Here is a 70,218-nt window from a genome sequence, read left to right on the forward strand (position 1 = left end):
AGCACTCAGGGGGCTGGCCAGGGCTACAGCTCTGGGGGCTCTGGGGGTGGCTGCCAATCAGCTGTTCAGCGGCTGGCCGTGTGCCGCCATCAGCTCTTCAATGGCTGCGCCGTCGATCAGCTGTAGAGAGGGACTGGCCCACCACTCGCGCCTCTCTGCCCTTAAGGCAGGAGAGGGCAGAAAGGAGGAGGTGGGTGGGCGGGAGGCGCTCAGGGGAGCGGGTCTTGAGGGAGGGGGCCGAGTGGGGGCGGGAAGAGGTGGAGTGATGGTGGGGCCTCAGGAGAGGGGTTGAGGCCTGGGTGGGGCACCCACCGGCAAAACCAAAGGTCAGTATCTCTGGGTGGGTGCCATTGGGAATACAGGCCAGGGGAGGGGGGTCCCCAGCACTGGGAGGCCAGGGGAGCCTGGCTTCTTCCTAGAGATTCATCCAACCCCATGTCCCCTTGAGCAAAGACCCTGCCCTGCGCCACCTCATGGCCTGGCTGGGAGCCGGGGAACCGGCCACTCCCTTCGGTGACAGGACACGGGCCAGGTCCCAGCTGTCAGAGTAGCGGCGGGGCCAGTCCCTGGTGCTACCCATGGGAAGGCGGGAGGAGCCCGGCTCCATGGGCCTCGCTCCAGCTGTTCTGGGGGTACAGCCTTATCCCCCACTGGAGAGGGGCGGGGAGGGGGTTACTACAGCCGCTGGGAGCTCTGGGCTGCCTACGGGACCCTGCCCTGCACCCCTTGGAGCCGGGGCCGTTGGGAATGAGGGAGCCAGGCTCAGAGGTTCCTGCTTTTATTGGTGCGAGTGAATAAATGCAAAACACACGGGAAGCTCCAGGCTCAGCAAAGTGGGTTCATCGCCAGGCACGGAGGGACTGAGAATCCCACGACCGAGCGGGCCCAGTCGTGGCCTCTGTCTGTAGCGCTCAGCAGGGGCTGGGGGTTTCTGTACCCCGCAGCCAGCAGCAAGATCACTCCTGGCGTGTAACCTTGGCCGACAGCTCAGCAGTGCTGGGGAACAGGTGCGGGAGGGGAGGCCGGCTGGGCCCAGCCAGAGGGGAGTGACCGGTGGTGCCGTCCCCTCCCAGCTGAGACGCCTGTTCAGCCTTTCCATTTTCCATCTCTGATGACTACGCCTACGACTGAGAAACTGCCTGGTCTCCACATTCTCCGCATGGCCCGTCTCACTCTCTCGCCCTGAAACACACCCAGCCGAGACACGGCGCTAGGGGCCGGAGGAGCTGGAGGCACCGGCCTGCTCCATGGCTGCCCCCTCCGGGCTGGCACTAGGGAGACCCCGGGAGTGGGTCCCAGCCTGCCCAGGCTGCGAGGCAGCGAGCCCGGGAGAACCACAGGGACTGTCACCGTTAGGGTTGCCAACTTCCTAATCGCAGGAAACTGAAAGTCCTTGTCCTGCTCCTGCCCCACCCCCTTCTCCATGGCCCCGCCCTGTTCATGGCATCCCCCCTCCCTCCATTGCTCGCTCTCCCCCACCCTCGCTCATTTTCACCAGGCTGGAGCAGGGGGTTGGAGTGTGGGAGGGGGTGCGAGCTCCGGTTGGGGGTGCAGGCTCTAGAGTGGGGCCAGGGATCAGGGGTTTGGGGTTCTAAATGGGGGTTCTGGACTGGGGCCGAGGGATTCAGTGTGGGAGGGTGCTCTGGGCTGGGCTAGGGGGTTGGGATGCGGGGGCGGGTGTGGGGTCCGGGAGGGTGTTTGGGTGCAGGATGGGGCTCCGAGCTGTGGTAGGGGGTTGGGGCATGGGACAGAGTGCAGGCTCCTGGCGGTGCTTAGCCATGGAATAGCGGCCGGCCTGTCACTCCGGCTCGGGGGCAGCCAGGTGACTCCATGTGCTGTCCCCTGGCAGCCACGGTCAGCACCACTGACCGGGCTGTTAAAAGTCTGGTTGGTGGCGCAGTGGGGCTGGCAGGCTCCCTGCCCGGCTCTGTGGCGTGGCTCCTGGGAAGCGGCTGGCATGTCCCTCCAGCTCCTAGGTGTACGGGTGGCCACCGGGGCGTCCGCATGTTGCCCCCACCCTGAGTGTTGACTCCGCAGCTCCCATTGGTCGGGGCCCGGCTTGCGTTTCCTGCTCTGAAGGGAACCCCTTTGCCCAGAGCTGATGAGGAGCTGGCGGCCGATCCACAGGCTCAGCCCTCCCCAGCTTCAGCTGCCCCGCTAGGGAAGAGGTTGGGGGGGGAGGCTGGGTTCAGGGGCCGGCCCCACCCCATATGGAAGGTTTGGCTGGTCAGGGCAGGGGTCAGTGAGAATCTTCCATGTGGCAAGGCCATTTCTGGGGAGGCTGTGGATCCCCTGGGTGGGGAGATGCAATTCCCACAGCAGCGATAGGGGAGGGAGGGTTTCTGGCTCCTCACAGAGCATCCTGACAGAGCGACCCTGTATCCGATCCCATCCCACCCGCCGGGGATCCCCAGGAAGGGCACGCGGGAAAGAGCCTCCCTGCAGGGACGTGCTCAGAGCCCCGGGCCAGGACTCACCAGCGGCTGCTGCAGGACAGGCCCAGCCAATGCCAGAACCAGCAGCAGCACCAGCCACAGACGTCGCATAGTCCTCTCGGGATGTGTCTCCTCACGGGATTCTTGGGGCTCCTTAGAGGTTTTTAAGGCCTGGCTTGACAAAGCCCTGGCTGGGATGATTTAGTTGGGGATGGCCCTGTTCTGAGCAGGGGGTTGGACTAGATACCTCCTGAGGTCCCTTCCTATGACCGCACCTGCCAGTGGATTGCAACATGAAACCCTCAGGATTCTGTTGGATTCCTCAATGTTTTGGATGTCCAGGTAACAACAATTCAAACCACTCGTTGCTATCTGAGGTTGGCCAGAAGAATCCGCCCTGTGCTAACACACTCGGATCTGAGCACAGTTACCCATGCCGCTGTGAGCTCCAGGCTTGATTGTTCTCTCTGGGAATGGGCCAAGTGGAATGCGGGAGCTTCGGCTGGTACCAAACACCACAGCCCCTCCACGCAGCAACACTGGCTGCTGCTGGGGACGCACGGCCCTGCTGCTCCACCCGCCGCACTGGCTCCCCACAGGATACAGAGACCAGTGCGGGGTCTCCATCCTGGTAATCAAAGCCCTCCCTGGGATCAGCCTGAGCTACTGAGAGATGCCTCTGCCTCTGTGACCCCTAACTTTACGCAACAGTGTGATGGAAAGGGCTACACAAGGGAAAGGGATTATCCATTGTTATTCCACTGGAACTGTGATACTCTCAGCAACTAGGGGGGCCTGTGTAAGCAGGAGACAGAACTTCCCTAGGAACGGGACAGCAGGCGCTAGGCCAGGGGTAGGCAACCTATGGCACAGGTGCCGAAGGCGGCATGCGAGCTGATTTTCAGTGGCACTCACGCTGCCCAAGTCCTGGCCACCGGTCCGGGGGGCTCTGCCATTTTAATGTAATTTTAAATGACGCTTCTTAAACATTTTTAAAACCTTATTTACTTTACAGGCAACGACGCTCCGGCTCCGCGGGACAGGAGGGGCTCGGCTCCGGGGGGACGGCGCTCCGGCTCCGTGGCGGCGGGAGGGGCCCGGCTCCGGGGGACAACGCTCCGGCTCCGCGGCGGCGGGAGGGGCCCGGCTCCGGGGGGGACGGCGCTCCGGCTCCGTGGCGACGGGAGGGGCCCGGCTCCGGGGGGACGGCACTCTGGCTCCGCGGCGGGAGGGCCCGGCTCCGGGGGCGGCGCTCCGGCTCGCGGGGTCGAGAGGCTCGGCTCCGGGGGACGGCGCTCCGGCTCCGCGGCGGCGGGAGGGGCCCGGCTCCGGGGGGACGGCGCTCCGGCTCCGCGGGGGGCGAGAGGGGCTCGGCTCCGGGGGACGACGCTCCGGCTCTGCGGCGGCAGGGCATCCTGAACTGCAGTCTAGCCTGGGTGTGAGGAGCTGGGGAGGGAGGGAAGTGGGGCCCAGGATGCAGGGAGGGAGGAGGGATCCTGCTGCCGCCACCGCTGCTGCTGCTCTGAGTCTCCCCAGGGCGGCGCAGCGTTTCCCCGCCCGGGTGGGCTGTGCAGGGAGCCGCCGGGCTGGGCAGGGGGCGTGGATCCCGGCTCGCGCGCTGACAGGGCGAGTGGCTGGGCAGCCGGAGCTGCCAGGGAGCTGTCCCCTCCTGCCCCCGGACCCAGCCCGCCACGCCACCCCCCGCCTCAGCCCTGCGCTGTCTGCCCTGGGCGGGGAGAGGCAGAGCCCAGCTCCGAGCGGGGCAGCGAGGGATCCTGCCCCGCCAGGGGACCCCCGCGGCTCGGGCACCTGGGGGTCAGTGTCTGTCCTCTCGGCTCTGCCTGCACGGGGCTGGGGAAGCAGCTGTCAGCGCCTGCCCCTCTCAGCCCTTGCACCCCCATCCCGCGCGCAGCCCCTCCACTTGTACCTCCCCCCATCGCTCCTTCACTGCACCCCTTCCCCTTGTACTCTCCCTCCACCGACACCCAGCCCTGTCCTCCCACACCTCCCCCTGCACCTCTTCTCCTGCAACCCTCCTGATACCCCCCTCTCCTCTTCCATCAGCACACCACACCCCTCTTCTCTGCCAGTGTAGAGCCCCCCAAGCACCCCCACACCTGCTCCTCTGCCGGAAACCCTCTTTACTAGATCCCCATCCCTTTCCGGGTACAAGGTTTGAGGGTTAGTCCCTGTGCCTTCCATGTGCCCTTGGAGCACTAAAGATGGGGTTGTGGGGGACGGGGGGGGGGTGTGAGATTTATACTAAAGTGAAATAAAAATAGGAGAAACGGTTTGAGCCCCACTGCAAGTGTAAATGGGGATTGCTGTGGTGAACAAGGAGGTCACGTTTGGGGGGGAGCCCAGGGTTGGGGCAGCAGAGGGCACTGGTCGGGGAGGGCAAGCCCAGGGCTGGGGTGGGGGGCAGCCAAATTTTTTTCTTTGGGGCAGCAAAAAACCTAGAGCCAGCCCTCTCTCTCTCTCTCTCTCTCTCTCTCTCTCTCTCTCTCTCTCTCTCTCACACACACACACACACACACACACACACACACACACACACACACACACACAGAGTTTCATTTGGAAGGCATGCAGATTTTACAGTGATAGAGGCCACATAGGTGTTATGTTCACCGCTTACAAACAGAGAAAATAGATAAAAATATTAAATACTCTTGTTGGAAGTTGCAACGTAGCACAACTTTAATTTCTTAGAATACAGAAACTTAACACGCGAGAACCAAATACAGGAAGAGACAAAGCAGGCTGCTCCCTAAATCAGCGAGGCACAACTCATCCCACCTTGCTCTAGGCTGGCTCTTTGCAGACTGACTCTGCTAGCTTCCCTACAGAGCCCCTGGCCTGCAAGGAGGACCAGGCAACCCCGCTGAGCATGTAAAGTGATAGCTTACAATTTTGAAATGGTTTTCAATACACCACTCTAGGTACCTGGACACAGAGCAGCTCCTGCAGGAGGCCAGAGTTCTGTGAGCTGCATCCACTGCCCCCCACCACCTGAAACACACAATCCACTGAGGCGTCCAAAAACTGCTTCCACTTGACTCTCCCACCAAGAGAGCAGGGGTGGACATGGCCTCCTTGTACATTACTTAGGGCTCCTTTGTGTGGGGGGGAGGTGGTGGGGGGGATTACTAGGTACCCTTTGTCATTAGCGATTGCTCACAGAATGGTAATTAGACTTTAACCTCTTCACTCCCCGTAACTTCTCTCGGTGTCCAAAGAGAGACCACGGCTGTCACCGTGGGCTCTGCGGAAGAGGAAGGCAGGCTCCCTGAACCCGTACGAAGAGCAGAAATGGAAGATTTTAAAAAACGGTTCTGCTTTCAAGGAGTGCCAGGCAGCAGCCACCGGGGGGCAGCAGAGGGTAAGGCGCAAGGCCCGGGGTGGCTGTGCTGGGTGACCTCAAGGCCTCCTGGCTGGTTCCCAGCAGGGGAGTCCCGGGCGGTAGGGCTGGGGGTACCACGCTTTGCTATGGGCAGGGCACCCCGGCTCACGGCGCCGTCTCCATGCGGCTCCCGGGAGGCGCCTGGCACCGCCGTGCAGCCCAGCCCGTTGCAGTAGGAGAGCGGGCGAAGGGCAGCGTGTTTTGGCTGCCTCAGAAGGGGAGGGCTAGTGACGGCCAGACTGGCTCAGAATCCAGCCCCGGGCCGTGTCCCCTGGGCATGCCGGCCGGCCGGCACACAGGCACTGGATGGCCCCTTCCCCAGGGCCAATGACCCAGAGCGGCTCTGCCCTCCCATGGCACCTGCTGCTCACGCATTCACTGGGGCCAGGACCCAGAGAGCCCAAGGTAACCCGCCTTAACCCTTGCCTGGCCACCGGCCTGAAAACTCCTGTCTGTGTGTGTGAGAGAGAGAGTAACTCCTCCCCCCGCAAGGAAGGCCCATGGGATCCATGCTCTAGGAGCTCTGCCTGGGAAGGGCATCGTTAACGCGAGGCCCAGAGACGCTCACCCCTCTTCCCCAGCAGCAGCTCCCCCAGGGCTGTGCTGAATCTGAGTAGCCTTGGACCGGCCCCAGCCCCTCTGAGGGCCGCCCTGGCAGCCTGAGAGCCCCCAGGAAAGTGGGCGTGTGTAGACACTTACCCTGTGCTGGGCTTTCTACAAGCAACAGCCCACCACCGGCGCAGGTGCGACTGGAGAGGGAGGTCAGGTCCTCTCAAGCCAGCGCCGCCTCCCCTGAGCTGTACTCCACTGTCGCCCCAGGGCCGTGTCAGAAGAACCCAGCAGGCACCCAGGGTGATGCTGTTGTGGGCCCCTTTCACTCTCACTGCATCCTCCTGGGAAGCTGAGGGGGTGTGAGGGTGGGATGGTAGGCAGCAGCAGGGGATTGAGGGAGGAGATTGAAGAAGGCAGATAGCCTTGTGGCTATGGCACAGGACCAGCTCTCCAGAGAGCTGGGTTTAATTTCTGCCTCTGCCACCGCGCCCCTGGCTCATTTTGGGCAAGTCATTTACCGTCTCTGGCCCTCAGTTCTCCTCTGTGAAATGGGGCCAACAATACTCCCTTGCTCCCACCCTTTGCCTGCCTAGATTGTAAGTCCCTTGGGGTAAGTCCTTTCTCTCACAAAGTGTTATGTACCGTGCCTAGCACACGGGTTCCCTGAGCTCAGCTGGACCCACTCAATGCTACTGCTCAGCTCCTGTGCACAAGCCTTTGAACAAGTATTTCACAAGCACTTACACGTACACAAAAGTGTAGCCCCACGGAGCTGCCTTAAGGTGGCAGCACAAGCGCTCACAGCACTGCCCTGCGGCTGGAATACATTGGCAGGCTACATCCCGTTATAGACTACGTTCCCCCAGCAGCACGTTTTTATTATTTAAAAAGCATTTGGTCCCACTGCTGTGGTGGCTCAGCCGGGCTGTGGCAGACGGGGTGCTGCTCTGTAATAATTGCGGACACTGTCTGTGATCTGGTTATAGGATGGGTCCTGTATGACTACCTTGGTTCAGTGTAGTAGCCATCTCTTGGGAAAAACAAGCAGGAAGTTAAACAGTAGCTCAGGATAAGCTCCCTCCTGGTAAACAGTTCAAGGTGACAGAGGCAATGCCTGAGCTCCTTGCTGTAAAGATCCTACCTCCGGGCTCAGCCCTGGTCACAGAGATCATATGCCAAGGCTGCAGGGCCGGCTCCAGGGTTTTTGCTGCCCCAAGCAGCCCTCTCCCCACCTCTCAGCCCAAAAAAGACACAATCACAATCTGCGGCACTTCGGCGGGAGGTCCTTCACTCCAAGTGGGAGTGAGGGGTCCTCTGCCGACTTGCCGCCAAATAGCCGGACGTGCCGCCCCCCTCCAGAGTGGCCGCCCCAAGCACCTGCTTGCTAAGCTGGCGCCTGGAGCCAGCCCTGCAAGGCTGGGTGCCAGCAGCGCAGAAGGACTGCAAAGAATTAAAAGGTCCCTCTTGGTCCAGAGGCCAGGGGAGCAGTTGCTGAGAAGTTGACCAGATGGACAGACAATGCTGGGGATGTCTGGAGTAGGTAGGCCTGCCAGGGGCCCCATCGCAGGGTGGTAGGGCTTTACGTCAGACAGACTGTTTGTTGATTTAAAATCCTTTTCCTCTTATGTTATGTTCCTCCAGTTAAGGTTAAATGGTACTTTGGTTGCACAAGGCCATCTGGTCACTGTGAATTCCCTCACAATCACAGGCTCCTGAAGGGAAGAAAGGCAGGTTCTGAGCCCAGACAGAGCTTTTGGGGTAGACCCGGGTCAATCTCAGGGTGCTATAGGCTAAAAGTGGGAGAATCACATGATTCCACCCCAGGAGAGGTAAGGGCATGAGGCCTGGCACATCAGGCAGAGGACAGAGATGCCGCCAGCCCTGTAACCCTGGGCACAGCTGCTACCCACATTCTTAAGGCTCCCCTTGCAGATCTAACCTGCTCCCTGTTAGCCTTGCTACAGGAGCAGCTCCCGGACCATGCGGAGCACCTCCGGCAGCTGCCGCATCTTTTGGTCTTCGTTCACCCCCTTTTCCCTGACAGCAACCACAGATCCGTGTTTGGCTGCTTCCCCCAGAAACAAGCAGAGATCTGCCCTATCCATGACCCCTGCAGCAGTCTGAAGACAATGCATGCAGAATACTAAATATCCCCATGACGTTCCCAGGCACCCTACAACAAGGCAGGGCTGCCTTCTCTACGACACACAGCTCTAGTCCGGCTTGAGAGGGGAGTGGCCAAGAAATATGCTTGCTCCCTTTGGAACATAGAATTTATTATCCCCATGCTTCAGAGTGGTGAAGCCCGCCCCAGAATCCACCCTAGCCAGCGGAGCGGGGATTCCTTCCTGGCCTCTGCAGCAATTTGCTTATGCCCTGAAGCATGAGATTTGTTTACCCTTATTTTAGCCCCTTATCTACAAAGATCAAATTAACCAGCCTCTTTCCAAACCTAGCCATGGTTCTTAAAGCGACGCTTCCTCCCTGGCCGTTCCCTCACCCCCTCCTCAACAGAGTTACCTTAGCTCCTGAGAAGGGCATGCGGCGGACACACAGCCCCCTTGCTCACAGTGTGTGGGGTATCTACGTGACAGCTTCCGTACGAACCCAGCTCCTGAAGAAGGAGGTACGGCCGGTAACCAAACAGCAGCACAGCTGGCCTGTCCCAAATGCATCTGTCTTAGGGGCTCTGTCACCAGGGGCGACTCCAGGCCCCAGCACGCCAAGCGTGTGCTTGGGGCGGCATGCCACGGGGGGGCGCTCTGCCGGTCGCTGGGAGGGCAGCAGGCACCTCCCGGGACCAGCGGACCCTCCGCAGGCACACCTGCGGGAGGTCCACCGGAGCCGCGGGACCGGTGACCAGCAGAGCGCCCCCTGCGGCGTGCCGCCGTGCTTGGGGTGGTGAAATGTCTAGAGCCGCCGCTGTCTGTCACGCCCTATGACAAAACTCCCACTGGCTTCAGTGAGTGCAGGACTGAGCCTCAGGGGCGTAACCACCCTGAAAAAGGCACCGGGGGGCTCTGGGTTTATCGTCTCTCTGACTCCAGATCAAACGTGCCCTGTTTACGTGGAAGACGTGGGCAGGGAGGGCTCTGACTACCAGCCCTGCAAGCCCCTCAGGGATTGGAGCAGCTCACTCCCCCGGAACCATCTGCACCTGGGCCAAGTGGGCGTAAAACGCAGCTGAGGATTCTGACTCGGGAGCATTTTGTGCAGGTGTAAACAGGGCCGCTCAGAGGATTCAGGGGGCCTGGGATCTTCGGCAGCAGGGGGCCCCCGCTTCTGCGGTAATTCGGCGGTGGCCGGTCCTTATGCTCCAGGACCCGCCACCGGAGTGCCCTGAAGACCTGCGGCGGGGGCCCCCCGCCGCCCAATTGCCGCCGAAGACCCGGAGCGGAAGAAGCTCCGGGGGCCCGGGCCCCGTGAGAGTTTTCCGGGCCCCTGGAGTGAGTGAAGGACCCTGCTCCAGAGGCCCCGAAAAACTCTCCTGGGGGCCCCTGCTGGGCCCAGGGTAAATTGCCCCACTTGCCCCCCCCTCCCCAGGTGGCCCTGGGTGTAAATGACTCACCCGGGGGCCAAGGCAGGGGAGGATCGTGCCCCGAGAGCCAAAGCGGGTTCTTTCCTTCTCATACTCCCCCCGCCATTGATTGGAACTTTGTAAACAATTCTGCTGGTGATGCACATGGCGAAAGAGCCCCCAGCTCCCTCTCCAAAGCTCTGGTGCCTCCCCGGAGCTAACGGGGATGGAAAAACAGACATCCGTCCCTAACAGCCAGCGCGTCTGATTTCAAATACACCCCCCGGAGCAGCCCAGTTGAGGAAGACGATGCAGTTATTACATAGCCCCCTTTCAGAGCAGAACCCCGGTTTAACAGAAACTCCTGTTGCACGTGATCAATTGCGCATCTGCAAAAGTTCAGAAGGGTGTCTGTAGAAAGCACGCCGGTTCCAACTCAGCACAGCGCACCGTCAGCCTTCAGGCCTGCTCACGCACTGCGGCCGGCGTTGCGTAGATCCCCAGGAGAAGGACGGTGGGGAGAATCTTTGTGCTCACTGGAAAAAGATTGTTTTTAAACCTCTTAAAACTTTGCAAGTAAACTTTAAAAAACAACCCCCCTACAGAGGAAGTGACTGAGGAGGGAACATTTAAGCCCAAAAAAGTAAAGCTTTTATAAAACAGGAACTGCCAGACTGGATAAGACCCTAGGTCCATCTAGCCTAATGTCCTGACTCGGACAGTGGCCAATACCAGCTGCCTCATAGAAAGGTGTAAAAAGCCCTACAGATCTGAGCTAATCTGCCTCTCTAGGAACATCTCCTCCTAACCCCAACAGAGATTTATTTAAACTCTGAAGCAGGAGGTTTAATCTTCCTTCCAAAGCACTTTGGTTCCCATTACCTATTATACCACTGGATATTCTGGTATAAATGTCTGGTCCCTCACAGAATCTTGAATGTTATGAATGGGTGAAAATAGCTGACACCGAAAGGCCAGCAGAATCAGTATACTGCTAGGCATAAAGCAGAACTGCGCCCAGCCCTTTGGAAATACCAAGCACACAGCGCTAAGCTGATTTTCCACTGGCTTGCACCTTGCATGCACATACAGAGCTTGAACCAAAGCCACACGGACCCAGCTGACATACTCCCATAGGCTTTGGGTCAGGCCACCCCAAAGGGTGAGTAAAATGCCACCAAATTTGCATGGGAGCATTTTATACTCATAATTTAGCACAACCACTTAGCACCAAAAGCTGCAAAAAAGTTGTGCCCTGTTGTGCTATCACAATATCCGTGTTAAACCAGAAGAAGAAGAAGGTGGTGGCTGGAAGGTGTCAGTGTACGAAGGAGAGAAGTTGGTCTGAGTTGATATCTTGTATTGGACGAGCCGGCCTGTGCTGCCTTGTATTTAGCTGTGACACTCTGAGTACATTTCCCAGCCTGAAGAAAAGCTCTGCGGAGCTCGAAACGGCTCCAGGCACCAGCCCAGCAAGCAGGTGCTTGGGGCGGCCAAGGGGAAGGGGTGGCACGTCGGGCTCTTCAGCAGCAATTCGGCGGCAGGTCCCTCTCGGAGGGAAGGACCTGCCGCTGAATTGCCCTCAAAGACGAAAGCGGCGAATTGCCGCCAATCGCGATCGCAGCTTTTTTTTTTTTCTTCACCGCTTGGGGTGGCAAAAACCCTGGAGCCGGCCCTGTCTCTCTCACCCACCAAAGTTGGTCCAATAAAAGATATCACCTCACACACTTTGTCTCTCTACTATCCTGAGACTGACACAGATACAGCAACGCTGCCAACACTAAACCTTAGAGGCGTTAGCTAGGCCAGCGGAGGAATTCTTATGTTGACCTAGTGCTGTTTGCATCGGGGGAGGGGGGGGCATAGGATGGCATTTTCCACACCCCGCAGAGAGGTAACTGTACCGATGTAAAGCCCAGGTATGGCCCAGACCTCAGTTAACTTTCATTTGGAGACATGATCCTGTGACGGTGGCTGTCCTGTACACACAGCTCTGTTACTGGACATGTGTCTGACACATGCTGGGCAGGCCACTGGGTGGCGTAGAGAGGGTAGCCGGGGCTCGTCTCCCCCTGGGGCGGCAGGATCTGAGCAGCAACAATATAAACAGTAGGTCCAGGCCCTAGGTCCCAAAGGGCCGGGGAGAGGGGGAGACGGGCACCCGGGAGGTGGGTGGCAGGGGGGACGCAGGCCCTCCCACTCCACGGCGTCCCAGCCCAGGGCCCTGCAGCGGCAGATGACCCGCTGCTGCCTCAGTGGGGATCCTGGTCCCAACACACTGACATGGGCTCTGGCCCTGCTGCAGCCAGACTAGGGTCGGCTGCCCACAGGCTACTTCCGGACTCCCCCTCTTGAGGTACCTGGGTCGGGGCTCAGGGGAATCCAGCACCATGGGCTCCTGGGGAGAGCTGGCGAGGGGTAGAGTCGGCAGCTCCTCCTGGTAGCTGGCGTGGGGCAGGTTGGTCCAGTCCTCGGGTTTACTGCAGGCCGCTGGGCTTTCCCAATCGCGAGCTCCGCTGGAGGCGTCTGGGCTTCCCCGCAGTTGCTCTCTCAATGAGCTCTGAGGTCATAAAAACATAAGAACGGCCACACTGGGTCAGACCAAAGGTCCATCCAGCCCAGTATCCTGTCTGCCGACAGGGGCCAATGCCAGGTGCCCCAGAGGGAGTGAACCTAACAGGCAATGATCAAGTGATCTCTCTCCTGCCATCCATCTCCACCCTCTGACAAACAGAGGCTAGGGACACCATTCCTTACCCAGCCTGGCTAATAGCCACTAATGGACTTAACCTCCATGAATTTATCCAGTTCTCTTTTAAACGCTGTTATAGTCCTAGCCTTCACAACCTCCTCAGGCAAGGAGTTCCACAGGTTGACTGTGCGCTGTGTGAAGAAGAACTTCCTTTTATTTGTTTTAAACCTGCTGCCCATTAATTTCATTCGATGACCCCTAGTTCTTATATTATGGGAACAAGTAAATAACTTTTCCTTACTCACTTTCTCCACACCACTCGTGATTTTATAAGGTCGGGCCTTTATACTTCTGGGGCAACGCCTGACCCCCTGGGGGTGGGCTCAGAGCTCCCTGGCTCTGCCCACTCTGGTGTCTGGAGGGACTCGTCTCTCTCTGGGGCGGCGGGGAACCACACCGCCTCCCTACAGGTGGGAGAGCCGGCTTCTGTTCCTGGCTCAGCTACTGACCTACTTTGTGACTTCTGAAGTCATTTCACTTCTCTCTGCCTCTGTTTCCCCCATCAGCCTTTGTCTTGTCTATTTAGAGTGTCTGCTCCTTGGGGAAAAGATTTACACTGGGTTTGTGCCCCACTTAGCACAATGAGGCCTTGACCTTGGCTTTGGGGATTGCTACAAAGAATCATTCTATATATTTTCTTTTCTGTTTATCCCAATTCTACTCTTCATTCTGCTTCCTTCATCTTAGCTCTCTGGCCACGGCAGAAGGCCCTTTCCCTGAGCGATTTGCTAACACCCAAGTAAAGCGGTTACAAAAGTCTGTTCTTGCCACACCGGTTCCCAAAGCTTAGCTCTTGCATAAAACTGTTTTCTGATTTGTTAGGAAACAAGAGGAAGCCTGCACCGCTTAGAACTTGGCATGTAGGGGGCGGGGGGCTGCCATTTGGCCAGCCCTGGATTGCAAAAACGTGTACTCAGTACAAGGCTGCGGAAACGTCTGCGATGCATTTTGAAAGCAGAAGTGGAGGAAGAGTTGAGCAATTCTAAGCGCTCTTCTCCGGGCTGGCAGCTTCTGCAGATCGGCCTGTTAGCTGGCATCAAAACCCGGGCCTTTATTCCTAGAGCCCAAAACCTGCCAAGAGGGTCTGGCTCCCCCTCTCCGCTGCCTCGGGGTAAATCAGGAGCAATGCCACAGAAGTTATGGACTGACAAGGGTGCGAATGAGAATCGGGCTCAGGACCTTCATGTAACTGTAGCTGGCAGGGAGCTGTGCGGTCAGTGCAGCTTGTCTGATCTGATCATTTACATCATCAGTCAGGCTTCAGCAATTCAACTCCAGCGTGGCCCAGCTGTTTGCACACACGGCCCAGAAAACTGTCCCCTGTTATGGCCAGCCAGGTGACAAATCGTGGTCTCTGCCCTCGATTGGCTAAGAATTAGGCACCTTCTATTAATTTTATTACCGTCTCCACCACCCCCAGCCTGTCTGAGCCTCCTGATATGCTTTGTCTTTTAGACTATCAGGGCTTTGGGGCAAGATCTGTCATTTATTACATCTCTGTACAGCGCCTGGCACAACGCCCCTGTCCAGCCTCTGTACACCCTGCTTGAAGCTTCGGGGCACAATCACTTAATGAAAATCACATGGGTCCGGACAAGTAACTTCTTTTGTGCTACTTACTCACTCCGTACCTGCTGGCCTGTGCAAAAGAGGGGTTTCCAGGCGCAGCAGGTGTTACACACACGCCTGCTAGATGCAGTTGGTCCCGGCTGTCCCATAGAGCTAAAAGAGCCAACACTCAAGAGCACGAGCCTGCATGCTGTGCCACTGATTGTTTTTAATCACAGCTCTCCAGGGATTTCAGCTGAGCGTGCAGGTTAAAAGCCAGCACTGGGGTCGCTTCTGAGGGTCTAGATTAGGGATCGGCAATGTTTGGCACACGGCCCGCCAGGATAAGCCCCCTGGCGGGGCGGGGCAGTTTATTTACCGGCCGCATCCGCAGGTTTGGCCAATTGCAGCTCCCACTGGCCGCAGTTCGCCGCTGCAGGCCAATGGGGGCTGTAGGAAGCTGCGGCCAGCACATCTCTCGGCCCGTGCCGCTTCCCGCAGCCCCCATTGGCCTGGAGCGATGAACATGGCCAGTGGGAGCCACGATCAGCCGAACCTGCAGACGCAGCAAATAAACAAACCGGCCCGGCCCGCCAGAGGGCTTACCCTGGCAAGCTGCGTGCCAAATGTTGCCGATCCCTGGTCTAGATGTGCTTGCAATGATTCGGATGCTTATTGAAGGGGATCCACTTATTTTTTTCCCTTTCACACCCTTAGAAGAGTTCACTGACTCTGGAAATATTTGTCACTGGTCCAGCTGGGCATTTCTAGCCCATCGAAGGCAGGGATGGATTGAATTGGTAAGATCATTAAAGTAAATGTTTGAAATGAAATATACACAGGTTGAGAGGGAAGGTACTGTACATCTGGAGTCAGGCTTGGGTTATGGGGGTCACAGATATCGTTTGCAAGGATGAAAAGATACATACATATCGCATAACGGCCATAGACCCAGATTGGGGTGCAAGGGTTTTTAAAGGGTCAGTGGATAAGTGGGCTCGGATACGCCACCCATGGAATGAATAAGGAGTCCAAGTCAGTATCAGTGAAGCGGATAGGTACATGGGTGGGGTGTGTCCCTGGGTCCGTCAGGGAAGGAAGTGGGTAATTTCCCTGGTCGACTGTCTCGATTACTCAGTGTGGTATTGGCGGTGTCCGGTGATGTGTTCGGTATAAATGTCTCTGGACCACCTGATGGTGTCGGACACCATGAGCTGTCTCATGAGCTGGGCGTAGCGTCGACCGACCCCGCACGCTCTCAGAACCGGCTCGTTGCGGGGGTCCCACGAGCCCAAGGCTCCCACGATCACGGCGTGTACCTGGACTTCGTAGCCCTGGCTCTCAGGGTCTCGGCCAGCAGGGCATACTTCGACCCCTTCCGTGCTCGGGCCTCGTGGAAGGACGGTGACCGGTTTTCGAAAGGCACCGTGACGTCTACCAGGAGGACCTTCTTCTTTTCTGTGTCCGTCGCGACGATGTTGGGTCACAGTCGGCTGTCTGTCCCGGGGATGGCGGAGTTGACGGTGATCTTCCCCAGGGACGGCAGGATGGCTTTCACTAGCCGGTTCTGGATGGCGTTGTGGCGGTGCCGCCAGGCTCCGGAGTGCTGCTTGCATCCACACAGGACGTGCGGCAGGGTCTCATTCGCGTAGCCGCACTTCCTGCAGCGCTTGTCCCGGTTGCCGTGGCGGATGGCTCCGTTGAGGGGAACGCAGTTGAGTCGGGCCCTGTGGATGAACCGCCAGTCGGCGAACCTGGTGAAGCTGCCCCCGGGGAGGAAGTGGTTACTGGCGTCCCATTTGCTGGACACCTCGAACACCTTGCCCTGGTCCGGCTTCCGCTTGAGGTTCTCGGCGTAGTGGCAGCAGATGGCGTCTTTCAGGGACCTTTCTAGCATGGCTCTGGCGGTCGGGGTGACAATGATGTGGTCCAGGGTCTTTACACATGGCACCAGTATTCCCAGCTACCGGCGCGCCTCGCACCACTTCCAGCAGCAGCCGATCCTCTTACCCAGACGTCTCGAGGCGTTGCGGGCGCGGGACCAGAGAGAGGACAGGTCTCCCACCTCTCTCCCGAACTCAGCCTCCAGGGAGCCGCTGAGGTAAGTGGCGACGTCCCGCTTGGAGGGGGCCCTGGCGATGCGTTTCCTGACCGCACCCCGTACGGCCTCCTGTGCAATGCTCCTCACTGTTGGGTCCGGGCACGTCAGGAGGCGGAAGGCGTGGGTTATCACCGCCACGTCGCACAGGTCACCCATCCGAGGTACGTTGGCGCCGCCCTGTCTGTGGGAAATGTAGAAGATGTCCGTGCACGCCCTCTGGGGAAGGTGGAGCCACTTCTTCACCAGCTGTCTGATGGTGCTGTCGGCCTTGTTCAGGGGCACCTTCGCCACGGCCGATCCCCTGAGGAGGAAGGAAATGTGAGGGATCAGGAAGGTGTTGAGGGCATTTTGCCAGGAGATGAGCAGAGAGGAGTCAATTTGGGCGCGTCTCGCAGGATCTCCGTGATGGTGTCTTCGGGGGTCTGCCGGATGCGGACTCCTGTGGGTGTGCCGAGGTGTTGGTATATCTCTCCCTCTTCGAGGGAGGTCATGGACTCGCCCTGAATAAGGAACCGTGACGGACGGACCATCGCCCTGGTGCCACCGTTGACATGGAGGGAGGCACACTTTTTGGGGTTGAAACACAGGCCCATCCACTCAGCGGCTTGGCTGGTGATGTCGAGCATTTGCTGGAGGCTTTCTGAGCTGTCGGCGACCAGGGCCAGATCGTCCATGTAGGCCAGAATGCTGATTTTCTTGCCGTGCAGGTCGAAGCCGGTCGGGCCGCTGGAGATGGCTCGGATGAGCGGGTTCCATGGCCAAGTTGAAAATGATGGGGCTGAGGGGGCATCCTTGTTTCACGCCGCGGCGGATGGGGATGGCATCTGTCTCTCCGTCCGTGGCACAGATGGTGGTGGTGCAGTCCTTGTAGAGGTCCCGGAGGATCTGGATGAAGGTAGCCGGCATCCCGAACTCTCCCGGGGTGGCGAAGATGTGGTGGTGGGGTATGGACCCGAAGGCGTTGGTCAGGTCGAGCCACGCTACGACGCACTGCCTCTTGGACCTCCTGGCCTCCTGGATGGCCGTCTGAAGGAGGAAGTTATGCTTGTAGCATCCCTCAGAGGACACGAAACCCTTCTGGACTGAGCTGACGGCGCCCCCGCAAACTGACCACTCCGTGATCCTTGCCGCGAGGCAGCTGGCGTACAGCTTGTAGATGGTGGAGCAGAGGGAGATGGGCCTCCAGTTGCCGGGGTCGTCTCGTTCCCCTTTTTTGTGAATGAGGACGGTCATGGACTTTTTCCAGGAGCGAGGAACGCTATGGAACTGCTTGAATTTGGTGAAGATGGCAGCAAGCACCAAGCAGCCGGGGTCTCGCTTCCTCAGCAGGTGGTAGCGGATGCCATCTTTTCCAGGGGTGGTGTTTTTGGTCCTCATCAGCCTCACCTGCACCTCCTGGGGGGAAAAAATCTCGCTCCAGATCTTCCGTGAGGTCGATCCGGGGTAGCGGGAGAAGGCACTCTGGGTGTCGCAAGTCGGTCTGGCCTTGTTGTCGAACACATCCTTGAAGTATGAGTGGAGTCTCTCAGGCTGGATGGCACAGTATGAGGAGGTCCCGTCAAGGATCTCCCTCGTGGCTTTTGTCCGGTTCATCCTGTATAGTTTCTGTATACGGGATGCAACCGCCGGATCATAGCGGCGGCCAGCGTGCCCTCTCCTGCCTTCTCTGGCGGTGTTGTTACGGCTCGGCACGGGGAATCTGCGTGTGGCCTGTGAGGCCTCCTGGGGTTCCCTCCTTCTGGCAGTAATTTCCGCAGAGAGTTCCGCAGTCAGTCTGTCCGTCAGGCTGTTGAAGGTCTCGAAGTCCTCAGCCTTTGCCAGTTCTTCCACCCAGGCGGATTGCCACGGTGTGGCGACACTCACTCGTGGCCGTTGTTCCTCCTGCTGCGGTGTCTCCGCGGGTTCAGGTGCTGCGGAGACAGTTTCTGGCCTCGTTGTTCCTCGACCTGGGGAGCGGTGTGCAGGTGGGTCCTGAAGCGGAGGTCCTGATGTGGTGGGGGGGCCGCTCTCAGTGTCCCTGAGCCAGCACTGGATCTTCCGGGAGGAAGTGGGGTTCTGGAAGCACCGGTGCTGGGCTTTGTGGGGGCATGGTTCTGTTTGGAAGCACTGGGGATGGTTCGGGATCTTCTGCAGGTGGTATCCTGCATCATTCTCGAGGCCTGGCTGGGCTTTCCTCACTTCCAGTCCTAAGTGGCTGGGTACCACAGAGCTGTTGCAGTCGATCAAGATTTAGAAAACGTCTTATGTTAATATTCTGTCCCTTCCAGTAACCCATTCTGTAAGCACGGTTAACAAGACACGCCCAGTCACGGGCTTACCAGGAGTGGCGGAGCGCGAGGTGTTGCTGTCCCAAGCGGGTTTGTATTGGTTGAGCGACACCTTGTTGCGTTATTGCTCCCAGAAAAGCCACTTTTGCAGGCGCGCTGCGTTCACACCCCACACAGCATCCCAGGCCATGGCAGGGCCACTGACAAGGGACCCATTGAGTTGCTCTGACGCCTCAGGCCCAAGTCTGCTTCCACCGAAATGGGTGTGTCTCTCCACACCTGACTTCCACGGGGGCGTGACCAGGCATGTGTGCATGGCCCTGGGGTCTATGCCCTGGTGGTGAACGTTACTAGACTTTCTCCTTTTGCTCACGCGGCAGAAGCCTGTGTTTTCAGAGGCCAAGGGTGAAGGTTCTACCCCTGCTGCAGCTGGTCTGTGATTTAGCTGTAGGGTGTCCATTATCTTCTGCCCAGAAACTCATTCCACTGTTGTCTTTGCCCGCTTCCCTTCCCAGCAGTTAACCACCCCCCTCACCCCCTACTTCCCAGGATCCCATGGCTCCAGGTGGTTGCTGTCACACACTGCTACAGCACGGGGGCTCTAAGGGTCAGGTACGCACCAGCAGCTCACTCCTGGAGGGACCGTGGTGAAGGGCGAACAGCTCCCGGCATGGGGGAAAATACCATCCAGTGTGTGTGTGTGTGAGATCCATGCACAAAGCAAGGGGAGTTGGCAGGTTGCTCAGCCCAGCTCTGGGATACGGACGTGGGGCACCAGGAGTTACCATAAGGGTGGGCTCTGGAGAACACTGGCAACCTGCCCTTTGATTGGCTAATTAACTACACATCTCTGCTGTGGTTTGATCCTTCCCATCCCCACGTGTCCTTACCCCTCACTGGGGCCCCCCTCCCGACTGCTTCAGTGCGGGATCAAAAGAGGGATTTTCGTGGGAGGTTACCTTAGGGTGTGGAAAGCACACAAAGCTGACTGGCACAATAATCTGCTTCATACAGGACCACGCACACCGGGCACATCAACGGAGGGGAAAATGCACGCTAGGAGCTTAATCCTGCTTGCTTTACTCATCCACGTGCTCCCATTCCCTGCAGTGCTCGTGGGAGGACAGGGACCATGCCGTGAACTGTAGAGGCCCAGGGTGCTCAGAGCCGGGGGATAAATAATATCAGGGCGGGAATTTCCCTGCCTTGCCTTTATAACTAACAACTGGAAGAGGAACGTCTGGGCAGGAAGGGAGGGAACCTTTGTTTAACCACATGGGAGTTGCCCACGATGTGAACGTACCTCTCCGCACTAGATGGAAACCCCCAGTTTACTACAGCAAGGCCCGGGCCAGTAGTCATTTCCTGGTTTATGTAAGAGCCTGGGACCTTCTGCCAGCTCGGCAACAGGCCCCATCTATGTTCAGATGCATATGGCTCTTCTGGGTAGCCCAGGGCAGCCTGCAGTAATGCTGGTGCGACTGCCCATCTAATTTGCACATGCGTCCAAGGACTGCACGCTTAAATCGCGGTGGCAAGTGCAAGGTGGCCAGCTGAGCGTCTAAATGATTGTTAAGTATCAGAGGGGTAGCGAGTTAGTCTGGGGTATTCACCCACGAGAGCTCATGCTCCAATACGTCTGTTAGTCTATAAGGCGCCACAGGACTCTTTGCTGCTGTGACATGCTGGTTGGCCTGCATACATCCATGGTTTGCAGCGCACAGGCCGCTGCCACAGTGACATGGTCACAAATAATTGTGTGCAGATTTCTGAACGCAGCTGATGCTTTGTGAGATCGGCGTCATGACATGTAGGGATGCGAGGACCGTGGAAGGGTCCTGCTGCTGGCATGCCCCCTTGTGGCTGGGCATGGCATACCAGGCTTTCTCCCTCTAAGGTCCCCATGGGACGGTTGCTCCAGTCCCTGCGGTGGTCTGCCTCATTTCATGACTCAGCCCTCCGGCCAGGTCACAGCCAGGCCAACAAAAACAAACACCTGACCCCCTCTGCCGCCCTTGGTTCTGGCCCCAGTGGTCGGTAGATGATTTCCCCAGGGGTTCACGCCACCCGACCAGAGGCTGGTAGGGGAACCCAGGCCCATCACTACACTGGTTCCAGCAGAGGCAGTCAAGGTTAGGGTGACCAGATGTCCCGATTTTATAGGGACAGTCCCCATTTTTGGGTCTTTTTCTTATATAGGCTCCTATTACCCCTCACCCCCGTCCCGATTTTTCACATTTGCTGTCTGGTCACCCTAGTCAAGGATCACACCAGACTCCTTGCTGCTAGCTTCCCTCTAGACTTCTCCCTTCCAAGTGGGTCAGCAAGGATCTCCATGTTTGTCCTGCCAGGGCCATGACGCGCAGGGCTCCCCCTGGAATACCCCATCAAACCCGGAATACCCCATTAAACAAAAGTATAAACAAACTCACTTCTGCCCTCCTTGGGCTTGACCGTTCATCCCCCCGATCCTCAGTGGAAAACTTCCCAGGGGTCTCTCCCTGCAGGTCCAGATCCTGCCTCATTATCAGAGCTCATCACCAGAGCCTGCGTCAGCCCCAGAGCCTGCTCCATGTCTCTCCTGGCCTCTTATCGGATTCCCCTGCAGAGCCCACTTGTCCCCTGGGCTCCCTCCTGATCTCTCCACTCTAGTCCCAGAGCTTCTCCCTGCTCCAGACTTCCTGCCTTTAGATCAGCCACCCAACTCCTCTGCCAGCTGTGACACATGGGGCTGCCTCCCCTCCCCACAGCTGCCGCCAGCTGGGTTAATTGGCCTCTCATTAACCCTTTTACAGCCAGGATGGGGTATATGTATCCCATCACAGGGCCAGGCAGGACACACACACGCACAGTATGATAGCTTACAATCTCAATCAGGCCCTTTTCAGTTTCTTTCCCTTGGGTTGGGGTGGGGGGTAAGTGGTATCTCCTAAGCAACACCCACTTGTGATGCCAAACTGCAGCGTCATAGCTGGCATTAAAATGCGTTAGCTCGGCACTGCAATGAATGGGGCAGGAGCTGTTGTTTCAGGCTCTCTGCAGGCTCAGGCAGACATTGCTGCAGAGGGCACAGATGAGATCGCATAGAACAAGATGGCAGTTGGGGAGACGTGGAGCTCCACCACGTTGCTGGGCATCTCTGACCCAGATCCTGGGAGTTAAGAGCTAATAATAAATTAAACGTATGGCAGGAAGCTGCACGGCCACTTGTTCCTTCTTTCTTCGCAGCTGCTTGCCCATGCCAAGTCAGACAAATGTTTAGCAATACGCACAGCCCCAGCATCGTCCCTTGTTTGCGCTGAGCTTCTTGTTTTGCATGTACCAGCAATTGGCTAAGGGAGATTTCCTGTAAACAACAGGAAAAGCCTCGGTTTCCGGGGAGCCCAAGGACATCATGAATCTCCCCCTAGTGCAGCAAGATATAAAAGGGCTTCCCTCAGGCGGCAGGATGGCACTCTGCTGGCACTGCCTCCAACGGGCCCGAGGATGGAGACCTGCTGCCGGCGCCTCCTGCTGCTGGGCATTGTGGCCGCAGCAGCCACCGCGGTGGCTTCTCAACACAAGACGCTGAGCTATGAAGAGGCCATTGCCCTGGCTGTCGATTTCTACAACCAAGGGTCAGGCATAGACCATGCCTTCCGGCTCCTTAAAGCGGACCCACAGCCTGAGTGGGTAAGTACCAGCTCACTCCCTTATGCCCTGGCTGCGGCTTGAAACCAGGCACCAGAATCAGACCCTCACCCACTAGGCTCTTTGCTCCTCCAACCCAACTCCCATCTATTCAAAACACAACCCAAGAAGCTTTGAGATATTCACACCAGGTTATAACACAGCAGCTTCCTGCCTTGTAAGTGTAACACCGACAGACCCCGGGTGTTGGGCGGGATCGAACCTGGGACCTCTGAAGCGTAATGCATGAGCCAAAAGCCACAATGGCTGTTAGCTGAGGCTGTAGCAGACCCATTAATCTCTAAGTGGTCTCGGTGTCACTAGAGGGGAACAACACACCACACCCAGGAGGTGTGTGGGTTACATACTTCCCTAGCTGAGGAAAGACATCCTGAGATTCAGAGACTTCCCAGTTGAAATCCCAGACGAGCCCCCACTTGTAACACCAACAGACCCCCAGTCATTGTCGTGTGGGATCAAACCTGGGACCTCAGTGCTTGAGCCTGTACTGCGTGAGCTAAAAACCTCATGGCGGTTAGCTAAGGTGGTAGCACACTCATTAAGCTCTAAGTGGTCTCAGTGCCACTAGAGGGGGCAGAACACCATATCTGGGAGGTGTGAGGGTTACATACGGACAGCCATGAAGGGTCGTAATGCAGCCTTTCCGTAGGATTTGTTAAGATAGGGATCGTTTTCTCTCTAGGCAAAAATTCATGATAAACCTTAATATTACATATATTGCAGAGCTCTCTCTATATATTATTTCCAATGGAGAACCATGCAGTAAGAGAAGTTTTGAATTAAGGGCCAGGTGTTCAAGCATTTGGTTGTGCAAAATACAGAGGTGATAGCTAGACTAATTTGCACATGTGATTGCTGGGATTGGTTGTGCAAACTAGTAATTGCATTACCAGAGGCTCAGCAGTGGCATTTGTGTATTTGTCCAGTTTGCATGCTCACTAGTGATAATTATGCATGCAAATTAGGTGACTAGCTGCCATCCAAAATGTGTGTAAATCTGCCCCCTAGTGTCCACCGTGTGCCTTATTGTGCAATGAATTGACATCTCAGTAAAATAAACCCTGAGACGCTACTCTGATGGGTGCCATATAAAAGCCTAAAGGACAGAGCTGGAGACCGAGTTGAAAGCAGATTTATGGAGATTTAGCAACAGAGTCACTTGCTCCCCGTGTGTCCTTTGCAAAAGACTCATTTTATTTGTAAATTGCAATGATGGGGCTCAATCCTGCTCTGTCGCTCCAGTGTAAATTGGAGGAGTTCCACTGGTGTGAGTTGGGTGACATGTGGGGACTTTGTCTTCTGCTGCATTACAGCTGGACCAGTGCGCTACCTGTGGCTGCACTAATGCTGAGCTGCAGCCTGCTGCATGGTTGCTCTTGCTGGATAAATGCAGAGAGAGAAGTTGGGATAGCACATGGCTGATGTGAGCTAAATGGCAAGGCAGAGCCTGATGTGTGGGTGCTGTGGTGGATATGGGGGCTTACTCCCCATCAGAGTTTATCCCAATCTTCTATTTCATTCCCCCTGCCAGGATATGACGTCTAACTCTCGGCAGCAGCTGAAGTTCACGGTTAAAGAGACCGTGTGCCCGGTGTCAGAGAACCTCCACGAGACCAAGTGTGACTTCACAGACAATGGGGTAAGTCATAACCGTCTCTGGAGACAGCTCCACGGGCTCTGTCTCCTGTTTCGTTTAACACCCAGCTGCCGTGGTCCCTGATCAGCGCTACCTGGCCCCCAGGGCTAGCAGGCGTAGAATGTTCTTCGCCATGGCCCTTTGCGGGGCAACAGGCTCTGGGCTGAAATAAAGGGCGCTAGTCATGGGAGTTAACCCTACCCAGGAGGGGTAAGAGATGCGGCGCCAGACTCAAGCCCTCTTGCTGGAAATGACTATCCGGAGGGGGGACGGAATTCATTTTACAAGCGTGAGCAGACGTTCACAGGCTGCTCTGCCGTTATCGCCCAGCAGGGAAGGCTGCTGCTGGGGGGGAGAGTTCTTAGAGAAATGGTGGGAGGTGGGCTCTGACCCACAGTGTACATGTGTCTTTTGCCCATAATGCTTTTCAGCCTGTAGTCCAGCACTGCTCAGGAAGCAGCAATGGCCCATCCAGCTTTCTGCCTAGCCCAGAAGTTGCAATGTTTCCTCTCTACCGTAGTCCTCACCAGGGTCATCCAGCTGTAGTCACCTCCGGGCTAGACTCTTGTCACGTGCTCTACTTAGGGCTGTATTTGCAGACCACCAAGGGCTTTAACTAGCAGGGATGCGGCTGGTGGATAAAGTGGCCATCCCAATCTCTCCCTCTTGTACCCAGCCCCACCTCCTGAGGTGCTGCTTGTCACCATGACCGAGGCTGAGGACTTCAGCCCATTTTCCCCACAGCCAGATTTGTACCCACGCCTGCAGAGGCGGCTCACGCACGGCTCTTCCTCCCACGGCACTCAGAAACTGAGCTGAGATCTTCCTCCTCACAGGTGGTCAGAGACTGTTCGGGATCCTTCTCCACCCAGCAGGAGTCGCCCATAGTCATCATCAGCTGCAACACTGTGACCCAGGAGGTAGGTCTTGCACTCTGGTGACATCATCTTCCAAGTGGGGGCTGGGCCAGTGATGGAGCAGGGAGGGTGTCTTCCCCATCAGTTCCCTGGGTGGGATTTGAGACTGTGAGGATAGCACCGTGATGGGTGTCTAGCTGCATCTGGTAGGGGCATAGCCACTAGAGACCCCCCCTTGGGCTGGCAGCTGAATCCCACAGATCCCATCTGCCATGCAAACACCTCACTGGGATATAGGAGGAATCCAAACTTCGATGTCGTCTCCACCTGGGACAAGAGATGGCCAGGTGGAGGGGGGATGCCCTCTCTGCGGCTACGATTTAGTCCCATTTAGGAGATTTATGGGTAACCAATGCAGCAGGAGCCTTTCCTAAGCCCATATAACAGAAATTGCCCCCTCCCATGATGTAGCAAGGACCTTCCCCCATGCCCAGAGAGCCATCATGGAAGCAAGGCTTGGACAGAAGTGGGAGGTGGGCACTCCTTCTTCCATGAAAGCTTTGTCCCAGAGCTCTAGATCTCCAGCAAGGGAGTTCCTGGCCCTCCCAGATAGGCCCCATCGTGCAGTGTCAGCCTTCAGCCAGGAAGAGAGAAGCAAGGGTCTCTCCCTGGGGGGACCCAAGGGCTGCAGCTGCTTCCCGCTCCTCCCAGAGCACCCAGTTATAGCGTCCCCACCACTAAGCTCCCAACTCCTGGCCATGGAGCAGGCGACCCAGCTGGGCCTCCTGACTCAGACCTCCCCAACACAGGGCAGTGCCGAGAACATAGCAACCTCCTCCCACTTCCCAAGCAAATCCAGAGTGGCAGATAGTGATACAGAGCCGGTATCGGTCTCCCTGTAAACGCTCATGTGCTCCTTTCCCTCCAGGATACTCACATCAGGAGGCCCAGGAGCCCAAGACGTAGCTGGTGGCGTCGTCGCTGGCACCTGCCTGGCTCCTACACACTCATCGGCCATGGCGGAGGCAAAGGCAAAGGCAAAGGCAGTAGATTACAAGTGGCCTGATGGGAAGAGGCCTGAGCATCCACACAGCAGCTTCTGCAACTCTCGCTTCGTTGCAACCTTTGTTGCTTTGTTCCTTCCGTTTCTGTTCGTTGTTTAGTCCTGACACCATGTCATGTTCTTCTGCACCAGATGTGGACTGGCTCCAGAGCTTCCTTGTACCCACCAGATGTATTCGGTCATAAGATCCTTTAATGCTTTCCCGGGTGGTGTTTGACACACAGCTGTGGCAAAAAGGTATTAAATAAAGTATTTGACACACACACCCCGCCAGTGGCTTGACAGTACAATACAATTTACCATCCCCTTACAGTTCCAGCCTTCTCCTTGTAGCTTCTGACTGGCTTGTAAGTGACTCAGATACCAAGGGTGGCCACACGACATCAGAACCACGGTCCAGCTAGGCCAGTGACTAGCTTCTCACGATGGCGCAAGGAGGAAAGACGGTTCAAACACCGTCTCATGGCCCATCTCTTCCTTGGGTTGGTTTTAAATGGCACATGTCCTTTCCTCAACAAGAGATTTAACACAGCCGGGCGACACAGGGGTGGGCATTCGAGTAACATTCGTCCCTGGGCTTCCTGCCCAACTTTGTGAATCCAGGGATGCCCCGCACAAGCGCAAGCGCTCTGGGCTCGAAGCCAGTAGGGACACACGAGGAGCTGGGGTGGAAAGAGCTGGGAATGGAGCTCCTGCCTCACAGCTGGTGGCTCGGTACAAGTGACAGGTGCTCCAGAACTGCCGATTGATGAAGAGGGTTAAACCAGTCACTGTGTATGGGCCTGAGCCAAAGCCCACTGAAGCCAGTAGGTGTCTTTCCATTGACTTCAGTGGGGTTTGGGTCAGGCTTTCAGCTCCCGCTTCCCTTTGCCTGTTCTGGGGGAGAAGCGCCGGACGTCACCTGGGCTCTCCCAGGGGCAGAGCAATCGCCGCGGCACTGAAGGCCCCATACCGCTGACAAGAACCCCAAGGCAATGTAAAAAGGAAGTAGATGCTGAAAATTTCCCCCTGTGATCAGGGGAGACGGAGACAGTATTTGACACTGCATCAGGCTTCCCAGTCTCCCCTTAACCTTTGGCAGGGGCACATACTAGTCTCAGTGCCCCGTTTGGGGGTGGGGAGAGTTCATCCCCCCCTGACGTTATGGTTTAGTACAATTACATCCAAAGAGGCTATTAGAGTCTATCCGCATATGAAGGGTCCTGTAGATCAGAGGTGGGCAAACTACGGCCTGCGGGCCACATCCGGCCTGCGGGACCGTCCTGTCTGGCCCCTGAGCCCCTGACCTCGGAGTTTGGGGGGTGGTCAGGGGCCAGGGGTGTGGATAGGGGTTGGGGTGGTCAGAGGGCGGGGAACAGGGGGGTTGAATGGGAGCAGAGGTCCCAGGGGGGCAGTCAGGAAGGAGAGGGGGTTGGATGGGACGGTGGGGGCAGTTAGGGGCCGGGGGTCCGGGGACGGTCAGGGAGAAGGGGTGGTTGAATGGGGGCAGGGATTCCCAGGGGGCAGTCAGGAAGGAGAGGGGGGGTTGGATGGGGTGGGCGGTCCAGGGGTGGGCAGGGGGACAGAGAGCAGGCGGGATGGATGAGGCGGGGTCCCTTGGGCCGTCAGGGAATGGGGGGGGAGGGGTTGGATGAGATACAAGTCCCAGGGGGGCCATCAGGGGGCAAGAAGCAGGAGGGGTCAGATAGGGGGCGAGGGCCGGGCCATGCCTGGCTGCTTAGGGAGGCACAGTCCCTTCACCGGCCCTCCATACAATTTCAGAAACCCGCTGCTGCCCTCAGGCCAAAAAGCTTGCCTGCCCCTGCTGCAGATCCTCACCCCATTGCCTCACCTGGATGCTGTGGGTTTAGGCTGTGAACTCTCTGGGGCAGAGACACTGTCTCTCTCTCTGTGCAGCTCCTGGCGCACTGTTAGCGTGGTCTGAATACATTGCAATAACCACCGGAGCTATCTAGGCTGGCTGGAGAAGGAGCCGCATTCCTCGCAGCTATCCCGGAGAAAGCGTTCAGTGAGGTGGCTGTGCTCACTACCCGTTTGTCAGGCAACTCGGAAGGCTTAGGGCCCACTTATGGAAAGCAATCAAACATGAGCCTGAAGTCGATGACACGCTTAGGTCCCACTGAAGTCCAGGAGGTTCTCTCCCGAAGAGAGGTGCTTTCCTCAGCCAGGCTCTGGGGCATTTAATCTGTCACCCCCAGCCAGCGCGGGGTTGTTCCCTACAAGGTAACGCACACCCCAGTGCCTTTCCCAGCCTAGTGTCAGCAATGGGATTCCCTCCACTGCCCTTGGCAGACTCATCCACGGCCCCCAGATGTTCTACCTAGATCCCCTTGTGCTAAGTTTTATCCCAGTTGGTTGCAACTGCTTTCCTCTGAGTCTCACCCTAACACCCCGTCCTAGTCCTGCCCCCCACTCACTCCTGAATGTACCATCCTCCTCTCTCCCAAGTGACAGTCCCCTTGGAGAACGAGCTCTTCATGCTCTGTGGGCCAGACACAGACAGTCCTGCACTGGGCGGGGCTCCACTCACAGATCTGACTGTGGACGCATCTCTAATTGCCCCATGTGGGCACTGCAGGGGATTTGAACGTTCAGGGTCTGCAGTTATTGAAGCCACTGGCCAGATTCCCACTGATTTCAACTGGCTTCAGATCCAGCCCTTGCTGATTCGTGCCCTTTTTGCCCCCACATGGCTTCCCCTGGGTTCCAGCCACGCAATTGGGTCTGAATTTGGCTCAGGCAGATCAGGCGGTAAATAAATTTAGACAATCAGCTGTGATGTTTACAGCTATTCCCAAACCCAAACGTGAGTGCAGTGGCTAAGTATGGGGAATCTAAACACAATTACACCTGGCTGTCCCAAGCAGATCTCAGGCACATACAGAGTGTAACAGAAACGTGTCAAGCCTCGCCCTTCACACTGAGAGTATAGACAGTAACGTGACGTCACCCCCTGCACGACCTCTCCAGGTGAAAGTTACCCCTGGGCGGAGGACCAGCCCACGGCTGTGTACCACTGAAGTCCCACGGACGATCTCTGTGCTGCTTAAGGCTCTCCATGAATGTTCTCTGCTGGTCATCTGATTTGCTGTGTCCATCATACCGGAAGGCTGGCCCTCGACTTGGTTACAGCCTCTTGACTGCTATGATCGTACAATCTTCCTTTAACCTGTCTTGGGTCCTGCCCCATGGGGTATTTCCCTGATGGCTCGGATGCTCTTTCAGTCTAGTTACACATGTTGTGGAGCACCTGTCTGCTCGGAGACTTATTGTTCCTCATGGCCTATGAAACTTGTCTGCAAGCAGGGGTGCTGGACTAATTTGTGTAGTGGGGGTGCTGAGAGCCATTGAACCAAACCCTGTATATAATGGAGTCCATTTCAAGCCAGGGGGGGTGCGGCAGCACCCCCAGCCCCTAGGTCTGCAAGTGTCTTTCTCAGCACAGGCCTACCACTGCAGCAGCCCCTGGTAGTGCGGTCTGGTCTCCTACGCTGCTCTGCCAAAGGGCCTGCAAACCCCCCCCCAACTAATCCAGTCCTGAGCCCCCCCCATGTAGCTTCACAATGCACCTCAGGGCTGAGCTGCAGCTCCCCTGCTCTTCCCTGGCCTCCCCCCACCCCCGCCACTGCTCCACCAGGGCATATGGATCCTGACCTGCAGCATTCCCAGTCCTGGGTGTCCTCCATCTCTGCCAGGCCACCTCACTCGCCCCTCCTGCTGTTCCAGTCCTGCTCCCACCCCACAGTTCTGCCTCTGGCCTCGTGGGACACCCCCCCCCCCCCGCTCAATTTTTCAAGGTGATGGATACTGCATGGGGGACTGGGGAAGTGATGGGCTAACAGCAAAATCAGGGAGAAGAGCCCAAAAGATGGAAAAACGTCCCCCCCAAAGCCGTCTTCTCCCTCAGCTGAGGGTGTGGTGCGGAGCAGCCCAAGTGGGGGCTGCTGTGGTCCCAATGAGCCACCAGGAGGCCGCACAGCCCCTCTGCATCCAGTGCAGGGAAGGGCCGTCCTATCGCCCTGCTAGGGACCTTGCAGGACATGTTTGTGCACTTGGGTTTTCCTGAACGCTGTTGCATCTTGTGATGGGCCCGGTCCTGTCCCAGCCAAGAGAAGGCTAACGAGCCCCTCTGGGCCCAGCTGGGGCTAACTAAGCACACAGCAGTGCCTGGGCCACTTGGGGGAAACACGCTCAAAAGGGAGCTCGTCAAGGGAAGAGGCAGCTCCCAGGACCAGAGCGGCTGTGCCCTAGAGTTCGCTGGCTCTTCCAGTGGGGTCACTGAGAGGAAGGCAGCGTGTGCACTGCCCCCCACAAGGACTCGCCAGACGAGGTACAAACCGATTGCCCCCGGAAGAGCTCAAAGATGAGCCCTGACCTGGGGTTTAGCCGGATCTCACGGCCAAACCTGTAGAGATTCCCTTAGAGGGCAAGTCAGAGTGAACATCCCCTTAATCAGAAGGCCCCCATAGCTGTGACTCCGGGAAGACTGGAGGAAGTTTCCCAAAAGGGGTAAAGGCTTAAGAAGGGAGAGACTCTGAAAAAGCCCAAGCGGGGCCTGGCAAAGCCCCGGCCTATCACTCTTCCTTCTGCAGAAATCTCCATTGGCGAAGGTGCCGGTGCAAGCAGAGCTGGGAACTTTGACCAGCTGGGATCGTGGGGTTAGGCTGCACACTGCGTGTTTACAGCAGCGTATGGCTTTCACTGTCCTGCAGGCAGCCTCCCGTATGGCTGTCTAGCGGGCAAACCCACTGCTAGCTGGATCTCTCACTGCACCCACTGTGCTAGTGATCCCCCTGGGGAAGTGTGCCTGCTTCCCCGGGCAGCCCTGTTGAACTCAATGGGGCAGACCCCCAGCTGATGTAACTGAGCACAGCTCCACTAGGGTCAAAGGAGCAATAGCCATTTATACCAACAGAGGATTCAGCCCCGTCAGGGCAGGATCTGATGCATCGTGTGTAAAAGTATTTCTGTCCTGGGTGGTTATGGGTAGACAGTGGGGTGTGATGGGCAGGGAGGGAGATGGACCGACGGTTTCAGACTGCTAGACGCGCACTCCTGGGCAGCTCTCGCTTGCCATTTGATGGCTGAATGCCTCCTCGAGTTTGGCATGTGAGAAAGACCTAGAGGATTTAGACGCCAACAGTCACACTCACCACTAGGTCGACATTTCACAGCACCCCTGTGCCAGTGATCAGACTGGGACAAATTGACCTGCATGTCCCAGTCACCCTAGGGAAATCAACTGGCCAGACCTGGGAATGCTGTGCAGCCAGGAGCTGAGCCCTGTTTGGAGCCGGGGCCCTGAACTTCCAGCTTTGCTGCAGAACCTGGGAGATCTGGGGGTTGTGGCCCTGTGGCTGTCTGCCTGGTGGATGCACCCCAGGAGCGGCAGAACTTGGAAGCATTGGGGTTCCCATCCCTGGGGCAGCCCATGTGGTGGGGCTACCCCACACTCACAGATCCAGGAAGTCACCCTATGCAAGAGACACACGCAGGGTCTGAGGTGAAAGTTGGATGGAAGGATGGTTTTGTGATTCAGGTGTTACAGCTATACAATTAATAAATAATACGTGAATTAAAACATATGACGACTCAATGATCAAACAGGCGACTAGGGGAGTATTATTAGACACATTAAGAATTTCTACTATTTCAGATACTAACCGATAGAGAAGTATGTGATCTGAGCACACTGCCACCCAACCCCCTGGGACAAAGCAACAGTTTTAATTTAAATACCGCACAGGGAGGGATGGAATTATCAGTTACAAGCCCCGTCCGTCCTGCCTGGATTACAAAACCGCAGCTAAACGGTCAGCCCGAATGTGCAAGAAATGAGCTGAAGAAAGAATCCTGAGACTTCCTGTTCTCATCCCGCAGCAGAATCCAAGGAGACTCCAGAGCCAGCAATACCGTCTACAGTGTTCATTGCATTTTATGTGGGAGGGAAAGTATTGCGAGAGCCCCACTCAGAGGGCACAGAGGACGTGCTCTGATCACACAGAAGAACAGATCTGCTCGTTTGACTGCTGTGCTTGACAGAACTGCAGGACCAGTGGATGAGCAGTAAGTGGCCAGTGTGATATAACCAGCCCTTGGTAACACATATGAGATAGTGTCTTACAAAATGTGACTCAAAATGAATTCAAATTGTGTGGAGATCTGGCCCAACAGAATTAAGACACGTAGCTCAGCCTCTCCCAGCGCAGAGGCCCCAGGACAGCTCCCCATCTCACCGTGGGTTGTTTAGCAATAGGTGCAGGTGATTTCTGCAATGTATTTGAAACCATTTTCTTTTTCCCCTGACCAGCATCCCGCCTATGCTTGCCCTGTCAGGGTGGCCAATGGAAACGTCCTGCAGATGGATGGAGAAAAGCCATCGATTCAGGGAGGACCAAAGCAGGCAGCCAATGAGGCAGTAGCCCCTACAGAGGAGGCAGCGTATAAAAGGGCTTCCCCCCGGGAAGGACAGTTCTGCCCACCCAGCTCTCACTGAATGCCCCAGGGCACAGGATGGAGACCTGCCTGAAAGTCCTGCTGCTCGCTGGGGTGGTCACAGTAGCCCCCGCGCCCTCATCGTCCCCTCTGCCAACCCACGAGGATGCAGTTTTAGCTGCAGTTTAGATCTACAACCAAGAGCCAGGCACAACACTGGCCTATGGGCTCCTGGAGGCTGAGGCCTTGTCTACGTTACCGTTTAAGTCAATGTAAGTTCTGTTGTTTGGGGTGTAAAAACCCACCTCCCTGAGCAACATACCATGTTAAGCTGATGTAGGGTATCTACACTGTGTTAGGTCGGCAGGAGACGTGCCCCATCAACACAGCTTTCGCCTTTCACTGAGGTGGATTAATTATGTCGAGGGGAGAGCTCTTTGCCAGAAGCTGGGAATGTGCGACAGGGGATGGATCACTTGATGGTTACCTGTTCTGTTCATTTCCTCTGGGGCACCTGGCATTGGCCACTGTCAGAAGACAGGACACTGGGCTAGATGGACCTTTGGTCTGACCCAGTCTGGCCGTTCACCAGACCTGCTGGCTAAGTTGATGCCACTGCATCAATTGCAGCGGTGTGGATTTAGCTCGGTAGTGAAGACAAGCCATAGCCGCAGCCAGACTGGGTGAGTGACCTGGGGAATCACTTTGTGGCCTGTGCATATTCGATGCAGCTTGAGCTCATAGAGCAGATCAATCGCTGCCTCTGATGCTAGACTCCTGTACCTACAGTCTGGTTATTTGCACCCTCGTCATTATCCAGGGCTGATTTCTGGTGGTGCTGGCTATGGGCCTGGTACTTTCCAAAGAAGATGATCCCTGCTCACAATCCAAGTAGGCACACGTTAGGGGAAGGAAATAACAGGGAATTTATAGACAAGTCAACTTGAGTTACTGTAAGCAGCATGGCAGAACGGGGTTTTAAAGAGGGAGTGAAATATGTGGAGGGTTGCAGTCATGCGCTACTTCCCTTTATGACCACACAGCAGCTTCCTGGTCCCGCCGCAGACGAAGGGCCGGACACCAGCAGTTCATTCAGATTCAGCAGGCAGAGAATGTTTCCATCTGAATTATACCGTGAGCAATTCAGGGCAGGCAGTATCTAGGGGTTCCTTTCCATTGATACAACACAGAACCAGCTCGAGCCTCCACCCAGTAACCTGGGAAATTTACACCCCACCCCGGGTGCCTCGGAGAGGAATAGTGCCCCACTCGCAAGCACAGAGTCCGCGTGTAGAAAAGAAACTTTTAACTAAAGGAGGGAAGTAACTCAGCGTTAATTTGGAAAAACACCACAAACAGGGCTCATAAACATAAACCGTGTGTAAAAGACCCACCCCCAAGGAAGCTGGGCAGTGCCCTTTTCTCCTCAGGTTCTTAAGTCCGGCAACTGAAAAGTCCCTTTCACATGCCCAACCCTTCTCTGCACCCAACTCACGGTTGAGTGACCCAGAGTTGAGACCCAGAGTTGAGAGATACATCTGCAGAGTTCACCTCCCTGCCACCCTGGGTGGGGTAAAGAGGTACCTTACTCACTCCGCTGCTCAGGCATTCACTCGCTGCCCCTCTCTTCCGGTCACTCTGCTGGCCGCTCACCGTCTGCTTCCGCTGGTCACCTGCTCACCGCACCTCTCCATCAGCCGCCCTGCTGGCGGCTCATCGCACCTCTCTGCCACGGCCCTGCTGGCTGTCTGCTCACCGCTCTCGCAGGGCCTCTCCACCAGACACCCTGCTTGCTGCTCATTGTGCCTCTCTGCTGCACCAGCCACTCATTCACCAGCTATCAGTTGCCTTCTGCTGCCACCTGCCTCTCTGCTGTGACCTCTGCACATCAGCCTTAGTAAATTTCAGCTCTCTACAGGCTTGGCAGAAACACTGCCCCCTCTCAAGTGATTTCAGCTCTCCATGGTTTTTAGCTCTTAGCAGGCAGGGCAAAAATCACAGTCCTACCACAACTGATTTCAGCCCTGATTGACCATTTAACATAACAAACAGGCTTCATTAGAGCATTTAGCTCTAGTCTTTGAACAGTGGGGAAGGAACAGGTTAAACCAGTCTAGGGAAGATCCTTGAGGGTATACAGCCTCCTAGCCAGATATACCTGTCCTCACCCCTCCTAAGCTCTGACATTTGAGCCCCTGGCTTAATGAGGTTCTTTCAACTGAGGGTGGCCCCTTCATTTGGGACTGGTTAAGCACAGTCTTGCTTTCCTGTATTCCTACAATAATTACAACATTGGTAACCATATTTCACTACCTCTGCATTCAGTACTGTCGGGGACTCGAACCCCCCCAGTTCGTGAGTTAGTTGTCTGACAGACAACCACAACCAACAAGGTCCAAAACAAAAATTCTTTATTGATAAGTTATTATTAAAAAGTAAGACACATTGTATCCAAAAAGAACCAGCAAAGAACCAGCTACTTAAGCTTTTATTATATAGACAGTTTATTTTATAAATTTTTTTTTTTACACAACCCAACCCCCACCCCCCCCCTTTTAACAAATAATAATAAATAAGCACATTTGTTTTTTTTTTTATAAAGCAAAGTGTGATGCCCCCCCAACTTTTCTTTTTAGCATAGTGCCAAGCACCAGACACTGGAAGACAGGAGTTAACGCAGCTGGTAGCAGGAATGAGAACCCCTTCTTATATCTCTTTTTTTTTCCAGGGCTTTATGAAACATGCTGACTTCAGTCAGATTGACATAACTGGTTTTTGTGCTACATCTTTATTCAGGCCTAACAGTACTAAGGTGATTTGTACCCAACGCCCGCCAAAGTTGATGACTTTGACACTGCTGTATCTGATGAATATGTAAATAGAGCAGGAGCAAACTGTATTTACATAAACAGCCCCAAGCCTCTCCCACTCCCAGCTAGCTGCCAGGGAAGCAGTCATTCAGACCCAGCTTACAGACGTTCTAAAATCCTGGCCCAGGGCTAACAGAAGCCTGGTCTACACTACGCGTTTAAACCGGTTTTAGGAGCATTAAACCGATTTAACACCACACCCGTCCACACTAAGAGGCCCTTTATATCGGTATAAAGGGCTCTTTAAACCGGTTTCTGTACTCCTCCCTAATGAGAGGAGTAGCGCTAATATCGGTATTACCATATCGGATTAGGGTTAGTGTGGCCGCAGATCGACGGTATTGGCCTCCAGGCGGGATCCCACAGTGCACCACTGACCACTCTGGACAGCAATCTGAACTCGGATGCAGTGGCCAGGTAGACAGGAAAAGCCCCGCGAACTTTTGAATATTTCCTGTTTGCCCAGCGTGGAGCTCTGATCAGCACGGGTGGTGATGCAGTTAAAAATCAAAATAAAGAAAGAGCTCCCGCATGGACCATGCGGACGTGATCGCTGTAAGGGCAGGCAAATCTGTTCTATCAGCGCTCCGTTACAGAAGACGAATTAAAAAACATTTTTAAAAAATCTCCAGACAGACGCCATAGCAGGGACTCAGCGCACTGCTGCGTGACAAGCGTAACGGAAAGCCAAAGAATCAAATGGACGCTCATGGACTGGAGGACTCAAGCTATCCCACAGTTCCTGCAGTCTCTCTGAAAAGCATTTGCATTCTTGGCTGAGCTCCAAATGCTTCTAGGGTCAAACACAGTGTCCGCGGTGGTTCAGGGCATAGCTCGGCAATTTACGCACCCCCACCCACCCCAGAAGTGAAAGGGAAAACAATCCTCTCTTGACTCTTTTACATGTCACCCTATCTTTACTGAATGCTGCAGATAGACGCGATGCTGCAGCACTGAACACCAACATCCTTGCTCCCCTCCCTGCCATGGGTGGCTGATGGTGCAAAATGACTGGTACCTGTCCTCATCATCAGCCTATTGGCACATGGGGCAGTGCAAAAGGGCTGGTAACTATGCTGACTAGCATCTGTCAGGTCAATCAAGGGTGCCTGGCCCTAATTTTTCCTGGTAGATGGTGCAGTATGGCTGATAACCATCATCATCATAGCAACAGGGGCCTGAGCTCTGTCAGCCCCCACCCTTCATGTGTAAAAAAAAGATTCAATTGCCCCTGGACTAGCTGAGGGATGCTGGGCTCCTCTCCTCCACACTCCTTACTGTCCTGTCTGGACTATCATAGCAGCTGGAGGCTGCCTTCCACTCATTTCTCACTAACAAGTCAGTGTGTCTTATTCCTGCTTTCTTTATTACTTCATCACACAAGTGGGGGGACAATGCTACAGTAGCCCAGGAAGGCTGGGGGAAGAATGGAATCAACAGGTGGGGTTGTTGCAGGAGCACCCCCTGTGAATAGCATACAGCTCATAATTTCTGCAGGATCTGACACAGAGCAGCTGTGCTCTCTGATACAGTGGTTCTCTAATACACTTGCCCATATTCTAGACAGGACTGATTCTATTTTTAGATACCAAAAAGAAGGGATTGACTCTGGGAGTCATTCCCAGTTTTGGCTTTTGTGCCCCTGGCTAAGAGCAGCCAGGGGCACTTATGACAGCAGCAAATGGTGCAAAACAACTGGTAGCCATAATCATCTTTTTACCAATTTATGGATTGGTAGATGGTGCAGTATGGCTGGTAACCATCTCTGCTGTCATGCAAAAGCAAAAGCATGCTGCTGTGTAGCGCTGCTGAATCGCCTCTGTCAGTGGCATCTAGTACACATACGGTGACAGTCACAAAAGGCAAAACAGGCTCCATGATTGCCATGCTATGGCATCTGCTAGGGCAATCCAGGGAAAAAAGCCGCGAAATGCTTGTCTGCCGTTGCTTTCCCAGAGGAAGGAGTGACTGACGACATTTACCCAGATCCACCCGCGATAATGATTTTTGCCCCATCAGGCACTGGGATCTCAACCCGGAAATTCCAAGGGGCGGGGGAGGCTGCGGGAGCTATGGGATAGCTACGGAATAGCTACCCACAGTGCAACGCTCCAGAAGTCGATGCTAGCCTCGGACCGTGGACGCACACCACCGATTTAATGTGTTTAGTGTGGCCGCGCACACTTGATTTTATACAATCTGTTTTACAAAACCGGTTTATGCAAATTCGGAATAGTCCCGTAGTGTAGACGTACCCAGAAATACTCACTCCTTTGTATTCCAGCTGGCTCTGAATAGTGGGAGCTGGATTTTGTTCCTTCTTGTGCATCATCAACAGCACCTTGTTGAATGTGTTCCCGTGATGAGGCGTGAGAAGGAACAGCAGGGTTTGAGCTGCAGAGCAAAGTTCAATTTGCGGGACTGACAGTTAGGGAAATAACCATTGTTTAATGAAAGGCTTGATCCTGTGAGCTGCTGAGCACCCTCTGCTCACAATGAGGCCAGTGTAAGTTGAGGGTGCTCAGCTCCACACCAGGGTGCTCAGAGCCATGCATGATCAAGCCCAAAAGGAGGACACTTTGGGGTCTGATCCTGCAAACACTGGCACACAGAAGTAACTTCTGCAAGCCAGGAACCTACATATGGAAGTTACCACGAGGTAATAAGCCCTGGAATTGCACTTTCAGGAATTACAAGACATACAGAAACTCTGAGCGACTGGATTTTCTCAGAGAAGGGCAGGATGGGGGAGGAATTGCAAGATACCCATTATTTGTTCAAAACCTCAACTTAAGACCATGGGGCTACTCCAGAACTAGCCCACAGCCCACAAAGTTACATGTCTGGAGTAATGTTTGACCAGCATTTGAAACATGCTAGACCCTGGACAAAAGCTGAGAAGGATTATTTAAAATGTATTACTTCAGAGGACTAGAACAAGTCAATGTTACATTCTGCTTAGACTGGAATCTCTTTAGGGCAAGGGCCTTGCCTGCATGTGTATGCAAGCAGCGCCCAGCACAATGCGGCTCTGTAAGCGTGCGGACTCACCCCTGCGGTGCCTCCTGCTGGTCTCTCAGGGAATTAGCTCAATTTCCAGCCCAGAGCACCCTCTGCAGGCTGGTGATCCACTACCACTTGGCCCCCGTGTCCCTCCCTGGACTCTGGTGCCCTGTGAGTTGGGGTGCTGCCCCCTGGCAGTGACCCCTTTCTCTTTGAGTCTCTCCTTCTCAGGAAACCCTCACCCACTATCCCCACCTCACCTCAGTATAAGGCTACTGCCAGTCATCGTGTAGCCCCCACGCCCTGGGGCAGACTGCAGTGTCAGCCTACTCATCACCTGCAAGGGTGGGTTTGGAGCTGCTGCCCTTGCCTACCCCTGGGCTGCCCTCTGCAACCCCTAGTACCCATTGGCCTTATGCTAACCCACAGCCTGGGGCTTTCCAGGCTGGAGCTCCCCAGCTCCTCTGCCTTTCCCCAGCCCTGCTCCACTCAGGTGCCCTGTGTCTAGCTCCCTGCAGCCAGGCCCTTCACCCTCTACAGGCAGAGGGAGACTGTTTGGGCTCCTGGCTCCCAGCCTTTTTATACAGGGGCCAGCTGTGGCCTGATTGGGGCCTTGCCCAGCTGTGGCTGCTTCCCCAGTCAGCCCAGCTGTTAGAGCTGCAGCCCTCTCCAGGGCCGCTTTTTCACCCCCTCAGGGCAGGCGTGGGTAACCACCCCGCTACAGGCTCTGATGCCAGTCTGGGCCTCTGGGTGATACTGTAACACAAAATAATAATAAAATAAAAATAATTACGCCAAACACCACAGTGGAGGCTGGTGCCTTGCTGCTCACAGTGAATGTTAATTTTGTTTTTTATTGAATGGTCTTCTTAGGACGTGTCTTTGAAAACTATCCAGCCGCTGACATTCACTGTGAAAGAGCCAGTGTGCCCGGTATCAGAGAAACGCGAGCCCAACCAGTGTGAATTCAAAGAAGATGGGGTAAGGATCACCTGCTGCAGGGAGACATCTCCGTCCCTAGGCAGTGAGTTATATGGGCCCGTGGTGCACGTGCGCCACCAATGTTTGGGCTTGTATTGTCAGAGCTGGCCCATCCATAGGACGGACCGGGGCAACTTTGGGGGGCACCACATTTCACGGGGACACGGGGTCCAGGGCAGCCTGGGGGGTTAGCGGGGGCCTGGCACCGGCAGCAGTGACCTGACCCCAGCCCGCCCTGCTCTGCCCTGCCTCTTCCCCCCTGCTCCACCTCCTCCCCACCCCCATTCCACCCCTTCCTCAAATTCCCACCCCACCTCTTTCTGGCTTCCGTCTCCTCCCCCGAGCAACGCCAGGAGCCGGCCATGTGGAGCAGAGCGGAGCAAGGTGGGGCGAGACCAGGTCGTTCACTGCTACCGGAGCCATGCCCTCTGCTAACACCCCAGGCCACCTGGGAACCTGCATCCCCCTGAAGCATGGGGCCCCCCAAAGTGCGGGGCCCAGGGCAGTTGCCCCGGTCTGTCCTATGGATGGGACGGCTCTGCTTGGATCCATTCTGGGCACCACCAAAAATTATACAAACCTGGCACCCAGATCTCCATTTGCTCTTTTATCTCACTGATCACCCAGCTGCACCTTGAGTTGACCAATAGTATCTCTCAGGTCCCCAAGCCTCACAGAAAATGTATATTTCAACCAGAAACATAAAGAAAGGAATGGGGCTATGGGACAGTGCCTTTTCTGCTGTAGCCTGCTTATTGATTCTTACATACATGTCACGGACAACATACATTCATTCTGCATGGTTTTTAATCTCTGGTTTGCTGTTGTCAGCTGGAGCTCCGTTCTACCGGGGAACCCTCACTGAAGTCAAAAGAAGAGCGGGATGAACCTCATGTATAATATTCCTTTTTACATTAGCACTTTGACATCCCTAATGAGATCAGGGCCCCCGTACCAGGTGCTGCACAGACACAGTCAGACAGTCCCTGCCCCAAAGTGTTCACAATCTCGATAGACCAGACAGGCAAAGGCTGGCCGAGAGGGAGGCTCTTTTCCCCGGGTCACTGGTGGGTGACGTGACTCACCCAAGGTCACACACCAGGTCAGCAGCAGAGTGGAGAATTCGACCCCACTCTCCCTAATCTCAGCCCAGCGCTGTAACTGCAAGACCCTGCTTCCAGTTCCGTAAGCATGCTCTGCCCTAACAGCAAGCCAGCCTCGCTTGGCTCAACGGAGTGTAGATTTTGGCTCATTCTCTCCTTGTCTATATCGACATTTACCCATACGCTGTTCTCTGTGGCCCCCTCTCACTCAGCTGGAGTAGACAAGGAATCCCATGGATCACATAGTGACAGCTCACAAAGTCAGGTGCTATTGAACACGAGCCAGGGTTACATAGATTGTGAGCACCTTGGGGCAAGGACCTTCCTCTGTACAGCACCTCACACAATGGGGTCCTGATCCACTGTGATGTCCAAATCAGGCTGGAGGCTGAGCCTCTGAACCTCCTGCGGAACTTGTGACCAACCCACTCTGGGAAGCAGGTCTCCACACGCGAGTGGCCTGAGCGGTAGTGCTCCCGGACAGTAGGATGCTGAGGTCTCTTTTCTCTCCCTTGCAGCTGGTCAAAGACTGCTCTGGATTCTTCTCCACTGAACAGGACCCCCCTTCCATCATTATCAAATGCAAGGAGGCGTCTGAGGAAGTGAGTGGTCTAGGCGGCCTCCTCTCTGCTCACGGCTGGGCTGAGGCAGGGTTACAGGTTTCCCTCGCTGAGATCCTGGCCAGGTATTTCACACTGCACAAGTGTCCCCAGAACAAAGGTCCAGCTCCGCCTACTGGCAGCAAGTTGGCAAAGGCCTCCTGCCCCACAAGCCTGGAGGTGGAACCCTACAGCCGCCAGCAGAACCACAGGGAGCAAATTCTAATCTCCCTGGGATACGTAAGAAACCTAAAGCTCCATACGGTGCCTGGGAGCGGGGCAAGGACAGGGGGGCTGGGGAGGCTCCTCACCACCTGCCTTTGTCTGGCAGTGACATTTACAAACGTTGTACGATGCAGACACTGAATGGCCCCTGGTCCCACACACCAGGCAAAGGCCCCAGCATGGCCCCTCCTTCTTATCCTAGAACAGGGACCTGCCCAAGGTGGGCGTAAGGGTGACAGACAGCCAAGGGGGAGGGGATAATGGCTGAGTTTATAATCATGGGCCTTCTTACCCTAGAACAGGGACCTGCCCTAACACATGGGCCAAGGTGGGCGTAAGGAGTAGAGACAGAAAAGGGGGAGGGGATAAGAGTTGTTTATGATCCTGCACCTTCAATGGCACACCTCTAGCACACAAGCAAGGTCCTGCCTCTTCCTGAGCCACAGAGCGATGTCACCCTCTGTCCAAGAGCTCGTTGGCAACACTCACTCCTGAAGGCTACAATTCTCCCCCAGTAGCCACCTAGGCCTGCAGTGACACTGGTCGGATGCTCTCTGTTGCTCTGGAGAGGCCACGTGCTACAGGGGAGCGGGCATTGGGCTGGGACTCAGGAGCTCAGGGCGCTGCTCTTTGCTCTGCCACTGAACAGCTGTGGGACCTCAGGCATGTCATGCTGTTACCGTCCCACCCTTTGCCCACGTTTATCTCGAGTGTAAGCCCCTTGGGGCAGCGATGGTCTCTCAGTGTGTGTGTACAGTAACAACTGTAGCCCTGATCAAAGGTGGGGCCTCTAGTCATTGCTAACCAACGATATACAAAAGAGAACGAACTAACGTTCTCTGAGCTGCAGGATCCAGTATCAGTCTGCGTGGAGAAGCTAACCCCGACCTCTTTGCCCTCTAGCCTAATGTCATCTCACAGGGCTGAGGAAATATTGGTAGGTTTATTCATTGAAATGCCTGGAAGCTTATTCAAGTCAGTCTTGCCCGTACTAGCTAAGAAGATCCAGAAAGAGAGGAGTTGAAAGTGAGCCGCTGCTGCCAGACCCAGCTGTGCCGCCATTTCTCCTCCACTGGAAGCACCATCGGAAGCAAGGCTCATAACAATCTGAACAGCTTCTGAGTATCTGCTGCTGCATACCACATAGCACCTGTTTCAGTGCTGCTCTACGGGGCTCCTCTGTATAATAAACTGCCATGCTGCAAACCTATACTGTTGTCCTCTTCTTCCATATTCTAGGAGGAGATTAGGGATGTGAGCCGGAGTGAGTGACCTCACTGTGCTACTGGCCAATGAAAACCCCCGACTAGGAGTCACATGCCATCCTCATTAAAGAGAACCAACCCCTGCCCTATTGCAACAGAGATCCAGACACTAAGGCCCAACTCGTTAATAGTGACGAGCGATTTTGGGTGCTCAACACAGACGGCCTCAAAGAAAGTTTTCAGAAAGTGCTGAGCCTCCACCCTCTGAAAACGAGGCACTCCCTCTCAGCCAGCCTTCAATATCTCTCTTGTTGGGCATCCAAATTTTGAGCCATCCAAAACCAACAGTCACTTGGGAAAATTTAGGGCCCAAGGCATGTAATACTTTAGACTGGGACTTTCATTCATCCACCACTAGATGGCACCAGGTGGCCTCAAGGGGAGTAAAGGGAATGGGTGTAACTAGCACACACATCATTGAGGATCTTAACTGGGTTAACAGTCACATCCATCGTGGATTCCCTCAGCCTCCCTGATTTACTGCAGGTGCCAGCCAGAAAGTGGGTAACACCCACTGCCCTGTCGGCTCTATGACCCAGGTAGCCCCATAACCCCCAAAGAAATCACTTCCTGCGGGTTTAGTACACTCCAGCAAGGAGGGACTGACAATATTTGGTATGAAAGGCTTGATGGTCACAGGTCCCTCTGCAGACTTGGGGTGAAATTTCCCCAAAGAACAGGCTGGGGCTGCCCCAAGGTTTCTCCCAACCAGACACACCGGTAGAGTTCAGGCTCCCAGCATAGCGTTGATAATGAAAGAGGATCCCACAGCTCCCTTCCCACCTTCCTGTACACAAACCCACAGGGACAAAATCCCAAAGCAGGGTCATTAAAGGTACAAATTCCATCGGACTGAAAACCCTCGAGCTCTTTGGCCTGACAACAAACCTGATTCTGCCGCCCTTACGCTCTAGCCTTAAAAATCTATCAGTTGAAGTCATGAATGATATGAAGTCCCATGAGAGGCAATATGGCTGCATCAGGCACTCTTTAGTGACCTGAACATTATAAAGTGGAAACATGGACAAATTGCTACAGATGAGTAGAAAAGAACAACTCGAGAACACAGGAAAAAACCAGGAAGGCTGAGACACAAAAGTTGTTACACTTAGCAAGGGACATACCAGGCAATAAGAAGAGGTTCTATAAATACGTTAGGAGCAAGGGTAAGATGAAGGAAAGTGCAGGTCTGCTATGTAGGAGGGAAGGGGAGCTAATAACCGAAGACATCAAGAAGGCTGAAGAGTTGGATGCCTATTTTACGTCAGTCTTCACTAAAGGGGTTGATTGTGATCAGATGCTTAACAAGAAAGGGGATGGAACACAAGCCAGAATAGAGAAAACAGATTAAAGAATATTTAAATAAATTAGATGCTTTTAAGTTGGCAAGGCCGGATGCTATTCACTCCAGGGTACTTGAGGAACTAGCTGAAGCAATCTTTGAACCAGTAGCGATTATCTTCCAGAACTCGTGGAAGATGGGTGGGGTCCCAGAGGACTACAGAAGGGAAAACATGGTACAGTACCTCTCTAAAAAAGGGAACAAAGAGGACCTGAGGAATTACAGACCAGTCAGCCTAACTTCAACACCTGGAAAGCTACTGAAATATTTATTAAACGATCTATTTATAAATACCTAAAGTAGAACAGAATAATAAGTAGTAGACAAAATGGACTGGTCAAGAACAAATCATGCCAAATCAGCTTAATTTCTTTCTTTGTTACATTACAGGCCCATTGCGTGGCGTGAAGCAGTAGATGTGCTATATCTTGATTTTAGTAAAGCTTTTGACACAGTCCCACATGATATTTGCATAAGCAAATGAGAGAAATGTGGTGAAGATGAAATACTATAAAGTGGGTGTAACACTGGTTGAAAATATAGTAATGAATGTTCACTGTCAAACTGGGAGGATGTATTTAGTGAGGTTGTCCAGGCATCTGTCCTGAGTTTGGTACTATTCAATATTTTCACTAATGATGTGGATAATGGAGTGGAGAGTATGCTTACAAAATCTGCAGAGGACACCAAGCTGAGAGGGGTTGCAAGCACTTTGGAGGCTTAGAATTCAAAATCACCTTGATAAATTGGAGAATTTGCTGTAAGTGAGAGTTAGGTTAGATATTAGGAAATACTTGAACTATAAGGATAGTTAAGCTCTGGAATAGTTTCAGCATTAACTGCACTTTTGATACCCTTCCCCCTCCACCCTCGTTCCTGGGCACCCACCATTTAAGCACACACTAAACATTCCAGGAATCACCCACCAGTCCTATGGGGTCCCTGCCAGGGCAAAGTCTTTGTAACACTTCTGCGAAGGTTGCGCCCCCCTTGGACAGAAGGCCCTGTCCATTTGCTGGATCAGAATCCGTGTCAGTTTAAACTCAGCCTATTTATACCAAGAGACCTTTCTCTGATTGTCTCTGGAAACCCCAGTTTGAACCAATCTATTGAAACCTCTCCAGAGGCAGATACCTCTCTAGAATGGTTCAATTTTAGTGACTCACCTTAATCACCCCCTCCCCTGCTGTTTGTAGTTCCGGGAGGAGGTCTGGTACCCCTCCCCCAGGGAGTAGGACACGATCACACCGAAGCCATTCCTAGGTTTAACACATTGGTCCCCAAAGATCCTGCAGGGGGTCGCAGTAAGTGTCACATGCAGTTCTTCTCCCTCACCTCAGGGTCTGCTGCCGAGGAGTGAATGTGGTGGCTGCCGTGGCCACAGTCACCCACCAAGAGGACCACGCTGCCTCTCCCCATCCAGTGCGGGGAAGGGCCGTCATGTCGCCCCACTAGGGCACCCCCGATTGTCACTCTGACCTTGGGGGATTTGTTGTTTGTACCCTTGGGTTTTCCCAAAAGCTGTTGTTCCCTTGAGTAGGAAACATCTGTTGGCAAACGTGCAGGGCAAGCAGAGATGGGAACTCTAATTAGCTCGGATTGTGGGATTAGGCTGCACACCCCATGTTCAGAAGTGTGTATGGCTTTCACTCTCCTGAGGTCAAGAGCTCTTGTGGCTCCATCAGTGATACACCCCACCAGGGAGATATCCCACTGCACCCACTCTGCTAGTGATCCTCCTGGGACAAACGTACCTGCATCTCTAGGCACCCAGGTTATAATCACTGGAAACCTCACCTGATGTAAATAAGCACAACTCCATTAATTCAATAGATCAAGAGGCACTGTTACCAGCAGGGAATTCATCCCAGAGATAGGGTATGATTTTTTCCCATTGTTCGTGAAGGAATGTCTGCCTTGTGAGATTGTGTGTACAGAGCGTGTGTGTGAGTGTGTTGGGTGGGGGGGACAAGACTGAGAACTATGAGCATACATTTGAGACTCCTAGACACACTTCCGTGCAACACTCGCTTGTCATTATATGACTAAACTCCTCATTGAGTTTGACATGTGAGAGGAACTGGGACCAAGTGAATTTGGAATTTTCATGCTAAATATCATCTGATGGACAGAGAGGAGCAAGAAATCTCATCCAAATGATAGAAGCTGCAGAGAAGAAGGTTCTTTCGCTAACAATGATGCGATTGTAAGGAGGGGCAGAGATGAGAGAGCTGTCGCTGAGAAAGGAATTTGGAACCCCATCAAACATGTAACTGAAGCGTTGCTGCCGACCTTCATAGCTTTCCTTCAGTCATAGAGAAGGCCAGCAAGGACCATTGTGGTCATCTAGTCTGACCTGCTGCAGAACACAGATCAGGCCAAAGAACCACAGCCAGTCATTTCTGCATCAAGCCTGGAACTTCCATTTCTGTGAGAGCATCTCTTTTGAAAGGAAATCGAATCCCGACTGAAAGCCTGCAAGTGAGGGAGAATCCAGCATATCCCCAGATAAGTGGTTCCTGTGGTCAATTATCTTCACTATTTAAAAAAAAATGCACCATATTTTTAGGTCCCAAATCTGCAGTCGTACCAAAGGACAGACCCCTGTGCACACATGGACCCCACTGAAATCATGGGGTGCCACACAGGTACCAGGGTCTGTCTGTCTGCACAATACTGTGGAATTGGGGTTTTACATAGCACAGCAAAGAAATGGACAAGAAACTCTATTCCAGTGAGCAAACTGCTGGGCATCTTACCCAACTAACTTCTGTTTCCTGCATTTGCAAAAGAAATACCATCGCATTTGGGAAGCAAACCTGCAACTGCCATAACGTTTCAGTGCTGTGTAGGTCAGGGTGAGAGACCCATTCGGAATAACCTCAGTCCTTACCTCATTCAGGTTGGAGTTCTTTAATCTAATAGCAGAATTTATATTACATTTTAAATATTCAGACATTGCCTTGTTAACCCTCCCAACACAGCAGAGACCTAGGTCTAGAGAAATATTATTAACTGCATTTCAGGTAGTTAAGCCACTTATCTTTGTCTCCTCTCACGAAAGCATAACCCGAGAAAGGAAAGGCACTTTAGTTCCATGTAGGGTAAATCAGAGACTGTCCAACACAACAGGACACACCACACACGTGTAAGTCACGATGGGTGTGTAGTGTTCTGGGATATTTGTATTGTGCGTGTGATGGGCACAGGGTGTTTGAAAACTCCAAAGAGCCATTTCTAGGGGAAAATTCATGGCAAAATTATTTATTATCAGTGATTTGCATCACAGCAGCCCCTGTTCAGGGCCGGTATCAGAGTCCCATTGTGCCAAGCACCGAACCCAGGAATGAAGCCTGGAGTTGGCTGGTAGCCACCATTGATGAGGACAGTCTTTAATGCCAGCCTGTACTGAGATGGCCCCAGGGTCCCCTTTAAACCAACCTATCTTAAAAGCACTTCATGGAAACTAGGGGTCTCTCATTAGCTGAAGGCTTCAGGAGGACACACAAAGATCTATGGAAACAAGTGGGATTCCTGAAATCCAAGGCTTTGATCTCTGTGCTCCAGATCCTCTGAGCTTTGGAAAGGGAGTTCAAGGCCTGTAGGTCCAGCTCCTTCGCTCTTCCAGGGCCGAAAGCCGGGGAGTTGTGGAGGAGCCTGCAGCATGGCACCGTTGTGGGGACCATATGAGCAGGGAGGATTCTATTGGCATCAATACTGGCTGGCCCTGGAGGGAGGGGCTGGATTCCAGGATCTGGAGAGTACGGACACAGGGAAGATGTGGTGGCCGGCTATGAAGACGGCAGCTACCCTCCAACTCTGTCGGACTGGGGATACAGGGAAGATATGTCGGCGAGGTCTGGAGAAAGAGCTGCTTGAGGGACTTGTACTGCCATGATGGATAAATGCTGGTCAGTTTCCCAAGGCCAGATTGTGCTGCAGACGGAGGAGGCTGTGCTCCACAGAACAAATCAAGAGGAACTCCCCAAATTTCAATTAAGCAGGAGTGTTGTGATAAACAGGGGTCAGTGCTCCAGTTTTTCCTGGAGAGCTGCACGGAGAAAGCACGGAGACACCCAACAGCTACAAAAGTAACATCTTGTTACAGATGCACCTGCAAGAATGAGATTGCAAATGTTTGTGTAACCCACACACCTCCTGGGTGTGGCGTTCTGGCCCATCTAGTGGCACTCAGGAGGTGTGTGGGTTACATGTGCAGGCCCCTTGGCTGAGCAGTGCTAAACCTTAGGGCTGTGGCGGAGTTGCAGTGGGACTCTCAGAGCAACCACTATTCAAAGGAGCGTCAGAAACTAAAGACTGGGGGCTGAATTCTTCCCTGCCATGAGCCTCAGTCTTCTTCTTTCATATGACACTAGCACCTACACATACCAACCAAGATCTATTATGCTAGGAGCTGTACGCACACCCAGGACAGGAGAATCATGGCCCTTACGAGTGTTCAATCGAAACACGTCATATGGACGAAGAGTGGGGGAAAAAAAGGGCCACGAGTCACAGACGGGGAACCGAGGCCCAGAGTAACTTGCCAAAAGGCACACACAGACTTGACAGACTTTGCAAACTATTGGCCAGATTCAATCATCAACAGCCAAACTTTGAATCAAATACAATTCTGCATTTAACCTATACCCCAGGGGGGCACATGCAAGAAGCACTCCTTAGGTGGAGGGGGAAAATTCGGCTGGGCAAAACATGATTTTGGGATTAAGATGTTACAATAATAATAATAATAAGAAATAAGACTCAAGGATCAATCAAGTTAATAGGGGAGTATTAAAGGACACTTCAAGAATTTCTAGCATTTCAGCATCTGACTGATAAAGAAGTAAGTGGTACGAGTGTGACCAATCCCATGTGACACCGCACCAGCTTTAATTCACATACCGCACAGGGAGGGATGGAATTGTCAGTTACAAGCCCCGTCCGTCCTGCCTGGATTACAAAACCGCAGCTAAACGGTCAGCCCGAATGTGCAAGAAATGAGCTGAAGAAAGAATCCTGAGACTTCCTGTTCTCATCCCGCAGCAGAATCCTGATCAAGGGGGCTTCACAGCCAGCAATACCGTCCACACTGTTTACTGTGTTTTATGTGGGAGGGAAAGTATTGCAAGGGCCCCACTCGGGGCACAGAGAACGTGCTCTGATCACACAGAAGAACAGATCTGATAGTTTGCTGTGCTTGACAGAACTGCAGGACCAGTGGGTGAAGAGGAAGTGGTCGATGGGATACTGCTGGCTCTTGGTAACACATTTGAGACAGTGTCTCATGAAATCTGATTCTCAAAATTAATTGAAATTGGCCTGGGTAGGGACACAGCCCTGTGCACTGAAATTGGCCAATGTAAATACAGAATAAGGAAAAAACAGTAGCAGCCTACAAAAGGGTCAACCCAAAGAGAGGGGGTTGATTTGGAAAGGGGGCTACGGGGTATGACAAGGAGTACTGGGATAACATTAGAAGGAATGGGTTAGGATGACTCATAGGAAGACTTCATGATAGTGAGATGTCTCCAGCCTTGGAACAGGGTCCTCCTATTGGACATGGGGCAGTCCCATTGCTAGGGATACAGAAGAGCCGGTTGCCCTGTCAGGAGCAGTCCGGGGTGTGCTTATCCATTGTCGATGGACTGTACGTTCCCCTTGGATTTAGTGGGGGCACCATCAAAAGCAGCGACCTGTGCCTACTGACTGGCTCTGGGGGAATGCTTGTTGTGGGATTTCTGGACTGAGAGCTGACAGGTAAAGCTCTGGTTGTCTGGACTTTAGGGGAGAGGTGTTTTCTTGATATAAGTCAGCGTAGATAGAGCAATGGCAACTTATAGCAGCTGAGGTTCTGGCCCAACAGATCCTCAGCTGGTTTAACTTGCCCTAGCTCCATTACCTTTCACAGATCTATGCTGACTTACACCAAGAGAGGTACAGGTACCTTGGTCTTTCCCAATACAGAGGCCCCCGGCCACCCCCCTCCATGGGTTGTTTAGCAATTGGTGCACACGATTTCAGCAATTTATTAGAAAAAATCCTCCTTTTCTCCTGACCAACCTCCCTCTCTGCCCGCCCCGGCAGGGTGGCCAATGGAAACATCCTGAGGATGGATGAGGAAAAGCCACCCGTTAAGGGAGGACCGAAGCAGGCAGCCAATGAGGCACTAGCCCACCCGGAGGAGGCAGCGTATAAAAGGGCTTCCCCCGGGAGGGACAGTTCTGCCCACCCAGCTCTCACTGAATGCCCCAGGGCACAGGATGGAGACCTGCCTGAAAGTCCTGCTGCTCGTCGGGGTGGTCACAGCAGCCCCCACGCCCTCATCGTCCCCTCTGCCAACCCACGAGGATGCAGTTTTAGCTGCAGTTCAGATCTACAACCTAGAGCCAGGCACAACACTGGGCTATCGGCTCCTGGAAGCTGAGCCGCAGCCAGACTGGGTGAGTGACCTGGGGAATCGCTTTGTGGCCTGTGTATATTCAATGCTGCTTGAGCTCATGGAGCAGGTCAATGGGGAATCGCTGCCTCTGATGCTAGACTCCTGTACCTACAGTCTGGTATTTGCACCCTCGTTATTATCCAGGGCTGATTTCTGGTGGTGCCATGAGAGACAGTTTCTGCTCACAATCCAAGTAGGCAGAGGATGGGGAAGGGGAACAACGGGGAATTTACAGACAAGCCAGCTGGAGTCACTGAAAGCAGCATGGCCAAAATTGGTTATAAAGAGGGAGTGAAATACGTGCAGGGATGGGTAGCAGCCAGACAGCTATTTCCCTTTATTGCGACACAGCAGCTTCCGGGTCCCACTGCAGAGGAAGGGCCTGACACCAGCAGTTCATTCACATTCAGCAGGCAGAGAATGTTTCCATTTGAATTATACTATGAGTAATTCGGGGCAGGGACCGTCTTACTCTGTGTTTGCACAACGCCTGGCACAAAGGCGGTGGCCAGCCACACGTGTTCAAAGAGAATGAGTCCGCCCTGAAAAAATCATGGGATTGGCTTAAAAATCACAATTTAATAAAGATACCGGTGGGCTTCTCAGTTTTTTTCTTTTGGCTGTCTGGATTCTGAGCCTTTACAAATAAATACTGATTTTTGGTCATTAAAAGATGGCTCTGAAAGTTTAAAAAGCTTTAGGAAAAGACTTTTGAATTCAGTGCCCTCCCTGGCTCTCCTTGCGCAGAGAATTCAAATTTAGCAGTATGTGGAAGACAGATTTAATTTAAAGACATTTGTTAATCCCTTATTATCATTATTTATTAAGTGGCAACAAAGTGCTGGGCACTATTCTTCCCGGAGGGACCTAATTAATATATTATTTATATCTCAGCAGCATTAGAGTTCAAGCCAAGACCACGGCCCTATTGTGCTAGGTGCTGTACAAATACATAGTAAGAGACTGTTCCTGCCTAGAACTTTACAATCTACACAGATAAGACAAAGGGTAGAGAAAGGACATATTATTATCCCCATGTCAGAGGGGAAATCTGAGGCACAGAGCAATACCTGGCAATCAAAATAAGCATACACCATCCTATGTTCTAATGTATGTAATTTTTCATTAATGCCCTGTTCACTGACACCTATTCATAGATTCTAGGACTGGAAGGGACCTCGAGAAGTCATTGAGTCCAGTCCCCTGCCCCCTATGTTGATTACAAAAGTTGCCAGGGTTATCGCTTATCTTCTGTACAAGTTTGTGTTCGTTTTAAAATGCCACCCTTGCTCTGAAAGGTGAGAGTGCCCCAAATGGCATCCCCTTGCTCAGCAGAGCTGCTCCCTCTGCATATTCAGAGTCAGAGCTGTCAGATTTGGGTTAAGAGTTTTGTAAGTGACGAGTGGTTTCAGGTGCCCAACTTTAGGGGAAGGGCCTTGTCTGGGTACGTGTGTGAACAGCACCTCGCACCATGCGGCTCTGATGCCAATCTGGGTCTCTGGGCGATACTGTAACATCAAAGAAAAATATGTACAAGGCCAAAGTGGGGCCTGGTGCCTTGATGCTCACTGTGAATGTTAATTTTCCTTATTCGTTGAACTTCTTTTTAGGACGCGTCTTCTAAAACGATCCAATCGCTGACATTCACTGTGAAAGAGACAGTGTGCCTGGTATCAGGGAACCGCGACCCCAGCCAGTGTGAATTCAAAGAAGACGGGGTAAGGATCACTCCCTGCACGGAGACACCTCCCTCTGCTCTTCTATCTCACTGATCACACAGATGCCCAACAACATCTTTCAAGCAGAGACGTAAAGGAAGGAAGGGGGCTACGGAACAGTGCCTCTTCCACTGTATCCTATTACTGGTCCTTACATCAAGGTCACAGACATCATCCAACCCCTAATTATAGGACTACATGGCTTTTAATCTCTGGTTTGCTGTTGTCAGCTGGGGCACTGTTCTACCTGGGAACTATCCCTGAAGGCAAAAGGAGAAGGGGATGCAGCTTGTGTAAAATATTATTCGTGGTACACTAGCACTTTGACATCCCATATGAGATCAGGGCCCCATGGTGTCAGGTGCTGCACAAACACAGACAGTCCCTGCCTTGCCCCAAAGTGTTCATAGTCTAAATAGACCAGACCGAGAAAGGCTGGCTGAGAGGGAGGCTCTTATTCCCGGGTCACCGGTGGGTGACGTGACTCATTCAAGGTCACACACCAGGACAGTGGCACCGTGGAGAATTCAACCCAAGTTTCCCTAATCTCAGCCCAGCGCTGTAACTGCAAGACCCTGCTTCTCATTCCGTAAGCATGCTCTGCCCTAACAGCAATCCAGCCTCGCTTGGCTCAACGGAGTGTAGATTTTGGCTCATTCTCTCCTTGTCTGTATCTACATTTACCCGCTGTTCTCTCTGGGCCCCTCTCACTCAGCTGGCATACACAAGGAATCCCATGGATCACATAGAATCATAGAATCTCAGGGTTGGAAGGGACCTCAGGAGGTATCTAGTCCAACCCCCTGCTCAAAGCAGGACCAAACCCAACTAAATCATCCCAGCCAGGGCTTTGTCAAGCCTGACCTTAAAAACCTCTAAGGATGGAGATTCTACCACCTCCCTCGGTAACCCATTCCAGTGCTTCACCACCCTCCTAGTGAAATAGTGTTTCCTAATATCCAGCCTAGATCTCCCACACTGCAACTTGAGACCATTGCTCCTTGTTCTGTCATCTGCCACCACTGAGAACAGTCTAGATCCGTAGTCACTGCTCACAAAGTCAGGTGCTATTGAACGCGAGCCAGGGTTACATAGATTGTGAGCGCCTCGGGGGCAGGGACCATCTTTCTGGTCTCTCTACAGCGCCTCACATAATGGGGTCCTGATCCGCTGTGATGTTTAAACCAGGCCCAAGATTGAGCCTCCCAACCTCCTGCGGAACTTGTGACCAACCCACACTGGGAAGCAGGTCTCCACACGCGAGTGGCCTGAGCGGTAGCGCTCCCGGACAGTAAGATGCTGAGGTCTCTTTTCTCTCCCTTGCAGCTGGTCAAAGACTGCTCTGGATTCTTCTCCACTGAACAGGACCCTCCTTCCATCATTATCAAATGTGAGCAGGCGTCTGAGGAGGTGAGTGGCCTAGTCGGCCTCCTCTCTGCTCACGGCTGGGCTGAGGCAGGGTTACGGGTTTCCCTCGCTGAGATCCTGGCCAGGTATTTCACACTGCACAAGTGTCCCCAGAACAAGTGTCCAGCTCATCTGCTGGCGGTGAGCTGGCAAAGGCCTCCTGCCCCATGAGCCTGGAGGTGGAACCCTACAGCCGCCAGCAGAACCGCAGGGAGCAAATTCTAATCTCCCTGGGATACGTAAGAAACCTAAAGCTCCATACGGTGCCTGGGAGCGGGGCAAGGACAGGGGGCTGGGGAGGCTCCTCATCACCTGCCTTTGTCTGGCAGCGACATTTACAAACGTTGTACGATGCAGACACTGAATGGCCCCTGGTCCCACACACCAGGCAAAGGCCCCAGCATGGCCCCTCCTTCTTACCCTAGAACAGGGACCTGCCCAAGGTGGGCGTAAGGGTGACAGACAGCAAAGTGGGAGGGGATAATGGCTGAGTTTATAATCATGGGCCTTCAATGGCCCGGCCCTTGCACCCTGTCCCTCCAGCAGGCAAGCTCCTGCCCCTCCCTCAGAGCCACCGAGCGATGTCACCCTCCATCCAGAGTGCAGCAGCAACACTCACTCCTGAGGGCTACTCCTCTCCCCCACTAATCACCTAGGCCCACAGTGACACTGGTCAGACGCCCTCTGTTGCTCTGGAGAGGCCATGAGCTCCAGGGGAGAGGGCACTGGATTGGGACTCAGGAGACCTGGGCTCTACTCCCTGCTCTGCTACTGACCAGCTGTGTGACCTCAGGCATGTCACACTGTCACCCCCTCACCCTTTACCCCTCTGTCTATCTAGACTGTAAGCCCCTTGGGGCAGACACTGTCTCCCACTGTTCGTGTGTGCAGCAGCTATCAAAGTTGGGGCCTCTAGTCATTGCTAATAACAAATGAAACACAAGAGAGAACAAAGTAACAGTCTCTGAGCTGCAGGAGACGGGTTCAGTCTGAGTGGAGATTCTGACCCTCACCTCTTTTCTCTCTAGCCTAATGTCGTCACAAGGAGTCGCTGGAAAAGATTCTGGAGAAGAACTGGCAATTTTGTTCGTCGACGTGGTTTGGACATCCTTGCCACTGGTCTCAAAATATTTGGATAACAAGATCCAGAAATAGAGAAGATGAAAGTGAGCCGATGCTGCCAGATCCATCTGTGCCGCCATTTCTCCTCCACTGGAAGCACCATCAGAAGCAAGGCTTATAACAATCTGAACAGCTTCAAAGCATCTGCTTCTACCCACTGCTTAGCCACTCTTTCAGTGCTGCTCATCAGGGCTCCTCTGCATAATAAATTGCCATTCTGCAAACCTATACTGTAGCCCTCTGCTTCCATATTGTGGGAGGAGATTGGGGACATGAACCAGAGTGAATCACTTGACAGTCCTGCTGGCCAATGAAAGATCCGGAGTAAGAGTCACATGCCATCCTCCTTAAAGAGATCCATCCGCTGCCCAATTGCAACTGAGATCCAGACACTAAGGCCCAACTTGTTAAAAAGTGACTAGCAATTTTGAGTGCCCAACACAGGATGTCCCCAAAGGGGCCTGGTTTTCGGAAAGTGCTGAGCAGCTTCCCTCTGAAAATGTGGCCCCTTCAAGGTCTCTCTAAATTTGGAGATACCCAAAATCAATGGTCACTTTGAAAAATTTAGGATTCAGGGCAGGTAGTGCTTTAGAAACTGGAATTTACATTCATCCACCACAAGATGGCCGGAAATTGACCTTGAGAGCCCTAAGGGAATGAGTGGAAATAGCACATGGCAGCCATGGCTGCAGCCACTAAGGATCTCAATGGGGTTAACGGCCATGGAGAAGGAAGGCCTGGCCATGGAGTGGGCCCGTAAAAAACTGCAGCCGTATCTGTTGGGCGGCGCTTTACTGTGTACACTGACCATTCGCCCCTGACGTGGCTTCACCAGATAAAAGGGGCTAATGCTAAGCTCCTGAGATGGAGCCTGCTCCTCCAGGGTTATGACATGGAGGTGGTCCATAGGAGGGGGAGTGCCAATGTTATAGCCGATGCTTTATCACCGGGCGGGGCCCTGAACTTCTCCAGGTCACTGGCTAAGAAGGGCCGGCTCTAGGCACCAGCGTTCCAAGCATGTGCCTTTTTTTGTTGTTGTTGTTGCTTCGGTGGCGGCACTCAGGCCTTTTTCTTTGCTTGAGGCGGCAAAAAACCTGGAGCCAGCCCTGTGGCTAAGTGACCCCACTCAGTTCAGACTCAAAGTAGGGGGAGGGGAGATGTGACGAAGCAGGGGGGGTTCTTGTTGTTTTCAATGGTTTCCATGCAGAGGGCGTGGGACTCAGTTTCCCTGGGTATTACTGGTTTAATGAGGTGGTGGGAGAGGGAGTTTGTTGTTACAGAGGGCCAGCGAATGGCCTGGAGAATGGATACCCCAGCGACTGGTGACCGGGAGGCCCAGCTTGGGAGTCACAGCCGGTTCTGGCCAGTGGGAGGACAGTGGGCTGTGGAGAGAGGTCCCCGGTGACCTGACCTGACCAGAGGGGAAACAAAGGACGGATGAGAGGAACAGCTGAGAGAAGAGGAGGACCAGGAGGCCTGTTTTCCTGGGACAGAAGACAAAGGACAGAGATGGGACTTGGGGGACGGTGATATCAGATGCCCAGCTGGAAGGAGGGGGTTCTGGGCTGGGAGGAGAGAGCAGCCAGAGCCCACCTGAGGCCAGAGAGACCTAGATGTATTGTGCTGAAGGATTCTAGGCCTGAGCCCTGAGAGTTTCCTATGCTGTGTTCGGATGCTCAATAAACCCTTCTGTTTTACGCTGGCTGAGAGTCACTCCGGTCTAGAGATCAGGGTTGCATTATTCACTCTGGGAGTGGAGGACCCAGACGTCCGGAGTGAGTAGACTCCCTGAGGGGGCCCACGGCAAAAGGCAGGCGTGCTGCTGAGGGCTCAGAGAGGTGCAGTTCCAGGAGGCGGAGGGGCCTACGGCTTAACCCCAGAGGGAAAGTGGACCCCTGAGAAGGGCTGTCACACTGAAGGGGGTTCCTACCAGGGACCGTACAGAGCCGAGAGAGAGCATGAGTCCTTTGAGTCCGTGACAAGAGGCCAATATGGCTGTATCAGGCGCTCTTTAGTGACCTGAAAATCATAAAGTGGAATCATGGACAGATTGCTCAGGATGAGTAGAAAAGAACAACCCAAGGATGTAGGGACAAAACCAGGAAGGCTAAGACACAAAATATGTCACACCTAGGGTGACCTAGCAAGGGAAAGTGCAGGCCTGCTATTTAAGAGGGAAGGAGAGCTAATAATAGACAACACCAAAATGACTGAGGATTCTGATGCTTATTTTACTTCACTCTTCACTAAAGGAGTTGATTGTGACAAGATGCTTAGCAAGAAGGGGGGAAGAAACACAAGCCAGAATAGGGGAAACAGATTAAATATTTAAATAAGTTGGATGTATTCAAGTTGACAAGGCTGGACGCCATTCACCCTAGGATACTTAAGGAAGTAGCTGAAGTGATCTTTGTACCAGTAGCGATTATCTTCCAGAACTCATGGAGGATGGGTGGAGTCCCAGAGGACTACAGAAGGAAAAACATGGTACCTCTCTTTAAAAAAAGGGAACAAAGAGGACCTGAGGAATTACAGACAGTCAGCTTAACTTCAACACCTGGATACTCAAACAGACCATTAAACAATCCATGTGTAAGTGCCTAGAGTAGAACAGCACGATGAGTAGTAAACAAAATGGATTTGTCAAGAACTAATCATGCCAAATCAACATAATTTCTTTTTTTGTTAGGCTATTGGCCAGTGCGTGAGGTGAAGCAGTAGATATGCTATATCTTGATTTTAGTAAAGCTTCTGACACAGTCCAACATGATATTTCATAGAATCATAGAATATCAGGGTTGGAACAGACCTTAGGAGGTATCTAGTCCAACCCCCTGCTCAAAGCAGGACCCACACCAACTAAATCATCCCAGCCAGGGCTTTGTCAAGCTGGGCCTTAAAACCCTCTAAGGAAGGAGATTCTACCACCTCCCTAGGTAACCCATTCCAGTGCTTCACCACCCTCCTAGTGAAAAAGTTTTTCCTAATATCCAACCTACACCTCCCCGACTGCAACTGGAGACCATTACTCCTTGTTCTGTCATCTTCTACCACTGAGAACAGCCTAGTGCCATCCTCTCGGGAACACCCCTTCAGGTAGTTGAAGGCTGCTATCAAATCCCCTCTCACTCTTCTCTTCTGTGGACTAAACAAGCCCAGTTCCCTCAGCCTCTCCTCATAAGTCCTCATAAGTGCCCCAACCCCCTGATCATTTTTGTTGCCCTCCGCTGGACTCTATCCAATTTGTCCAAATCCTTTCTGGAGTGGGGGGCCCAAAACTGGACGCAATACTCCAGATGTGGCCTCACCAGTCCTGAATAGAGGGGAATAATCACTTCCCTTGATCTGCTAGCAATGTTCCTACTAATGCAGCCCAATATGTTGTTAGACATCTTGGCAACAAGGGCACATTGCTGACTCATATCCAGCTTCTCTTCCACTGTAATCCCCAGGTCCTTTTCTGCAGAACTGCTGCTTAGCCAGTCGGTCCCCAGTCTGTAGCAGTGCATGGGATTCTCCCATCCTAAGTGCAGGACTCTGCACTTGTCCTTGTCAAACCTAATCAGATTTCTTTTGGTCCAATCCTTCAATTTGTCTAGGTCACCCTGGGCCCTATCCCTACCCTCCAGCGTATTTACCTCTCCCCCCAGCTTAGTGTCATCTGCAAACTTGCTGAGGGTGCAATCCACGTCATCCTCCAGATCATTAATAAAGATGTTGAACAAAACCGGCCCCAGAACCAACCCCTGGGGCACTCGGCTTGATACCAGCTGCCAACTAGACATCAAGCCGTTGATAACTACCCATTGAGCTCGACGATCTAGCCAGCTTTCTATCCACCTTATAGTCTTTTCATCCAATCCAGACTTCTTTAACTTGCTGGCAAGAATACTGTTGGAGGCCGTATCAAAAACGTTGCTAAAGTCATGATATATCACGCCCACTGCTTTCCACATAGCCACAAAGCCAGTTATCTCATCATACAAGGCAATCAGGTTGGTCAGGCATGACTTGCCCTTGGTGAATCCATGCTGACTGTTCCTGATCACCTTCCTCTCCTCCAAGTGCTTAAAAATGGTTTCCTTGAGGATTTGCTCCATTATTTTTCCGGTGACTGAGGTGAGGCTGACTCGTCTGTAGTTCCCTGGATTCTCCTTCCCTTTTTTAAAGATGGGCACTATATTTGCCTTTTTCCAACCGTCTGGGCCCTCCCCTGATCACCATGAGGTTTGCATAAGCAAATGAGAGGAATGTGGTTTAGATGAAATACTACAAGGTGGGTGAAACACTGGTTGAAAAAACATACTCAAAAAGTAGTTATGAATATTCACGGTCAAACTGGGAGGGTGTATTTAATGGTGACCTCCAGTGGTCTGTCCTGGGTCCATTACTATTCAATATTTTCATTAATGAGGTGGATAATGGAGTGGAGAGTATGCTTATAAAATCTGCAGAGGACACCCAGCTGAGAGGGGTTGCAAGCACTTTGCAGGACAGGATTAAAATTCAAAATCACCTTGATAAATTGGAGAACTTTTCTGAGATCAACAAAATAATACTCAGTAAAGACAAGCGCAAAGTACAACACCAAGGAAGGAAAAATCAAATGCACAAATACAAAATGGGGACTGACTGGCTAGGTGGTAATACTGCAGAAATGGATCTGAGGGTTACGGTAGATCACAAACTGAATATGAGCCAATGACGGGATGTTATTTTGAAAAAGCTGAATATCATTCTGGGGTGTCTTAAGAGATATGTCACATGTAAGCCCCGGGAGGTAATTGTTCCATTCTACGGGGCACCGGTGAGACCCCACTGGAGTGCTGTGTCTAGCTGTGGGTGCCACACTTTAAAAAATACATGAACAAATTGCAGAGAGACCAGAGGAGAGCAACCAAAATGATAAAAGATCTCGAAAACCTGACCTATGAGGAAAGGGGAAAAAACTGGGCATGTTTAGTCTTGAGAAAAGAAGACTGAGGGGGACCCGATAACAGTCGTCAGATGTGTTAAGGGCCGTTGTAAAGAGGATGGTGCTCAATTGCTCTCCATGGACACTGAAGGTAGGACACGAAGCAATTGGCTTCATCCGCAACTAGGGAAAGTTGGGGTTAGATATTAGGAAATACTTTCTAACGATAAGGACAGTTAAGCTCTGGAATAGTTTCAGCATTAACTGCACTTTGACACCCCCTGCTCTGCCCTGGTTCCTGGGCACCCACAATTTAAGCAAACACTAAACATTCCAGGAATCACCCACCAGTCTTATGGGGCCCATGCCAGGGCAAAGTCTTTCTAACACTTCTGCAAAAGTTGGGGCCCCCCGTGGACAGAAGGCCCTGTCTGTTTGCTGGATCAGAATCCGTGTCAGTTTAAACTCAGCCTATTTATACCAAAAGACCTTGTAGTATTTCATCTTCACCACATTTCTCTCATTTGCTTATGCAAATGTCATGTGGGACTGTGTCAAAAGCTTTACTAAAATCAAGATATAGCACATCTACTGCTTCACCCTATCCACTGGGCCAGTAATCTGAAAAAGAAAGAAATTAAGTTGATTTGGCATGATTTCTTCTTGACAAAGCCATTTTGTCTACTACTCATCATGCTGTTCTATTCTAGGCGCTTACACAGGGATTGTTTAATGGTCTGTTTGAGTAACTTTCCAGGTGTTGAAGTTAAGTTGACTGTCTGTAATTCCGCAGGTCCTCTTTGTTCCCTTTTTTAAAGAGAGATACCATGTTTTCCCTTCTGTAGTCCTCTGGGACTCCACCCATCCTCCATGAGTTCTGGAAGACAATCGCTACTGGTTGCTTCAGCTACTTCCTTAAGGTGAATGGCGTCCAGCCTTGCCAACTCGACTACATCTAACTTATTTAAATATTTAATCTGTTTCCCCTATTCTGGCTTGTGTTCCTTCCACCTTCTTGTTAAGCATCTGGTCACAATCAACTCCTTTAGTGAAGACCGATGTAAAATAGGCATCAAACTCCTCAGCCTTCTTGGTATCCTCTGTTATTAGCTCCCCTTCCCTCTTACGTAGCAGACCTTCACTTTCCTCCATCTTACCCTTGCTCCTAATGTATTTATAGAACCTCTTCTTATTGCCTGGTATGTCCCTTGCTCGGTGTAACTTACTTTATATCTTAGCATTCCTGGTTTTTCCCTATGTTCTTGGGTTGTTCTTTTCTACTCATCCGTAGCAATTTGTCCATGTTTCCACTTTATAATGTTCAGGTCACTAAAGAGTGCCTGATGCAGCCATACTGCCTCTCATGAGACTTCATATCATTCATGACTTCAACTGATAGATTTTTAAGGCTAGAGCGTAAGGGCGGCAGAATCAGGTTTGTTGTCAGGCCAAAGAGCTCGAGGGTTTTCAGTCTGATGGAATTTGTACCTTTAATGACCCTGCTTTGGGATTTTGTCCCTGTGGGTTTGTGTACAGGAAGGTGGGAAGGGAGCTGTGGGGTCCTCTTTCATTATCAACACCATGCTGAAAGCTGTGCTGGGAGCCTGAACTCTACGGGTGTGCCTGGTTGGGAGAAACCTTGGAGCAGCCCCATCTTGTTTTTTAGGGAAAAATTCCCCCCATGGCAGAGGGTCTGCAAAGGGACCTGAGCACCATCAAGCCTTTAACACAGGACATTGTCAGTCCCTCCTTGCTGGAGTGTACTAAACCCTCAGGGAGTGATTTCTTTGGGGGTTATGGGGCTACCTGGGTCATAGAGCCAACAGGGCAGTGGGTGTTACCCACTTTCTAGATGAAACCCGCAGTAAATCAGGGAGGCTGAGTGAGTCCCTGAAGGACGTGACTGTTAACCCATTTAAGATCCTCAGTGACTGTATCCGGGGCTTGCGTGTGCTATTTAAACCCATTCCCTTAGGGCTCTCAAGGCCAATTTTTTTGCCATCTTGTGGTGGATGAATGTAAATTCCAGTTTCTAAAGCATTACATGCCCTGAGTACTAAATTTTCCAAAGTGACCATTGATTTTGGGTACCTCAAAACTTAGAGAGACCTTGAAGGGGCCACATTTTTGGAGGAAAGCTACTCAGCATTTTCTGAAAACCAGGCCCCTTTGAGGACATCCTGTGTTGGGCACCCATAGCGGCTAGTCACTGTTAACAAGATGAGCCTTAGTGTCTGGACTCTGTTGCACTGGAGAAGGTGTTGGCAGGGCTGCCCAGAGGATTCAGGGGGCCTGGGGCAAAGCAATTTCAGGGCCCCTTCCATAAAAAAAAGTGGCAATACTATAGAATACTATGTTCTCATGGGGGCCCCTGTGGGGCCCAGGGCCTGGGACAAATTGTCCCACTTCCCCCCTGCCCCTCCGGGCAGCCCTGGGCATTGGGTCTCTTTAATGAGGATGGCATGTGACTCCTAGTCGGGGGTGTTCATTGACCAGTAGCACAATCAGGTGACTCATTCCGGTTCACGTCCCTAATCTCCTCCCACAATATGGAAGCAGAGGGCTACAGTATAGGTTTGCAGAATGGCAATTTATTACGCAGAGGAGCCCTGGTGAGCAGCACTGCAACAGCTGCTAAGCAGCGGATAGAAGCAGATGCTCGGAAGCTGTTCAGATTGTTATGGGCCTTGCTTCCGATGGTGCTTCCAGTGGAGGAGAAATGGTGCCACAGCTGGGTCTGGCAGCAGCGGTTCGCTTTCATCTCCTCTCTCTCTGGTTCTTCTTAGCCAACAAAGAATATCGAGCGATTTCGATGAAGAAAGCTACCAGCTTTTCTCAGCCAACGTCTCCAGCGACTCCTTGTGACGACATTAGGCTAGAGAGGAAAGAGGTCAGGGTCAGAATCTCCACTCAGACTGAACCCGTCTCCTGCAGCTCAGGGCCTGTTACTTTGTTCTCTCTTGTGTTTCATTTGTTATTAGCAATGACTAGAGGCCCCAACTTTGATCAGAGCTGTGATAGCTGCTGCACACACGCACAGTGGGAGACAGTGTCTGCCCCAAGGGGCTTACAGTCTAGATAGACAGAGGGGTAAAGGGTGAGGGGGTGACAGTGTGACATGCCTGAGGTCACACAACTGGTCAGTAGCAGAGCAGGGAGTAGAGCCCAGGTCTCCTGAGTCCCAATCCAGTGCCCTCTCCCCTGGAGCTCATGGCCTCTCCAGAGCAACAGAGGGCGTCCGACCAGTGTCACTGTGGGCCTAGGGGATTAGTGGGGGAGAGGAGTAGCCCTCAGGAGTGAGTGTTGCTGCTGCACTCTGGATGGAGGGTGACATCGCTCGGTGGCTCTGAGGGAGGCGCAGGAACTTGCCTGCTGGAGGGACAGGGTGCAAGGGCCGTGCCATTGAAGGCCCATGATTATAAACTCAGCCATTATCCCCTCCCCCTTTGCTGTCTGTCACCCTTACGCCCACCTTGGGCAGGTCCCTGTTCTAGGGTAAGAAGGAGGGGCCATGCTGGGGCCTTTGCCTGGGGTGTGGGACCAGGGGCCATTCAGTGTCTGCATCGCACAACGTTTGTAAATGTCGCTGCCAGACAAAGGCAGGTGGTGAGGAGCCTCCCCAGCCCCCCTGTCCTTGCCCCGCTCCCAGGCACCGTATGGAGCTTTAGGTTTCTTACGTATCCCAGGGAGATTAGAATTTGCTCCCTGCGGTTCTGCTGGCGGCTGTTGGGTTCCACCTCCAGGCTCGTGGGGCAGGAGGCCTTTGCCAGCTCACCGCCAGCAGATGAGCTGGACACTTGTTCTGGGGACACTTGTGCAGTGTGAAATACCTGGCAAGATCTCAGCGAGGGAAACCCGCAACCCTGCCTCAGCCCAGCCGAGAGCAGAGAGGAGGCCGCCTAGGCCACTCACCTCCTCAGACGCCTCCTCACATTTGATAATGATGGAAGGGGGGTCCTGTTCAGTGGAGAAGAAGCCAGAGCAGTCTTTGACCAGCTGCAAGGGAGAGAAAAGAGACCTCAGCATCTTACTGTCAGGTTTGGTCACAAGTTCAGCAGGAGGTTGGGAGGCTCAGCCTCCGGCCTGGTTTGGACATCACAGTGGATCAGGACCCCATTGTGAGAGGAATTGTACAAACACAGGCCAGAAACATGATACCTGCACTGAGGAGCTTTCAATGTAAGTAGCCTTTGCTCATGTTCAGTGGTTCCTTACTTTGCAAGCAATCACTGTGGGATTCCTTGTGTCCTCCAGCTGCATGAGAGGGGCCATTCAGGAGACCTGGGTTGAATTCTCCTCTCTGCCACTGACCTGGTGTATTTAGATTGTGAACACTTTGGGGCGGGACAGGGACTGTCTGTGGTTGTGCAGCACCTGACACCAGGGGCCCTGATCTCATTAGGGACATCAAAATGCTAGTGTACCACGAATCAGATTTTACACACGCTGCATCCCCTTCTCCTTGTGCCTTCAGTGAGGGTTCTCTGGTAGAACAGTGCCCCAGCTGTCAACAGCAAACCAGAGATTAAAAACCATTCAGTCCTATAATTAGGGGTTGGATGAATGGATGGATGTTGCTTGTGAATTGATGTAAGGATCAGTAAACAGGCTACTGCAGAAAGGGTGCAGTCCCCTGGCCCCATTGCTTCCTTTGTGTCTCTGCTGGAAACACACATTTTCTGTGAGGCTTCGGGACCTGATAGATGCTATTGGTCAACTGAAGGTGCAGAGGGAGGTGTCTCCCTGCAGCAGGTGATCCTTACCCCGTCTTCTTTGAATTCACACTGGTTGGGGTTGCGTTTCTCTGATACCAGGCACACTGTCTCTTTCACAGTGAATGTCAGCGATTGGATAGTTTTTGAAGACACGTCCTAAGAAGAATTCAAAGAAAGAACAAAATAAACATTCACTGTGAGCAGCAAGGCACCAGTCTCCACTTTGGCCTTGTAATTATATTTATATTGTATTACAGTATTTCCCGGCGGCATGGATCTGATGGTCACTGCCCCGGAGAGGCAGGGCTCTGACTGTCAGCCCCAGAGTGGCAGGAGTCCATCTGTTCCCTTTATCCCCTCTCGAGCCCTATCCACCTGGGCTAACAGCCAGAGCTCTTCCAAAAAGAAAAAAAAAGCACACATTCCCACGCCTCCCTTGCGAGGCCCGCCCCGTAGTTTGAGAACCGTTGCTCTAGTCTACTGACGTAATAAGTGATTGATAATCATTCTCAGCTGCTGTCTAGGGCCTTACCTATTTCAAATGCAGTTCAAACATTAATGCAGGAATGCAACTTTATATACCATGGGCTAGATCTGGTGCAGCTCCATTGTCATAAGTGAAGCTGACGTGCACCAGATGCAGGTCTGGCTCATGTCTCTCCATCAGTAGGTTCAGAACAAATAATTGGTATCCTGCAATTCTTCCCCCATCTCCTGCCTTTCTCTTACACAAAGACTGAGTGACTGGATTTTCCATGTGCTCTAATTCCTGAAAGTGCAATTCTGGTTAGAAATGACATGGTCCAAGTGAGGTCCTGGGATTCCAGGGGTTATTGCCTCACTGCAATTTCCATATGTAGGTTCCTGTCTTGCAGAAGTTACTTGCGTGGGCCAATGTTTGCAGCATTGGGTCCCTAAGCATCCTCCTTTTGGGCCTGATCAGGTACCACTCTGAGCACTCCTGTGTGGGGCTGAGTGCCCTCAACGTCCACTGACCCCACTGCCACCAGAGGGGAACAAGCCTGTCATTGAACAATGGTTATTTCCCTAGCTGTCAGTCCTGCAAATCGAACTTTGCTCTGAAGTTCAAGCCCCGCTGTTCCCTCTCCTGCCTCATCCTGGGAATGCAGTAAACAACCTGCTGTTGATGATGCAGGAGAAGGAACAGAATCCAGCTCCCGCTCTGCAGAGCCAGCTGGAGTACAAAGGAGTGAGCATTTCTGTTAGCCATGGGCCGGGATTTTAGAATGTTTGGCTGGTGGATTTATGTGCCTCGTAACTGGGCGCCCGGTTTGAGATCCTGAATGGGGCCTGATGCTCAGAGGGCAGGTGCTCAGCATGTTCTGGAAATCAGACCCTTTAATAGTGTTTCAAGTTGGGCACCTGAAATCACTTGTCACTTTCAAGACCCTTAGCCAACAGCTCTGATTGCATACTCAGAGGGAGCAGCTCTGCTGAGCAAGGGGATGCCAATGTGGGGCACACTCACTTTTCAGAGCAGTTAAAAAGGAACATAAGCTTGAACTGAACATAAAAAGTAACTCAGGCAACTTTTCCAGTCAGCATAGGTGTCAGTAAACAGGGCATTAATGAAAAATTACATACATGAGAACATAGGATGGTGTATGCTTATTTTGATTGCCAGGTATTGCTCTGTGCCTCAGTTTTCCCCTCTGACATGGGGATAATAATACGTCCTTTCTCCCACACTTTGTCTTATCTATTTAGATTGTAAAGTTCTAGGCAGGAACTGTCTCTTGCTATGTATTTGTACAGCACCTAGCACAACAGGGCCATGGTCTTGGCTTGAACCTCTAATGCTGCTGGGATATAAATAATTTCTCAATTAGGTCCCTCCGGGAAGAATAGTGCCCAGCACTTTGTTACCACTTAATAAATAATGACAACAAGGGATTAACAAATGTCTTTAAATTAAATCTGTCTTCTACATGCTGCTAAATTTTTATTCTCTGTGCAAGGAGACCCAGGGAGGGCACTGAATTCAAAGAATTTCTCCTCTGAAACCTTTTTAAATCTTCAGCAGTCCAAGCCTTTAATGATCAATCAGTATTTATTTGTAAAGACTCAGAACCCAGACAGAAAAAACAAAAGGAAACAAATGTATTACTTTAAGAAAATTCAAGAACTGTAAGCCAATCCCATGATTTTTTCAGGGCGGACTCATTCTCTTTGAACACTTGTGGCTGGTCACCCCCTTTGCGCCAGGCGCTGTACAAATACAGATTAAGACGGTCCCTGCCCCGAATTACTCATAGTATAATTCAAATGGAAACATTCTCTGCCTGCTGAATCTGAATGAACTGCTGGTGTCAGGCCCTTCCTCTGCAGCGGGACCGGGAAGCTGCTGTGCCGCAATAAAGGGAAATAGCTGTCTGGCTGCTACCCGTCCCTGCACATATTTCACTCCCTCTTTATAACCAATTTTGGCCATGCTGCTTTCAGTGACTCCAGCTGGCTTGTCTGTAAATTTCCCGTTGTTCCCCTTCCCCATCCTCTGCCTACTTGGATTGTGAACAGAAACTGTCTCTCATGGCACCACCAGAAATCAGCCCTGGATGATGACGAGGGTGCAAATAACCAGACTGTGGGTACAGGAGTCTAGCATCAGAGGCAGCGATTCCCCATTGACCTGCTCCATGAGCTCAAGCAGCATCGAATATACACAGGCCACAAAGCGATTCCCCAGCTCAGAGCCGTTACTAGGTATTTTTGCGCCTGAGGCAAGAATATAAAATTGTGCCCTCCCCCAGGGCCAGCTCTTCGGCGGCAATTCGGCAGTGGGTCCCTCAGTCCCTCTGGGAGGGAAGACCTGCCGCCGAATTGCTGCCGAAGAATGAATGAAGTGGCGGCGGTAGAGCTGCCGCCGAAGTGCCACCAATCGCAGCTTTTTTTTTCTGCTTTTTTTCCCCCTCCGCTGCTTTCTGGGCCCCTTGGCTTTGTGCGCCCGAGGCAAGTGTCTCACTCGCCTCGCCCTTGTTACGGCTCTGCCCCAGGTCACTCACCCAGTCTGGCTGCGGCTCAGCTTCCAGGAGCCGATAGGCCAGTGTTGTGCCTGGCTCTTGGTTGTAGATCTCAACTGCAGCTAAAACCGCAGCCTCATGGGTTGGCAGAGGGGACGATGAGGGCGTGGGGGCTGCTGTGACCACCCCGACGAGCAGCAGGACTTTCAGGCAGGTCTCCATCCTGTGCCCTGGGGCATTCAGTGAGAGCTGGGTGGGCAGCCCTGTCCCTCCCGGGGGAAGCCCTTCTAAACGCTGCCTCCTCTGTAGGGGCTACTGCCTCATTGGCTGCCTGCTTTGGTCCTCCCTTAACCGGTGACTTTTCCCCATCCATCTGCAGGACGTTTCCATTGGCCACCCTCCAGGGCAGGAACAGGGGGAGGTCGGTCAGAGGAAAAGGAGGATTTTTTCAAATAAATTGCTGAAATCGTGTGCACCAATTGCTAAACAACCCATGGTGGTGGATAGGGGGTATTCAGAGCCGGCCTCCGCATTGGGAAAGGCTGAGCTACGTGTCTTAATTCTATTGGGCCAGATCCGCAGCTGGTACAAGTTGCCATAGCTCCAGTGGCTTTCATGGATCTATGCTGATTTACACCAATAGAAGACCTGTCCCCTAAAGTCCAGACAACCAGAGCTTTACCCGTCAGCTCTCAGTCCAGAAATCCCACAACAAGCATTCCCCCAGAGCCAGTCAGTAGCTCCAGGTCGCTGCTTTTGATGGTGCCCCCACTAAATCCAAGGGGAACGTACAGTCCATCGGCAATGGATAACCACACCCCGGACTGCTCCTGACAGGCCAACCGGCTCTTCTGTATCCCTAGCAGTGGGGCTCCCCCGTGTCCAATAGGAAGACCCTGTTATAAAGCCTGAGAGATTTTGCTATCATGAAATCTTCCTATGAGTCAGCGTAACCCGTCCCTCCTTAATGTTATTCCATGGCTCCTAGTCATACTCCTAGCCCCCTTTAGAAATGTATCCCCCTCTCATGGGTTAAGTCCTTTGTAGGCTGCTGCCATATTTTCCTTATCCTATATTCACAGATGGCCAATTTTTACTGCACGTGGCTGTGTACCTGCCCAAGAAAAGTTGAATTAATTTTGAGCGTCAGATTTCATGAGATGCTGTCTCAAATGTGTTACCAAAAGCCAGTTATATCCCATCGACCACTTCCCCTTCACCGACTGGTCCTGCAGTTCTGTCAAGCACAACAATCAGACGGTCAGACCTCTTCCTTTTATGTGATCAGAGCACGTTCTCTGTGGCCCGAGTGGGGCCCTCACAATCCTTTCCCTCCTACATAAAACACAGTACACAGTGTGGACGGTATTGCTGGCTGTGAAGCCCCCTTGATCAGGATTCTGCTGTGGGATGAGAACAGGAAGTCTCAGGATTCTTTCTTCAGCTCATTTCTTGCACATTCTGGCTGACCATTTAGCTGCAGTTTTGTAATCCAGGCAGGACGTACGGGGCTTGTAACTGACAATTCCATCCCTCCCTGTGCGGTATGTGAATTAAAGCTGGTGCGGTGTCAGTCGACCAGCCAACTCCAGGCTTCATTCCTGGGTACGGTGCTTGGCGCAACGGGACTCTGATACTGGCCCTGAACAGGGGCTGCTGTGATGCAAATCACTGATAATAAATAATTTTGCCGTGACTTTTCCCTTAGAAATGGCTCTTTGGGGGTTTCCAACACCCTGTGCCCATCACACACACAATGCAAATATCCCAGAACACTACACACCCATAGTGACTTACACGTGTGTGTTGTGTCCTGTTGTGTTGGACAGTCTGTGATTTACCCTACACGGAACTAAAGTGCCTTTCCTTTCTTGGGTTATGCTTTGGTTAGAGGAGACAAAGATAAATGGCATAACTGTGCCTGGAACTCCCTGCAATGGAGATTATAATATTTCTCTAGACCTGGGTCTCTGAAGTGTTGGGAGGGTTAATTAGACAATGTCTGAGTACATAAAATGTAATATAAATTCTGCTTTTAGAGCAAAGTACTTCAACCTGAAGGAGCTAAGTGCTGAGGTTGTTCAGAACGGGTCTCCTGCTCTCACCTGCACAGCACTGGAACGTTATGGCAGTTGCAGGTTTGCTTCCCAAATGCGATGGTATTTCTTTTGTGAATGCAGGAAATAGAAGTTATTTGGGTAACACCCCCAGTAGTTTGCTCACTGGAATAGGGTTTCTAGTCCATTTCTTTGCCGTACTAAGTGAAACCTCAATTCCACAGTATTGTGCGGACAGAAAGATCCTGGCACCCATGTGGCACCCCATTGTGTCTTCATTGCGGTCCATGTGGGCACAGGGTTCTGTCCTTTAGAATAGCTGCAGATCTGGGGCTTAAAAGTTGGAGCACTTGTACCGTTCAGAGTAGAAATATGGTGCATTTTTGAATGGTGAAGGTAATTGACCACGGGAACAATTTACCTCAGGATGTGCTGGATTCTCCATCACTTGCAGGCTTTCAGTCAGGACTGGATCGCTTTCTAAAAGAGATGCTCTCGCTCAAATGGAAGCTACAGAGTTGAGGCAGAAATGATTGTCTGAGGTTCTTTGGCCTGTCCTATTTTCTGCAGCAGGTCAGACTAGACGCCTACAATGGTCCCTGGTGGCCTTAACAACTATGACTGTATGAAAGCTGTGAACGTCGGCAGCAACGCTTCAGTTACATATTTATGTGGTTCCAAATTCCTTTCTCAGCGAAAGCTTGGACGCTCCCTCATCTCTGCCTCTTCTTACAAGGGCATCATTGTTAGCACGAGAACCTTCCTCTCTGCAGCTCCTGTCAATTGGACCAAGCATCTATCCGTCAGATGATATTTTGTATAAAAATTCCAAATCCACTCGGTCCCTGTGCTTTACCAGTGCCTCTCACATGTCAAACTCAATGAAGAGTTTAGAATAACTGCAGATTTGGGGCTTAAAAGTTGGAGCACTTGTACGGTTCAGTGTAGAAATATGGTGTTGCCCAGAAGTGTGTCTAGCAGTCTATAATGTGTGCACAAAGTTGTCAGTCTGTCCTCCACCACACACCCACTCTCTCTCTCTCTCTCTCTGTACGCACAGTCTCCCAAGGCAGACATACCGTCACACACAATGGAAAAAATCATACCCTACCTATGGGATAAATTCCTTGCTGGTAACAGTGCCTCTTGATCTGTTGAATTTAAGGGAGTTATGCCTGTTACAATCAGGTGAGGTTCCCAGTGATTATAACCTGGGT

The 70,218-nt window shown here is 52.9% G+C and overlaps 3 protein-coding genes across 3 annotated transcripts; 2 read left to right on the forward strand and 1 right to left on the reverse strand.

The window, feature by feature from the left end:
• The first annotated feature begins 22,010 nt into the window (after positions 1-22,010).
• LOC120398080 lies at positions 22,011-54,365 on the forward strand. The gene is made up of 8 exons (XM_039525085.1): positions 22,011-22,247; positions 23,797-23,904; positions 24,738-24,825; positions 46,240-46,250; positions 49,881-50,087; positions 51,697-51,804; positions 53,131-53,214; positions 54,240-54,365. The coding sequence occupies exons 1-8, from the start codon at positions 22,062-22,064 to the stop codon at positions 54,348-54,350; spliced, it is 903 nt and encodes a 300-aa protein (XP_039381019.1). The 5' UTR covers positions 22,011-22,061; the 3' UTR covers positions 54,351-54,365.
• Positions 32,335-41,964, forward strand: LOC120398079 (cathelicidin-related peptide Oh-Cath-like). The gene is given in 5 exon segments (XM_039525084.1): positions 32,335-32,499; positions 32,925-32,939; positions 39,003-39,110; positions 40,732-40,815; positions 41,941-41,964. Coding segments are annotated over 5 exon segments (396 nt in total).
• A 7,573-nt stretch (positions 54,366-61,938) lies between the features above and the next one.
• Positions 61,939-67,347, reverse strand: LOC120398078 (cathelicidin-2-like). Its single transcript, XM_039525083.1, has 4 exons — positions 66,987-67,347; positions 64,012-64,119; positions 63,161-63,244; positions 61,939-62,123 (listed from the first exon to the last, which is right to left on the reverse strand). The coding sequence occupies exons 1-4, from the start codon at positions 67,164-67,166 to the stop codon at positions 62,031-62,033; spliced, it is 465 nt and encodes a 154-aa protein (XP_039381017.1). The 5' UTR covers positions 67,167-67,347; the 3' UTR covers positions 61,939-62,030.
• Between the last annotated feature and the right edge of the window lie 2,871 nt (positions 67,348-70,218).

This window comes from Mauremys reevesii, linkage group 2 (assembly GCF_016161935.1).
Source record: "Mauremys reevesii isolate NIE-2019 linkage group 2, ASM1616193v1, whole genome shotgun sequence".
In the NCBI taxonomy this organism is placed as follows: Eukaryota; Metazoa; Chordata; order Testudines; family Geoemydidae; genus Mauremys; species Mauremys reevesii.

Excerpts from the sequence above, each read along its gene's own strand:
- LOC120398078 (XM_039525083.1), bottom strand. The coding sequence starts at position 67,166 with ATGGAGACCTGCCTGAAAGTCCTGCTGCTCGTCGGGGTGGTCACAGCA. Across the intron at positions 64,120-66,986 it reads CTGAGCCGCAGCCAGACTGG|GACGTGTCTTCAAAAACTAT; the intron begins GTGAGTGACCTG and ends AATTCTTCTTAG. Across the intron at positions 62,124-63,160 it reads GTGAGGAGGCGTCTGAGGAG|CCTAATGTCGTCACAAGGAG; the intron begins GTGAGTGGCCTA and ends TTTCCTCTCTAG.
- LOC120398080 (XM_039525085.1), top strand. The coding sequence starts at position 22,062 with ATGGAGACCTGCTGCCGGCGCCTCCTGCTGCTGGGCATTGTGGCCGCA. Across the intron at positions 50,088-51,696 it reads CTGAGCCGCAGCCAGACTGG|GACGCGTCTTCTAAAACGAT; the intron begins GTGAGTGACCTG and ends ACTTCTTTTTAG. Across the intron at positions 53,215-54,239 it reads GTGAGCAGGCGTCTGAGGAG|CCTAATGTCGTCACAAGGAG; the intron begins GTGAGTGGCCTA and ends TTTTCTCTCTAG.